Consider the following 52,343-nt stretch of genomic DNA (forward strand, 5'->3'; position numbering starts at 1 on the left):
GAGTATGCATGAGAGCGATTTGCATGCACTACCTCCTTGGTGTGCACTATGGATATCATGAAAATCTGTCTTGCTGGATGTGCCTTGAAGATTGAGTTGCAGCAGTGGACTAGATGAGTGATTTTCAACCCAGTTCTAGGACTAGGGGGCATGCGATGAAGCTACAAAGCAGTAAATGTAATACAAATTGGGAGATTTTTCTTCACTCAACGTGTAATTAAACTCTGGAATTCGTTGCCAGAGAACATGGTAAAGGCGGTTAGCTTAGCAGCGTTTAAAAAAAGGTATGGACGGCTTCCTAAAGGAAAAGTCCATAGACCATTATTAATTGACTTGGAGAAAATCCACTGCTATTTCTGGGATAAACATCAGAAAATGTATTGAGCTTTTCTGGGATCTTGCCAGGTATTTTGACCTGGATTGGCCACTGTTGGAAACAGGATGCTGGACTTGATTGACCTTTGGTCTGTCCCGGTGTGGCAATACTTACGTACTTGGGACCATCTGGCCAGTTGAGTTTGCATGATATCCACAATGAATATGCACGTGAAGGATTTGCATATCAAGAAGCAGTTCATGTGAATATCTCATTCATCTTCATCGCGAATATTGTGAAAATCTGACTGGCCAGGTAGTCCCTGAGACTGGGTTGAAAACCACTGGGCTAAATCAATGCGGTGTTCCTAAACTTTCCTGGAAGCACACCTAGCTAGTCAAGGTTTCAGGATTACCACAAAGAATATGTATGAGATAAATATGCATGGGGGGCGTGTCAAGATGGCGCCGTGAGCGGAGGTGAAGCAAGTGAGCTCCAGCTTTGTTTTGCCGAATACAAACGCAAATTCTAAAATATGCCTCATACAAAACGCAAAGCGACGATTCGGGGGGTTCCCCTACCTACCGAGACGTCCACTCCGGCGAACGAGGCTTAGAACACTTCTTCCCCGCAATTTCTCGAACAAGCGGGTTGGATTCCTTAGCGTGTGATCCCGGTGAAGCGGTTTCCACGCTGGAAGTTGAAACATCTCTTTCTCCTCCGCCGAGCTCCAAGATCCCTCCCAACCCAGCAACTGCAGCGAGTCGGGGGGTTTCCAGTGGAACCCGGAAGGGGCGAATCTGGTGAGCCCCGTAGGGAACCTGAATTTGCAGCGATAACATCAGTTGCGGATGAAACGGAGGTGAATCTGGGTAAGATCTGGCTGAAATTGCTTGAAATGGAGAAAACCTTATGGCAGTCATCTGAAGAGGTAAAAACTTTGAATTTGAACATGCAGGAAGTAAAGAGCTCTATCTATAGCTATGGTTAAACAAGATGTTTCTTTGGAAATAGAGGCCTTGCAGAGAGAGACTAAACAAACAGATGAATTTAAGGTGGCTGTAATAAAGAAAGCTCAGAAATAAGAAGGAAAATTGAACAAATGGAAAACTTTAATAGGAGATTGAACCTTCGGTGCTTAATTTTCCCAGACTATTAGGAGTTTCTCCACAGGACATGTTTACCAGATTTTTGAAAGAAAATCTTAATTTTCCTCAAGAAGTTATTCCCCCATTGAATAAAATTTATTATGTTCCAACTACCATGAAAAAACAGAGGGAGAAAAATCCATTGATTTGCAAAATGTTACAGCCATATTGGAACAATCACTTGAAGATGTGTCAGAAAGGGGGACGCTGATAGTTTCTTTGTTTTCCAACAAGACTTGAATTCAATAATGAGACTTTATTTTAGATCAGCTAACCATATGTTTGGAGGCCAAAAAATTTGGCTATACCCTGATGTGACCAAGACTACTCAAGAAAAAGGAAAAAGTTTCTTTCTATGAGGTCTAAAATTTTGGATTTAGGAGGTTCTTTCCTTCTTGCATATCCGTGTAAATGTGTCATAAGGTTAAATCAGATAAATATGTTTATTATACACCGGATCAGCTTAAGACCTTCCTAGAAGCTAGACAACATTAGAGACATAAATATGAGAAAACGACGCCATAGTTTCTTTATTATTGTTTGCATTAATAATCTTCACTTAATTCCTGCCCCCCCTTGTTCTCCTTAATAATTGAGGTCTAATGAAGCCAATGTTTAAACTATGTTATGAAAAGATAATTCTTCTGTAATAACTTTATTGTTATGCCTGGCTGTATTTCACTTGAACAGTTTATGTCTGTATTAAGTTTATAAAACTAATAAAATTATAAATGATAAATATGCATATACTGGAGACTGACTATATGCAAACTTTCTCATACATATTCATTGTAATCCTGAAAACCCGACTGGCTAGGTGTGCCTCCAGAGAGAGTTGAGAAATACTGGCCTAGTAAGGGCTCGAAAGATAATTTGAGATCTGCTATTAGAAGCCAACTTTTCAGCATGATTGGGGATGCCAAAATACATCCTTTCAGACAGACTGAAAACATTTGCTCAGTATTGGGGCTGCTCAAGCAGCCACAGAGCTGGCACATATGCATGTAACGGGCAATAAGTCTTGTTCTAGAGCTGAGGTAGGGTTGGCAGCATATATGTTGAAATTTCCTAGTAAGGCAATTCATAATTGATGTAAATGCTATAACAAGTGATGGTGTTACTTGTATGTCAAACCATACATTCCTGAACCACTCCACCATTATCCCATGAGATCAAAAGACTTAATCTTCTTTTTAATTGTTAGGGCCTAGAGCCAGGTTTCATTCTGGGTGGAACCTGTCCTGCCTGAATAAGCCCCCCCCCCCAAAAAAAAATGTTCCCAAGTTCCTTATAGTATAAAGCTTCCCTCCCGAAGCATGCATTACGAACTAAATAGTTTCCGCCGCAAAGCTCTGAAAACCTCTCTCTTTAACAAGGCCTACCACGAGAACCCATAACTAAATACAACACAACACCTAAACACCCTCTATCCAGATTCTTACTCTACAATTCCTTGACCAAATCCTCTTGCTCGCTCTAATTTCTTTGTAACACCAACTGTATTATTGACCCTGTTATGGCGATGCCATAACTGATCTTTGTAAGCCACATTGAGCTTGCAGATAGGTGGGAAAATGTGGGATACAAGTGCAATAAATAAATTACCTCTACCTAGACTTCATTGTTAATATCACTGGTATTCGTGCTTAGTTTTAAAATCATTGGTGAACATAATTGTATACATACTGTTCTGGTTGTAGGGTCATTGTTCTTTTATACACAACTTACTCAGTGAAATGTTGATCTGGCCTCAGTTATGGCTGTAGAGATCTTCCCTGTCCTGTCTTTATTTTCGCTTGAGCCTCTTGTTTTTGTTGTGTATCTTATCTACCTTGCTGCCTTGACTAGACTGTAAGCTCCCAGTAGCAGGGACATCTCCCATGTGTTTCTGTAAAAGTTCTGTGTACATCTTGTGACAATACACAAATCATAATGTATTTTTGTATTAGTGCAAGCCAAAGCAGTTCAGTGTCTAAATAATGTGGTATAGAAATGTAATATGCTGTTGTACCCTGAAATTTTTGATTTTGTTTTATTTGGCTCAGCATGAATTTTCCTCCTCTTATTTATTTACAGAGCTGGTGGACAAATGTATTGGATCACGAATTCATATTGTAATGAAGAGTGATAAAGAAATTGTTGGCACTCTGCTTGGATTTGATGATTTTGTCAGTATCCTTTTACTCTAGAAAATTTTCTGGCTCCTTCAAAGAAAAGCCTGGAAGCAGTGTGCGGTAAGTTCAGATTTAATGGGTTTGGTGCCAATTTCAGAACAGGTCCCTTGAATTAGGGGAGAGGAATGCGAGGGTCAGACCAATCGGAAACTGGGGGATCTGTTGCAAGTGGATGCCTTTTTACCTTGAGACCTCTCGCTCCACAGGGGTTGCTTGGGTGGAATTTGTACCATTGCCTTTGAGTTACTCTGAGTTACAGAGGAAACTTGCATCGGTGACCTGTATTTGGTCCTGTTGATCCTTTACTTGGCTCAGAGTTGTTGCTGTTCGTATGTTTGCTGCTTCTCAGTGACATCAGAGTTAGACAATCTGGGAGAAAACTGACATCTGAGACAGAGCAAAGCTTTAAGAAGCCAATCGGTGGCTGTTCTTTAGGTCTGAGAAATAATGAGGAAATAAGTCAAAAAGCTATTAAGAAGCAGTTGGCCATTTGAAATGATTTTTCCAGTGCATCCAGTAGCAAGGGAAAATGGGAAAGCATTATTAATTGACACAGACCGAGTAAGCCTAAAATACTGTCAAAAGTAAATACTGTGTTTTAGATTTGGCTGCTGTTTTTTGAAAAATGTCTACAGTTACAACAACCTAGTCAATAGGAAAGAAAAAAGAGGAGGGAGCATAGTGCGCTTATACCGATCTCACTTCACGATTGAAACCACTGTGGAATCTGTAACAAACCACCTCGAAAGTCTTAATCAGAATCCACCATAAAACCCTTCTCGACCACCTAAATTGCGTCCTATTCTACAGACCACCATGCAACTGCAACGAAATCCAGGTGGACTTCATGGACTTCATTTCAAATATATGTGTATCCAACTCCAACACTAGTATTAGGAGACATTAACCTTCACCTTGAAGACCCAAACTCTACCAACGCACGAGAATGCAAGGACTTACTTCATCTATGCGATCTTACATGGCCACATGCAAACAACCCACGCAAAGGGTCATACCCTCGACCTCTTTTCACACAAACTGTCCACTGATCAAACCTAACCACAACACAACCTAGATGGACAGAAACACCATGGACCAACCGTTACAAACAAACCTATCCCTAAAATGGCGAAAAAGGGGATCTCTCCACATACGAGACACACAACTCACACCACGAGAGGCCAAATAGACCTGGACACTTTCTGGCAACAGATATACAACAACGATTGGACAGCACAAACGGAATCCATATTACCTCTCAGAATGGGACAAAAGATGCAGACACATACTAGACGAAATAACACCCTTACAAACAAGAACTTCACGCAGACACAACTCGATTCCGTGGTTCAATGAAGAACTGAAAAAACTAAAAACACAATCTAGGAAACGAACGCGCATGGAAAAAATAAAAAGCATGGAAACAAATACGCAATAAGGCAGTCCAAAAGGTCATACTACAAAACCAAAATTGGACTGGACTACAAAAACACGAAGAAATTATACCATCTCGTGAACAAACTACTAGCCACAATGCCGATCACCACAACTAACACTGACATCCCATCTGCAGACAACCTTGCTAAATATTTCAATGAAAAAAATCATAAACTTACGCAAAACCCTACCTCAGAACCTCACGGACATAGATAACTTCATTAATGGGCTAGACCCAACCAATGGTGAATACCCTGCTGATCGAATGTGGTCAAATTTCACACTCCTCAGCACCAATAGTTACCCAGGCGATTAAAAAATACTCCCAACAGCCACTATCAACTGGACACCTGCCCCAGCTACCTAATACAATCTGCCCCCCCATCGCTTCATAACAGATCTCACATCCCACATAAACTTCATGCTTCAGCACGGTATCTACCCTAAAGAAAAAGGCAACATCCTGCTCACCCCAATACCAAAAGACACAAAAGTACAAACGACATTACCAACTACCGCCCAGTAGCATCTTTCCCATTAGTAGTCAAACTAATGGACTGGTGACCAAACAACTCAATGACTACATAAGCAAATTCACTATACTACATGAGTCACAATCAGGATTTCGACCCCTACACAGCACCGAAACAGTACTACTTACTCTCCTAACCAAATTCAAGCAGGAGATAGCAATAGGCAAGAGCATTCTCCTCCTTCCAGTTTGACATGTCAAGTGCGTTCAACATGGTTAACCGTAACATACTGCTAAGACTCCTAGATTATTTCGGAATCGGTGGTGGCACTCTCAAGTGTATCAAGGGTTTTCTAACCACAAGAACATATCAAGTGAAATCAAAAACAAACATATCGTCACAGTGGAAACCTGATTGCAGAGTACCACAAGGATCACCACTATCGCCGATCCTTTTCAACCTTATGATGACTCCACTAGCCAAGACCTTATCCCCCAAGACCTTAACCCATTTATCTACGCTGATGATGTTTGGCAGAAATCAGCAACCAAATCGAGCTCAGCTTAAACATCATGAGCTCCTGGGCAAATGCATTCCAATTAAAACTCAATACAGAAAAAAAAACACTGCCTCATCATCTCATCCCAATACAATACATACAAACCCACAAACATTAACACACCAGGATACACCCTCCCTATCTCTGCCTGAAAACCGTAACCTCTCACTACAGACCCAAGCGAAATCCACCATGAAGAAAGTTTTTCTCAATGTGGAAACTCAAACGTGTGAAACCATTCTTCCCGAGGGAAATATTTCGTAATCTGATACAATCAATGGTACTAAGCCACGCAGACTACTGTAATGGAATCTATGCGGGATGCAAGGATCAAATCATTAAAAAACTCCAGACTGCTCAAACACAGCAGCCAGGCTTATATTTGGAAAAACGCATTTTGACAGCGCCAAACCATTCCAAGAAAAACTGCACTGGCTACCACTCAAAGAACGTATCGCTTTCAAAATCTACACACTGTTCATAAAATAATTTACTGCGAGGCACCTGGATACATGACAGACCTTCTCGACCTGCCAACCAGAAATACCACAAGATCTGCACGATCTTACCTAAACCTCCACTACCCATCCAACAAAGGACTCGTACAAATCCACCTATGCATCCAGCTTTTCCTACTTAAGTGCACAACTATGAAACACACTGCCAAAAGCAGTAAAAACTATGCTAGACCACTTAAATTTCTGGAAAGCACTAAAGACAGTCCTGTTCAGAAGAGCATACCCCACCAACCGAACATAAATACCTGGACACCTACGACACAATATAACCAAAGACCGTAATGGACATTACCTGACTCTTCCTCCCCTCTCCAGTTTCCTACCATACAACCTTACTACTATAATAAAACTCACCCTCAACGTTCTGAAATCACTCATCACTCCCTGAAGGGTTCATGGATTCATGGTGGTGAAGCCACAACACTGACCATGTCTCTGCCCCGCCCTCGCATGACGGACCAATCAGAAAAAACACCCTCAACATTCTGAAACAAAGGACCATCACAACACCGTTCCCAGGCAACACTAGGCAACGTAAGACGGACCAATCAGAGGAAACTACGTGACAATAAGGGAGGAGCATTCCCCAGCAGAATGGCTCATTATCTGTGCAGCACGGAGAGCACAGAACCACCGCTGGAATGAGAGAAGAATATTCCTGCTGTGGGTATGTGCAAAATACCGGGGGTGAAATTTTTAAATGCCTAATGCCAGTACTGAAGAGTGCCAGAGGCCCATAGCAAGACTATATTTGGGATCGCTTGACATGGAGTCAGAGGAGCCGGAAAACAATGTGCCCGTCACCATCTGGGACGTGGCGAACAGGACAAGCTGCGGCCCAGCTGGAAGGATTACCCGCGACCCAGCCAGCAGCAAACAGCGACCAAGGAAGGGGGAGGAGTACTGCCTAGGAATCGCTGGAGACTGGCTGCCAAACTAACGAAACAACCTCACACCGACGCACCACCTCCATCATTCAAAGGCTTCCACTCTTTCTTCAACAGAAATGCAAACTAATAATACAAAACAAAGAATACCCGTTTTCTCACGCAGCTACAGGTAACTCCCCACCCCCTTCCACTTCCCCTTTTGCCAAAGCAGCCGTGCCCAACCATCCCCAGCCTCAGGCAAGCCGTCTCCCACCTTGGGGATTCCCCGAGCCCTCGGAAAAAGACGGCGCAGCTTCCCGCAGCGCATGTTCCAGCATTCCCCTGCAGCCGGCCTGAAATGGACCGAACATACTGGATCACCACCCGATGGCCCGAGACCGTGCTCCTCTCCCTTCCGCCAACTTAAAACAACCATCCCCGTCCTCAGGCAAGCCGTCTCCCACCTCCAGGATGCCCAGAACCACAGCCCAATGGAAAAAGACGGCGCTGCTTACCACAGCACATTTCTCTTCCAGTGTTCCCCTACAGCAGCCCTGAAACAGCCAAAAAATACCGACAGACCAAGAACGTGCTCCTCTACCTTCCGCCCATCTAAAACAACACTGCTGCCTCAGCACAACACAAAAAAAACCCGGAAAAACAATCCACCACTCAGCAAAGGCTGACCCCCCTACACCACATTTACATTTCACCAACAGAAAGACCCCCCTCCACAAACCTCCTTGACAGACAAAACCACACACACACACACACCCTCAAAGCCACACACCAATCCAACCCACTTTGCCAGCATAGCACAGCACATCCCCCAACCCCCAAGCAAAAAAAAAAAAAAAAAAAAGACACACATCAACAACCTGCACACACACCCCACCCTCACACACACACAAAATAACTCTGTGACACACACACACACACACACACACAAAAACCACATGCTAGCGCCCGTTTCATTGGTTTCAGAAACAGGCCTTTTTTACTAGTGTACCATAATATCACCTTGTACTCATTCATACCTTGTATTTGTTCAGACCAAACCTGGCTAACACCGTTAACGGTAATATGTAAGCCACATTGAGCCTGGGAAAATGTGGGATACAAATGTAACAAATAAATAAAAATAAATAAACATGGGTGATTGATAACTTTACTGATGCACTAAGATACATTTAGTCCAGGCTGTCTGAAAGCTAAACTTATGAGGGGAGGTTTAATAGCATTAAATGACCTGAACAGGAATCACATTTATGTTCATTATTCAAGGGCAGGGAAAAAGGATAACAGCGAAATTAATTCTGAGCAACAGACTGTAACACTATCTCGGGATTAAACTGGTGTCAAGTTAAAACTTCAGGTTTTGCTACTGGTGGAAGCCAAGTAGAAATGATTTTGATGAGGTTAAGAAAATATTATACTCAAGAATATGTTAGATCAACCATTGTTTGCCTAATCATTTTCAACCTCTAGTAATGACTCTTTATCTGCCACCCCCTCATAAGCCTGAACCCTGTGCTCTCCCTCCACTTACTGGAGGGAGACCAGAGTAAAATCTCATATCCCTGCTCAGCAAGTTCCTCTCTTTGTGACTTAAAATAATGTATGTGCACATTCTACTATAAAGTTTGTGGACCCCTCAACATAGAGCTGAATTTTTAATGGATAATAATAATGGAAAAAAAACTTATTTAGAACCTGAATTGCTTGCATTTTCTTATTTTTATATGAACTGAAGGTGCATGAAATTCATCAGGTTTGAGCATGCAAGGAAAAGAGGGCAAATATGAAGATATTCAATGAGATGCAAACTTATCACTGCAAAGCTATTTGGGGCAGCTTTTAAGAATCCTATGAAGTTACACATCAGTGGGGGGAGGGGAACCCTGCTTTCCCTTCAATCCATACCTTACCTGTGAGACTGATCGAGGCTCAATTTTGAGGTTGGCATCAATCAGCTGCATGTATACTAATCGAAATTGTACTGCATAAGTCCTTTCTTTCTGGTCAGAGCTGCAGGCAGCTTTATTTTTATTGTAACCAAATGTTTATCCCATTCACTCCTTCCCACTGTGAAAAGAACAGATATTATTTTACAATAATCTTAAATTCAATAAGGTTTTCACAGGTATTTGATTTTTAAAAAGCAAACAAAACATAGACAAAAACAAACTTGTTCTTACTGGTTTGCGCCTCTGATGCTCCAGCTGACACAGAAGTATAATTGCAAGCTGGGCAGATGAGGTGCCTTGAGCATATGTGCATGCTGAAAGGCCTATCCATTCTGCAGGCCTTCAGCATACACAGATGCTCAGAGCCCCCCACCGGCCCAGCTTGCAGGAGCTTCAGAGGCAATGTGCAGATGTACTGGTAAGAAGTATTGCGGTCGGTACTGTGGGGGGGGGGGGGGGGCTGCAAGCTGAGATCCTAGCTGCTAGGGAGGTCCTCTGTAATAGGGTTGACACCCCAGAGGGTGTGGATCACATGCAGAGGACTTGGCAAAACTGGAAGAATGGCAACTCAGATTTAATGCTAAAAAATGCAGCGTCATGCGCTTAGGTTGCAAAAGTCCAAGTGAACGATATAGGGTGAAGTACTTCTGTGAATGAAAAAATAGCGAGACTTTGGGGTGATTTGTGTCGGATGATCTCAAGGTGGCCAAATAGGTATAAAAGGTGATGGTCAAAGCCAGAAGAATGCTCGTGTGCATAAGGAGAGGAATGGTCAGCAGAAGTAAAGAGGTGATAGTTCCCTTGTATAAGTCTCTGATGAGGTCCCATTTAGAATACTGCGTGCAGTTCTGGAGACCACACCTACAGAAAGATATAAACAGGATGGAGTCGGTCCAGAGGGTGGCTACAAAATTGGTCAGTGGTCTCTGTCGTAAAGCGTATGGGGACTAACTTAAGGGAAGGGAAATGGGCCTTTCTGAGGTTTTTGCAACTACATTCAAAGTGGTTTACATATATATTCAGGTACTTATTTTGTACCAGGGGCAATGGAGGGTTAAGTGACTTGCCCAGAGTCACAAGGAGCTGCAGTGAGATCTGAACTCAGTTCCCCAGGATCAAAGTCCCTGCACTAACCACCAGGCTACTTCTCCACTCTCAATATGTATACATTAGAAGAAAGGCAGGAGAGAGGGATACGATGGATGTTTAAATACCTCTGTGGCATTTCAGAAGGCGAGATTAAAGCATTAGAGCAACTGATCCTACCTGAATCTTTAAAATGGGGCGATACTTTTGCTCACTGTCAGCTAAAACATTATATTAGGTCCTTGGATAAAGAAGCAGTGAAATTTGGCTTGGCAAGAAGATTCAGGATCTGTTTATGGAGCTCGCAGAAGAGGCTCCCTCTATTTCCAGTATCCAGGGGCAGATATGGTCTCTGAGGCCAGGGGAAGAGCTAGTCCAGCTTAGGCAAAGACGGGAAGCAGATGTGGGGAAAAGCCTTGCTGATTGGGATATTGCTGCTCATATTAAGGGAATACCTAAATTGGTCAGTGGGCGAGTTATCGCGAATGTGCTTTTCGAGTGGTACACAGGGCCTATTTTTCGCAGGTTCAACTATTTAGAGCGGGAGGGATCCATACACCTGTTCGTTTGAAATGTAATATTTCTGAAAACACCTATTATCATGCATTGTGGGAATGCACACTTGTACGGCAGTTCTGGAGAAGAGTGGGGGATTCTTATCCCTCATGTTCGGCCAACTCCAAGGAACATCTGTTCAACTGGTCCTGGATTGTCCGGGATCATTTAGGGGCCTGAAAGCGGATGAAAAACTACTCTGCTGTAAACTCTGTTTGCTCGCATAAGTGTATCTTGCAGTCATGGACTTCTTCAGAACCCCCTGAGTTTTGGCACTGGCGGAATCAAATACACCAATTAATGATGTGGGCGGTGAAAGAAGCCAAAGGCTCCTACAAAAGGAAACACTATTCCTAAAGATTTGGGGACCCTGTATAGATAATCTCACACACTGTGGTAGGTACTTAATAAGCTATGATTGGCCAAAGTAGTAATGAGTGTTTGAGAACTGCAGCTTACACAGTGTTACCCTAAGGGAGGGAGAAGGTGGAAGGGGGATAGGATAGTAGGGGGGGGGGCAGGGGAGTGACTAAGAACCCGTGGATTTCATGCTTAGTTGGGAAGATGGGGTAAAAGTTAAAAGTTTGAAGACAATGTTATGTATACCCAGGCGCTAAGGTGTTGACTGCTAGCTACGTGCCCTGTTTGTATCATGTGCCTCTTATGCACAGACTTTGTTTATTTTGTCTTCAATAAAATCGTTGAAACATAAATACCTCTGTGGCATTAATGCACAGGAGAGCCTCTTTCAATAAGGAAAACTGCAATAAGAGGGCATAGGATGAAGTTAGGAGGTTATAGGCTCAGGTGTAATCTAATGAAGTACTTTTTTACTGAAAGGGTGGCGGACGTGTGGAATCACCTCATGATGGAGGTGTTGGAGATGAGGACTGTCTGAATTTCAGAAAGCATGGGAAAGGCATGTGGGATCCCTTGGGGAAAGGAGGAGATAGTGGTCGCTGTGGATGGGCAATTTGACTGTTACCTGCCATCATGTTTTTCCATGTTTGTAATGATTTAATAGCCAGCAGCACAACAATTATTAGCTGGGTCTTCTTCAGAATGCATATTAAAATAGCAGACAAAAATAAGGCTGTCGGGTTTCAGTCAGCACACAGATACTGTCCTGCAATCTGGGTAAACCAGAGGCATCAGGGAGCTCTTGCCCACTTAACAGAATTAAGAGAAAGGAAGAAAGCTGCTTTATTTTTACCATTTTTACTGGCTTAGTATTTTATTCAAGACTGAGGAAAGGAACCCTCACACCACCAGAGCAGTGCCCTGGAAGATCCCAGAGGACACCAGCTTATCTCCAGCCATCAGGAGACTCGCCATCTACAGTCCCATGTACAGAGAGATCATCAAAATCATATGTGTTACTGTGAATATTAGTCAAAGTGCTTGATGGAGTTGAGGAGATTGCATTGGGGAGTTCAAAGCTTCTGTGCTTGTAAATACGTTTACTGTTTGACTGAAGTATATCTGTAAACAAACAACAACAAAAAGTGGTTCAGAGCACATCTAGCGTGTAGTCTGTTATTCTAGGAGGGTGTGTGAACTTGTAACAGCCTTTTCGGCCTCCTGGATAAGTTTCCAGTCCTGGCTCGAGCCCCTAAAACAAAATATTGTGCACGTGGCCAGCTCTCGTGCTGTAGAGTGATCCTAAAAGGTCAGGGCTTAGATTAGTCTTTAAAAGCCTCGGATTTCTGGAGGCTGGAAGGACCCATAGTGTGTTCTGCTCAGCCATTTGAGACCTGTATCATCATTCAGCAGAGCCCTTTCATTTTTTTTCCCAGTTAATGTACAGCACTGGTCAGTAGCTTAGTGTAGATGTGTTATGTTGTTTTTCTTAAGAATAGGAAACATTTAGTTCTTATGCTGCATGTATCCTGTCTAGTGTCTGTGTGTGGTCCTTGACATCAGACTTCAGACATGGTTCTAGAAGACGTCACAGAGTTGTAAGTATTCATCATTTTTGACAATATTTTGGGCACGTTATATAAGTTAACAAAAAGGTTTGATTTTTGAGCTTTATAGTTTCCTAGTATTAAAGCAGTACTTGCAAAAATGATTTATTTAATGAACGAGGATTTTATAGAATTTCTAATTTTTAAAAAATGATTTTCCGAATATCTATGTAAATAATTCCCACCTGTGAAGCTCACTCCATGCCAGACTGAAGCCCCCCTGATTAAGCCTGCCCCGCCCACCCCCGACATAATTCGCAACTCCAACGTTCTGAAGCTCACTCCATGGCTTCAGTGCAGGGACCAGGGTTCGTGGATTCGTCATGGTGAAGCCTTCCATCTCTGGCCCTCTGTCTCTGCCCCCCTCACGTCACAACGTTATGACGTCAAGGGCGGGTTATCAGACCACAGGACACCTCCTCCAACGTTCGGAAGCTCACTGTGGCTTCGCTGAACTTCACAACACTCGGAGATAAAAACAAAACCTTTCAAAAAAGAACTTCGTTTTAAAGGTAACTTTTGCTACTACACAATGCTGGCTCTCAGCGCCCGAGGGAGGGAGGGAGGGACGCCCTACAACTGGCAGGGAGAGGAGAAGGGGCAGGGTGGCCGGAACTGGGAGGGAGGGAGGGAGGAACTTCCTGGAACTCGGAGGGAGGGGGGAGGGTCACCCTGGAACTGGGAGGTAGGGAGGCAGTGGCCCGACTGTAGAACTGGGAGGCAGGGAGGGAAGAAGGGGGGGCCACCCTGCAAATGAGAGGCACGGAGGGAGGGAGGGGGGCCACCCTGCAACTCGGAGGGAGGGGGGACGGAGGGGGGCCCCCTGGAACTGGAAGGGAGGGCCACCCTGGAACTGGGGGACATGGAGGGGGGATGGCCACCCTAGAACTGGAGGGGCGACGGCCACCCTATAACTAGGAGGGGGGGACGGACAACCTGGAACTGAGAGGGACGGGGGGGGGGGGGGGTAGAAATACCCTGGGACTGGGAGGGAGGGGGGCCCCTGGAACTGGAAGGGAGGGGGGCCCCTGGAACTGGAAGGGAGGGGGCCCCTGGCACACACTCTCATTCTTACACACACACACACACACTCTCTCTCACACAGACACAATCGCACCCACTGTCACTCTTGTCTGTCATACACTCACACATTCACTCTATCACACACTTACTCTCGCACACACTCTGTAAAACTTACACACTCCAACGAAAACCTTGCTAGCGCCCGTTTCATTTGTCTGAAACAGGCCTTTTTTCCTAGTGAAAATATAAACTACACAAGCTCATAGAACAGAACATAATTAAAAATGAGTAAGAAACAGCCTGTGGGCTCTTGCTGTCTATGTACAAAGTTTTTAAAGTCTAACCTGATATAGAATGCATAACATAAATAAAGGTTTCATGCTTTGTCTCCAGATCAGGCTAAGGGGTCCTTTTTACAAAGCGGCAGTAGAAAGTGGCCTTCTGCGCCGTTACATGGGTGTTTCCCGCACCCTAAGACCATTTCTACTGCAGCTGGAAAATAGCTAATTTTTTCCCCCCCATTTCTGAATTAATTGCCATGAGCTATGGTTTTGTATAGCATATGGCCATTAACGAAAATTAGCTTGTGAGGCCTTACCACCACCTATTTTGTAGGTGGTAAGGGCTCATATGCCAGTCCTATGCTAATCAGTATGTGGCAGTGCTGACACGCTAAGTGCAGAAATGCCCACTATCTGCCCCCTCAGCCAAAAAATATATATATTTAGCATGCACATTTGAAACACTGACATGCTAACCTGGAGGTAATTGGGCAGCGTGTGGCAATGTGCCCGTGCTGCCCAATTACAGCTGGGAACACCTACTCTCCAACATCTCCTGTGCTAGAAAGTCAAAATTATTTTGTTGCATGTGGCAAACTCGGAACTACTAGTACTACTATTTAGCATTTCTATAGTGCTACAAAGCGTACGCAGCGCTGCACAAACATAGAAGAAAGACAGTCCCTGCTCAGAGCTTACAATCTAGTAGACAAAAAATAAAGCAAACAAATCAATTAAGGAATACTGCTGGGCGCCTGGGCGTACCTGGCGGTAGTGCAGTTTTGGCCCCTTAATCTTTACTTTTTTGTTTATTTTCTTGCACTTCTATAGTTGCTATAATCATGACAGAAATAGAATGGAAATCATTACAGGATAATAATTGCGAGAAACAGGTGAAAATAGAAACGCATTCTGTCCAACAAGAGGTACAAGGCACAGTTCTAAGGAATAGTGCTTGATTAGCAAGGAAAAATCTTGAAAGGTAGCTAAGCAGAGTGAAAAATAGCATTATGGATTACATACATCAAGAAAGACAAAACCTGCAACCAACTGTGGTACAGATCACCAGCTACTAGTAAGCAAACTGAAGTTAAAGCTGAAGAGGAAAGTCATGAACATAGCAAACTTTGACTTTTTAAAATATATCTATGAAATTGATTCAACATATGGATACTAGTGACAGAATACTAGAAGAACTATATGAAGACATTCAAGAAAATTGTACTAGAAGAGAGTGAAAAGTCCACTGTGAAAGGTGAAAAAGTGAAAATGGTCAAAATGGATGATTCAAGAAACTCAAATTTGCTCAGAAACATAGAAAAGCTAAAGCCGCAGGAGAAAAAGGTAGTTGCAGAACATAGCCAGAATTTTGAACATGCCACAAGATGAGACAGAAGTACTACCACAGTGCATGCAAGGAAATAAAATCAGAAAGCATAAGAGGAAGAACAAAGCAGCTTTTCCTAAAGCTACAAGAGTTAGAGGAAATTCTAGCCTCGAATTGGGATGTTAGATGCTCAAGGATCCATGTTGAAGGATGCTGAAAAAAAAGAGAAAAGATGAAGAAAATATATGAGGTCGTCATACTGTAAAGATCAATTGGATCAACAATCATTTCAGCTTGTGCCTTATGATCAGTAGTCAAGTTTGTTTCCCACACTCTATGCCTTGGCTTTTGAACCTACTCCTCTGGTGCTAGATGCCCAATACAGTTTGGACAAAATTTGTGTTTTTTTCACTGGCCTGTGCTGCCCCACCCCCCAAGCACTGTTTCAAAAGGGATTATGTTCCTGCTTCAAGAGCATCCTATAGGGCAGACTATATAATAAATACCTAGTTACAGAAATAGAAAAAAATCCCTATTATGCACAGGTGTAGTCTCGTCGTATGCCTATGAACACACTGAATTTGTTCCCATCGTAGAACTATTCCACCTTAGTTGCTGTCGGAGACATAAAGGGTAATACCCTGGCCAGTTTTGATGCTACTCACTTACCTAGTACCTTGCCACAGGCCCTCCTTGCAAGTGCTACATGTTAGTTTTGCACAGGGGAAAACTCCTCCCCCCTTCATTCTCCCTCCAGGGAGCCACATCAGCACTTCCAAAGGATACTGTCTTACCAGTGCCTACTCAGTAGGCACCCATTGCTTTGTAGTGTTTTCTGCCACAGCTCTGAATTGTGCTGCTTTTGTAATATTAACCCATTACTGCCCAATGTTCCCATATGGGAATAAATCAATTTGTTCCTATATGGCTTATTATGGGAACATTGAGCACTAATGGGTTAAGCAGATTCAGGGCTCCCAACCTGCCATCCCACTTTTTTTTTCTAGACTGATCTGATGCGGGACGGTGATATATAAGCCTAAAAACACTCTTGGGGGGGGGGGGGGTCATCTTTTTACAATTAAAAGCAAACATTTTCTTAAGATCCTAATTTTTCTTTCTGGAATAAGCAAAAAGGAAGGGTCTGACTAAAAGTACAAAAATCTGGGTATTGGGCATCCTTTCAGACCAGATATATACTTTGATTTGGAGGCCATCCCTCCACTAGTTAAAGCCTTAAACAGCGGGATGTAATTTAATCTGTACATCTTTTCAGCCTATGCTGCAATACTAGTCCTAAGGTATTTATTTGACCTATTGGCCTCTCAAAATGGAAAAGAAACCAGGTTGCCGTACTAACTTTGTCTAATGTAATTTCAATAATTCTGATTTTGAAAGATTAATCTTAAACTCTGAAAACTTCATATCTCCCTCCGTAGCATTCAGAGACTGCTGTGGGTTAACCATTCAAATCCCCTTCACTCTTTATTAGCTCTTTTCCTTGCTGCCAGTGGCTCAAACACCAGAGCAAAAATCAACTTTGGTCCAAACCCAAGCTTCTTTAATGTAGCCTTCATGAATGCACACACTATGTGATTGATACCAAAATGGCTTTTGATTGTCAACAATACCAAGGGGAGGTAATGGGGCTGGGGCCGTTTGATAACAGTGATCATAATATAATCAGATTTGATATCTGCTTTGGAGTAAGTACACAGAGGAAATCCAATACGTTAGCATTTAACTTTCAAAAAGAGACTATGATAAAATGAGAAGAATGAGGAGCAGCTGTGAAGGTCAAAAATTTACATCAGGTGTGGATGCTATTCAAAAATACCATCCTGGAAGCCCAGGCCAATATATTCTGTGGTGTTTTAAAAAGAGGAGGAAGAGACTAAATGACAGCCGGCATGGTTAAAAAGTGAGGTGAAGGAAGCTATTAGAGCTATTTTAAGAAAATCTTCAGAAAATGGAAGAAGGAACCGACTCAGAATAATAAGAAACAGCATAAGGAATGGCAAGTCAAATTCAAAGTGCTGATAAGCAAGGCAAAGAGAGATTTTGTGAAAAAGATTGTGAAATTTCTTTAGGTATATTAAAAGCATGAAACTGGCAAAAGAATTGGTTGACAGATGACCGATGGGTAAAAGGGTCAGTTAGGGAAGACAAAGCCATAGCAGATTAAATTAATTCTTTGCTTCGGTCTTCACTGAGGAAGATTTAGGAGAGATACCAGTGCCAGAAATGGTATTCAAAGCTGACAATTCAGAGAAACTAAAGAAGAGATTTAATTTACATAGACACCATATGAAAAATGCTAGTATCAACCAGGATGTCACCTCTGTGGGGCAACATTTTACAAAACTAGAACACTGTACTAGTGATTTTATGGTAAGAATCCTAAAAGTTAACTTTAAAACAATACAGGAACGTAAGACCTTTGAAGTCAGAATGATTAAATATTTTGACACCCACCAGACAGGACTTAACAAATATCTGGGTTTTCTAGCCCATTATAAACCATAAAATTGTATTGCTTTGTCACCCTCTTATCTCCCTGTCTCTCACCTAACCCACCCTCATCTTGTTAGACTGTCACTGAAATGCTTTGATGTTTCACTTATATTTACTGTCATCTACCAACATGTGCTTATTTCCGATCTGACAAAGGGCGGCTACCTTCGAAAGCTAATAAAAAAATGTACTAAGTTATGTCCAATAAAAAAGGTATCATCTTATTTTCTTTTCCATGTTTTATTTCTAATGAGAAACTAAATGAAATGTCTTTTCATCTGGAGGATGTAATGGCTCAATTCGACAAATTGAAGAGTAGCAAATCTCCTGGACTGGATGGTATTCATCCCAGAGTACTGATAGAATTGAAAAATGAACTTGTGGAACTATTGTTAGTAATATGTCATTTCTCTTTAAAATCAAGCATGATACCGGAAGATTGGAGGGTGGCCAATATAACTCCAATTTTTTAAAAAGGTTCCAGAGGAGATCCGGTGCTGGACAAAATGGTAGAGACTATTGTAAACAGCAAAATTACAGAGCATATTCAAAAACATTGATTAATGAGACAAAGCAAATATGGATTTAGTGGAGGGATACCTTGCCTCACCAATCTATTACATTTCTTTGAAGGAGTGAACAAACGTGGATAAAGGTGAGTCGGTCGATATTGTGTATCTGGATTTTAAGAAAGCGTTTGTAAGTACCTCATGAAAGACTCCAGAGAGTCATGGGATAGGAGATAGAAACCAGAGAGTAGGTTAAATGGTCAGTATTCTCATTGGTCCCAAGGGTCTGTGCTAGGGCCACTGCTTTTTAACATATTTATAAATGATCTAGGATGGGAGTATATTTAAATGATCTAGAGATGGGAGTAACTAGTGAGGTAATTACATTTGCTGACGACACAAAGTTTATTCAAAGTTGTTAAATTGCAAGAGGATTGTGAAAAATTACAAGAGGACCTTACGAAATTGGGAGACTGGGCGACTAGGTATCTAATGGCTGATGATGTTTAATGTGAGCAAGTGCAAAGTGATGCATGTGGGAAAGAGGAACCTGAACTATAGATAGGTCAAGGTTCCATGTTAGGAGTCACTGACCAGGAAAGGATCGTGGTGTGATTGTTGATACGCTGAAACCCTCTGCTCAGTGTGCGGCAGCAGCTAAGAAAGCAAATAGAATGTTAAGTATTATTAGGAAAGAATGGAAAACAAAAATGAGGACGTTATAATGCCTTTGTATTGCTCCATGGTACTACCGCACCTTGACTATGTGTTCATTACTGGACTCCACATCTCAAAAAAGGTATTGTGGAATTAGAAAAGGTACAGAGAAGGACGATGAAAATGATAAAGGGGATGGAACGACTTCTCTATTAGGAAAGGCTAAAGCGGCTAGGGCTCTTCAGCTTGGAGAAAAGACGGGTAAGGGAAGATATGATAGAGGTCTATAAAATGAGTGGAGTGGAACGGGTAGACATGAATCGATTTGTTTACTCTTTCCAAAAATATTAGGACTAGGGGACATGCATTGAAGCTACAAAGTAGTAAATTTAAAATGAATCGGAGAAAAATTTTCTTCATTCAATGTAATTAAACTCTGGAATTCGTTTCTAGAGACTGTAGTAAAAGCAGTTAGCTTAGTGGGGTTATGGCTTCCTAAAGGAAAAGTCCATAGACATTATTAAAATGGACTTGGGGAAAATCCACTACTTATTTCTGGGATAAACAGCATAAAATGTATTGTACTTGTGACCTGCATTGGCCACTGTTGGAATCAGGATGCTGGGATTGATGGACCTTTGGTGTGTCCCAGTATGGCAATATTTATGTACTTATGTAAATTCACTAATCTGCGTACATTGTCTCCAGTTATGCATACAAAAATGAACCAGGACTCATCCTCCTGTATTACTGCACTAATGAAATAAGTGCACAGGTAGGAATTGGCTTGTATCTTGACATGTGGGTTTAACAAAGATATTGGACGATAAGGCTTTGCACATCATCAGGTCTTTAGTCTTTTTATGGATAACCGTGATTCCCGCTTCAGCCATTGAGTCTGCCAAGGCCTTAGTACATCTTCTTGTGACTCTGGGCAAGTCGCTTAACACTCCATTGCTCCAGGTACAAATAAGTACCTATATACTATGTAAATGGCTTTGAGTGTAGTTGCAGAAACCACAGAAAGGCGGTATATTAAGTCCCATTCCCTTTACCTTCTTACATCCTTAGCAAGACACAGCCTCCAAAACTGAACACAGTACTCCAAGATTCTCAGATACTATTACCCTCAAGGGCCCTCTTCCTGTCTGCAGATCAGCTTCTCGCCTCCTAGCACATACGGCTCTGTTGGATTTCTACTCCAAGTGCATCACTCTGCATTTAGGTAGATCCCAGCCAGATCTTCAGCCTTCAGTTTTTGGCTCGCTTCTTTCTTGGATTGGACCCTATAGGATTTCCTGTTTAATTGTGAAGCCAAGAGCAAAAGGGTGCGTCCACCTATAGTATATGTTCTCTTCACACAATTTGGCTGTCGTCTTTTTAAGGTCCTGATTCTTGCGTAAGGTGGCTAAAGAGATCCTGAAATACCTTGATTGAGTCCCACTTCATCCTTCCAGTGGTCTCTGCTTTAGCAGCAATCAGCTCTTTATCCTTAAAACTATGGAAGCACACAGTCATGTCCTTAGCAACATTTTGCATTGAGCTGCCCCATGCATAATAAGCACGATTGATCTTCCCCCTTAAGCGAGTCTTGACTTCCCTTCTGCCTGCCAGCAGTGCCCTCATTATATTCTGGACTACTTCTGCCCTGTTACTATACTCTTAATCTCTGGGACCACCCAGAAGCGGAAGTTGTATCTGCAGCTTCTGTTTTCCAAATCTTCCATTTGTGGTCTAGGCCCATATTTACATGCTGCATGTCCTTCAGCTAGTGCTTGAAACTAGCGATTGCCTGGGAGTGCTCCCCCACATACTCCTCAGCTGCTTCCATTTTTCTTGCCCAGGTTGTATTGTAGGTTGGAGCCAAGCACTAACTCAGCCTGAACCGCCACCATTTTTAAAGTCCTGGAACCATTTTCGCATTTCTGACATTGCAGCGTGAGGGAGCCCCCACCATCATGATCTTATCCTGGGTCTGTGGTTGGTCCCATGGCATCTGCCACTGTCCTCCTTCGTCAGTTCTTGGTGAGGCAGTGGGTTCCCTGCATATGAAAAGTTCTGCAGGTCTCTGTACCCAAACCTCTAGGTAGGCTTGTTTATACTGGAGGGGGCGTGGTCAGAATAGAGAGCACAACTTTTGAATTTCACACTAGACTGATTTTAAGAAATATTCTATATTTTGATCCAGATATTTAAAAAGACCAAGCATTGAAATAGGTTGAAATACAGGCATGTTGATTTTCTGAAGAATATAGCCAGTGTTTGCTCCACATTTTGCCAAAATAAACCAATGTAGCATAAACCTAGTGGCATACTAAGTCGTAAGACATTAGGATGTGAGATCAGACCATAGGTTGTAGAGCCAGGCATCAGCTGATCCCAGAAAACAGATCTATTCCTTGTTGCTCACTTCTAGGGTTAAATGGCTTCCCCTGCTTCCCCTACTTCATGCTCTAGTAATTTAGCACAGTATTGAGATGATGTACAATAGATTTTAGTATAGCTAATGTTGAATTACTGTAGAAACTTGTAGTTTGTTCCCTATTGGCTAGATAGGCAGATTCTGGTATACAGTTTCCGCAGGTGTTCTTTATGCTGGGTATCTGCTAGTCCTTAGTGCTCTCCCTCTGTTTAATCCAGAGCTTCCCAGACTGTGGGTTGCAACCTCAAATGGGGTCACAAAACCTGTGTTTAAGATAGGTATGCTCTCCTTAGGTGCATCATTATTTTGCACCTTTGGAGGGGTCACTATTTAGCCATAACCATGGGAAGCACTGGTTTAATCTAACTTTTGCTGAGGCTGTCTCTCTATCCTTGCATTATTCCCTTTTCTCAGCAAAATGGATTGACAGCACTGCTCCCATCCTCCTTCCACTAGTCTAAATTCATACCTATGTTTGCTGTTTTTTGTTGTTGGTTTTTTTTTTGGGGGGTGGGGGGGGGTCCCTTCAACAGCTCAGAGAAACAAAACTGGGTCTTTGTGCTTCTTGCTGACAGTGTGATTGCCTGGTTGTTTTTACAGTCAGTTCAAAGGCTGATTGACATATAAGACTCTTATGAGCCAGACTCCTTTTTATAGGAGTGAAACGGGTATATTGGAACAGCTTTTATCAGAGAATTCAATTATCCTATACCTTTTGTTTACTATGAGTATCAGGTTTGTGAATCACTTTTCTGCTCTTCACTCCTGATAGCTTCTAGTTCTGTTCTCTTTGTACGAGTTGACTCTAGCTTGAATCGTTATTGAAGCCACTCCAATGGTGAGCTGGGTCCCAAGCGAATGCCACTTCTTTAAAATTAAGTGTTTGATTCCGTTGATTTTTGTTCTGTGATACCTGGTAATTCATACGACTTCTATATTATAAAATCCATGTCAGGTGTTCTGTTACTTGAAAACTAAGTAAAAAGTTGCAGTTACAAAATACAGCTGCAAGATTAATTTTTAAATTGGGAAAATGTTATGACGCTACTCTGCTTTTGAACAAATTACATTGACTTAAAAGTGGAATCTCATTATATTTTAAGATAACCATAAAAAAATTTATAGACCATACAAACTAAGTCTGGAACCTGTAGGGCAGCTCTTAACATTTCCAGTTAATAATTCTCGTTTGAGAAGTGGTCGGAGGTTAACCTTGGATTTTCCATTGATGAGAAATATTAGTCAAAAATCTATCTGGGAGCAATCTTTTGTTTTTCAGTGTATAAAAATTTGGAATACTATCCCAGTTCAGATTTGTCAAATTACATCATGCCTTCTTTTTCATAAGGTGCTTAAAACTTTTGTATTCAAGTCAACGATTGTAAATTATTGCTATGTAATCTGCCTGATAAGATTGTTGTAAATGCCTTCAAATGTAATCTACTTTGCATCCTTTGGGCTAAAGGCTTAATATAAGTTATACAATACAACAAACACTTGTGACCATTTAACCTTGGGTAGAAAGCTGAAATCCAGATCCTCCAGGGTAGCATTTTCTGAAATGCTACCTGTGCCACGCGCAGGGCCCAAGAGACAGGCAGAGCTCCAGAGTCTCAATGCGTGGATGAGACGATGGTGCAGGGAGGAGGGCTTTAGATTTGTTAGGAACTGGGCAACATTCTGGGGAAGGGGGAGCCTATTCCGAAAGGATGGGCTCCATCTTAACCAGAGTGGGACCAGGCTGCTGGCATCGGCGTTTAAGAAGGAGATAGAGCAGCTTTTAAACTAGAAATGGGGGGAAGGCCGACAGTCGCTCAAAAGAGCATGGTTCGGGATAAGGTATCTGTCAAAGATATCACCATAACAGGGAAGATAGAGTATCCTGATAGTGAGGTTGCAAAAGAGATTGTAGTAGATCGGGTATCTTTAAATAACAATAAAAATCAGACAAAAGATTGCCAATTAATACTGTCAAGTACTAAGCATGATGTACTTAGGAACAACAAACATAGTTTGAAATGTCTATATGCGAATGCCAGGAGCCTAAGAAATAAGATGGGGGAGTTAGAATATATTGCACTAAATGAAAAATTAGATATAATAGGCATCTCTGAGACCTGGTGGAAGGAGGATAACCAGTGGGACACTGTCATACCGGGGTACAAATTATATCGTAGTGATAGGGTGAATCGGATTGGTGGAGGGGTAGCATTGTATATTAACGAGAGCCTTGAATCAAAGAGATTGAAAATTCTGCAGGAAACAAAACACTCCTTGGAATCACTGTGGATTGAAATTCCATGTGCAAAGGGGAAAAGGATAGTGATAGGAGTGTACTACCGTCCGCCTGGCCAGGACGAACAGACGGATGCGGAAATGTTAAAGGAAATCAGGGACGCAAACAAACTGGGCAACACAATAATAATGGGGGATTTCAATTACCCGCATATAGACTGGGTTAATGTAACATCTGTACACGCAAGGGACATAAGATTTCTTGATGAAATCAAGGACAGCTTCATGGAACAGCTAGTTCAGGAGCCGACAAGAGAAGGAAAAATACTAGACTTAGTCCTTAGTGGTGCTCATGATCTAGTGCAGGGGGTAACGATAAGAGGGCCGCTTGATAACAGTGATCATAATATGATCGGTTTTGATATTGGCATTGAAGGAAGTGAAACTAGGAAATCAAGTACGCTAGCGTTTAACTATAGAAAAGGTGATTACGACAAAATGAGAAAAATGGTGAAAAAAAGACTGAAAGGAGCAGCTCGCAGAGTAAAAAACTTGCATCAGGCGTGGATGCTGTTTAAAAACACCATCCTGGAGGTTCAGGACAAATATATCCACGTATTAGAAAAAAGGGAAAAAAGACTAAACGTCAGCCGGCGTGGCTAAACAGTAAGATAAAGGAAATCATTAGAGCCAAAAAACAATCCTTCAGAAAGTGGAGAAGAGAACCAACTGAAAGTAACAGGATAGATCATAAGGAATGCCAAGCCAAATGCAAAGCGGAGATAAGGAGGGCAAAAAAGGACTTTGAGAAGAAATTAGCGTTGGAAGCAAAAATACATAGTAAAAATTTTTTAGATACATTAAAAGCAGGAAACCGGCCAAAGAGTCGGTTGGGCCGCTGGACGAAAATGGTGTTAAAGGGGCGATCAAGGAGGACAAAGCCGTAGCGGAGAAATTAAATGAATTCTTTGCTTCGGTCTTCACCGAGGAGGATTTGGGGGGGACACCGGTGCCGGAAAGAATATTTGAAGCGGGGGAGTCGGAGAAACTAAACAAATTCTCTGTAACCTTGGAGGATGTAATGGGTCAGTTCAGCAAGCTGAAGAGTAGTAAATCACCGGGACCTGATGGTATTCATCCCAGAGTATTAATAGAACTAAAAAATGAACTTGCGGAGCTACTGTTAGAAATATGCAATCTGTCCCTAAAATCGAGTGTAGTACCGGAAGACTGGAGGGTAGCCAATGTTACTCCGATTTTTAAGAAGGGTTCCAGAGGAGATCCGGGAAATTATAGACCGGTGAGTCTGACGTCGGTGCCGGGCAAGATGGTGGAGGCTATTATTAAGAATAAAATTGCAGAGCATATACAAAAACATGGACTGATGAGACAAAGTCAGCACGGATTTAGTGAAGGGAAGTCTTGCCTCACCAATCTAATGCATTTTTTTGAGGGGGTAAGCAAACATGTGGACAATGGGGAGCCGGTTGATATTGTATATCTGGATTTTCAGAAGGCGTTTGACAAAGTGCCGCACGAAAGACTCCTGAAGAAATTGCAGAGTCATGGAATCGGAGGTAGGGTATTATTATGGATTAAGAACTGGTTGAAAGATAGGAAGCAGAGAGTAGGATTGCGTGGCCAGTATTCTCAGGGAGGAGGGTAGTTAGTGGGGTCCCGCAGGGGTCTGTGCTGGGTCCGTTGCTTTTTAATGTATTTATAAATGACCTAGAGATGGGAATAACTAGTGAGGTAATTAAATTCGCCGATGACACAAAATTATTCAGGGTCGTCAAGTCGCAGGAGGAATGTGAACGATTACAGGAGGACCTTGCGAGACTGGGAGAATGGGCGTACAAGTGGCAGATGAAGTTCAATGTTGACAAGTGCAAAGTGATGCATGTGGGTAAGAGGAACCCGAATATAGCTACGTCTGCAAGGTTCCCGTTAGGAGCTTACGGATCAAGAAAGGGATCTGGGTGTCGTCGTCGATGGATACCTGAACCCTTCTGCTCAGTGTGCTGCTGCGGCTAGGAAAGCGAATAGAATGTTGGGTGTTATTAGGAAGGGTATGGAGTCCAGGTGTGCGGATGTTATAATGCCAGTTGTATCGCTCCATGGTGCGACCCGCACCTGGAGTATTGTGTTCAGTACTGGTCTCCGTATCTCAAAAAAGATATAGTAGAATTGGAAAAAGGTACAGCGAAGGGCGACGAAAATGATAGTGGGGATGGGACGACTTTCCTATGAAGAGAGGCTGAGAAGGGCTAGGGCTTTTCAGCTTGGAGAAGAGACGGCTGAGGGGAGATATGATACGAAGTGTATAAAATAATGAGTGGCATGGATCGGGTGGATGTGAAGCGACTGTTTCACGCTATCCAAAAATACTAGGACTAGAGGGCATGAGTTGGTACCCGCTACAGTGTGGTAAATTTAAAACGAATCGGAGAAAATTTTTCTTCACCCAACGTGTAATTTAGACTCGGAATTCGTTGCCGGAGAACGTGGTACGGGCGGTTAGCTTGACGGAGTTTAAAAAGGGTTTAGATAGATTCCTAAAGGACAAGTCCATAGACCGCTATTAAATGGACTTGGAAAATTTCCGCATTTTTAGGTATAACTTGTCTGGAATTGTTTTACGTTTGGGGAGCGTGCCAGGTGCCCTGACCTGGATTGGCCACTGTCGGTGACAGGATGCTGGGCTAGATGGACCTTTGGTCTTTCCCAGTATGGCACTACTTATGTACTTATGTACTTATGAAATTTTTGTACAATTTTACTAATTTTACAGTTGATTATTATCATTAGATATCTGAAAAGCCGCTGCTGTTAACCTTTGTTTACTGTTTGATCACTTCTGCTTCTCGCTCTCTCATACTCACTCTAGTTTTGTTTATTTGATTAGTGAGATCACACCAGAAGGAAGAAGGATCACAAAACTGGATCAGATTTTGCTAAATGGCAATACATTACTATGGTAAGTCATGTTTCTGAATGACACAGTAATAATTCAGACCTTATATTTACAGATCTTTTATCTTGAAGGATACTATTGAAATGGGATATTAGGGAATCAGTAATACATGAACAATTCTACCTCTTACACAATATGTTTGAGGGCACTCTGACAGGCACACCATAAAAAAGTGGAGAAAAAAAGACTTCAGAACAATAGGTTCCACCTCGTTTTTAAAGGACACACCTTAGATATAATGAGGGAACCGTTTACAATCATATGTCTTCACAAAAAAAACTCACATAAACTTTCAAAGGAGCACTGTCATGTGCCACCACAAACCTTGTAGGAGACTCAATTCACTTATCCAAGCTTGGAAAATGTACTTAGCTCAATATGCTGATGTCCTCGCCATTCAATGACAGGGAAGCCCTGTTTCGCTATTTCCTAGCTGCTTCAGGGGAATATTTTCTTTCTTTCTCCTCCAAGCATTTTTAATTTCCGTCCGTCTCCAAGACACCCTGGAACAGAAAATGGCTGACAGCTTCATTTTTCTCTTTGCACGTATATATACTCAGCGTCTGACGCAATGTCTTCATCATCAAATGAGACGATCACAAAAAAAGCCTTCCATTCAATCGCCACATTTAAACCTCCCGGTATAACAGTCTTTAATTCAAATATCCAACGCTGCTCTCTCTGTCAAGAGGGGGAGCTATTTTAGGTCTAGTCCTTAATGGAATGCAGGGCCATAGTATGAGAGGTAATTGTGTTGGGCCTGCTGGGAAACGGTGATCATAAGTGATCAAATTTTGATATCTGCAAAGTGAAGTCACTAAGAAAATCTGCTGTAGCATCCATTTAATTTTCGAAAGGGTAACTACGATAGAATAAGGAAAATATTTAAAGAGAAGCTACAAGGAGTGGCATGGACTTTCATCTCCGATACCAATGTACCCAACACCTTTTCAGTGCTAAAACCTGATTGTGAAAGATATAAAATATCATGAGAATCAAGATAATTTGTAAGCTGCTGTGTAACTAGTGCTTTCAGAACTTTAGCAAAAAGAGGAATTGATACTACTGGCCTATAATTAATTATTAACTGAAAAAGGAGATCCTGGCCTGATTTTTAAGGATAGGCGCAAGATTAATGTGACCCAGATAACCATGGTAATGACCCTGAACCAGACATAAATTCAGCCAATTTGTAAACCAAACTAAAAATGTTAGAGGAAAATCTGAGGAGGTAAGTAGGACAAATATCCAGTCTATAGTGAGAGGCTAACAGCCTGAATGAAGTCCAGTATCTCTCATCAAGAATTCCTACCTTTTATTGGACCTGAGTCAGATATTCTGTTACTACCTCTAACTGTAGCGATGGTAATGCTGAGCGTATCTTTTCAATTTTAGATTTGAAAAATTCTGCCAGTTCCAGAGCTGAAGGCAAACAATAATTCCTTGTTGTGTTATCTTCACTATGTCAGTTGATTCACAACTTTTAAACAGCATTTTTACATCTAAATCTTTAGTTTCAATCAGTTTAGAATAGTATTGCTTTGTGGTCTTTATAAAGTTGACTTGCCTTCTCTAATTTATTTTATCATTGGCTAGATTACTTTTTTGCCACACACTTCAACTTCCTACACTTAAGAATAGTGATAAACCAAGAGGGTAGTCTTATTTCTTTTCTTGACTTTCCTCTTCAAAAGAAAAACACCATCCAAACCTGAGTACAAGACTTACACCAACCTATCCCACTGTAAGAAAGGGTCCCTAATAATGTCATCTAAACAACAATCGATATTTTTCCAAAAATTGGTCCTCCATCGATTTTTTTTTATCTTGAGTAAAGTCTGACTGCTTTTTATATGGTGTTACCCTTATATTCAAATTTCAAATATAGTGTAAACTTTAATTTATAATTATGTGACCAAATAGCAGACTTCCAACTCCAGTCCTCAAATTTCCACCTAGTAAAATATAGGTCTAACTGATGACATTTTTTTATGAGTAATACAGCTTTCCAACTTAACAAACTCTAAAGACTCTAAAAAAACAAAACAAAAAACATATGAGTAGCATGGACTATCCACCTGTTCCAGATGTAAATTAATTTCCCCCACTAATGTACACCATTTAGAATTTAGAGCCTTGTTAGTGATAAACTCAAAATGATTGTTCTGCAGAAGACTAATTACCTGGGGGGGTGATAATACATTTCAGAATATCCTGTAATGAGCAATCTTCTACTGTAAATGAGACTCCTTCACGTTCTAACGATCTAAACGTTGTTTAATGACACTCAGGAAATCCCTGTAAACTACTGCATGGCTGCCACCCCACTCCAGTTTTCCAAGGGAACATGTAACACTTTGTAACCTACTGGACAGATCTCACAAATACTTGGATCATTTTTTGACTGGGACCAAGTTTCAGAGAGAAATACTAATCCTGGATGGTTATTACTTGCCCAGTCCCCCAACAAGCTAGGTTTTATTACACGCCAATCTAACATTAAGATAGATGCAAGGGATAGGGAGATACTCCTCAGATCTGAAGTCCAGAAGTGGAACTCTTGCTAGATTTACAACCCTAGAACTCAATTGTTGGTGTGTTCTTCTACCATATGTAGAGCATTTCTGGTACTTATCTTTCAGTGGGCCATGGGAACAAATAGGAGCAATCTATCAAGCATCCTGATTTGTAATAAACCCTACCAGTACCTCTCTTTAACCAGTAGGATGGAGGAATTGTAGGTGTAGGCCATTCTACTTTAGATCCACTGTGGTTAGTCAAACTATTCCCAATTTAAAACAAATAGCAAATATATACCACAATAATTGAAACATTTCCCCCCTCCAACTGTAAGCTCCAGTAGCATGAAATACAGTTAATTACAATACAAAAACTATAAATTACATAAAATCTCAAAGCCAAAAACCATAAATACGCACCACAAATTGTGCACAAAGGGCATGCCCCTTTGGGCATGACACCTCAGGAATCGACTTTGTTTTTATGTCACCACTGTTAGGCACTGAGCACCTCCCACAATGTTGCCAATGAAAAACCATCTGATGTTATGGAAAAAGTAATAAGTTCTGCTAGCTCAAATAACCAGTAGCAGTGGATAGTGGCTGGGAAAGCTGTTCTTTGTTATAACAAGCTGGATAAATAAAGTTAAGTGGAAGAAGTGCTTGTGACTGTTGGAGATATTGTACCAGTATGAAAGATTAACTCTTTTTTTTTTTCCCCCCATCCTAAGGGCTAAGAAGAGGGACCCCAAACAGCTGTTTTGGGTTCGAGAGTCATTTCCATATCAGAAGATGTGGTGGAGGTCACTCCTGATTCTTTTGTTCCTTCTGAGTACCAAAGAGCAGTTTTTTTGTTCGGACCCTAGTTAGAATCTTCACAACTTGGCAATGCTTAAATTGACCATAAAGAGCTATGTCCTGTGGTTAAAACCTTGACAAGTAGAGTCCATCACAGAAATCAAAAGGGTTTCATTATTGTGTTTAAATCTTGGAATTGGTCCAGAAACCTTTTGTCAATAAACATTTGTAATTGATCTACTGTGAGCTTTTCTAAAACTTTTGCGAAAACTTAACAATTGGCCTAAAACACCCACCACCACTGGATCAGGGTTTTGAATTTTTTAGTAAAGGTCCAACCACTGCGTGCTTTAATGAACATGGAACAATACCTTCCTTAAGAGATTTATTTACCGTAGTAATAGAGGGAACTATATTATCACCGAGAGACTTCATAATAACAGTAGAGCAAATTGAACAGTAGACACAACTCGTAGAATTATTCAGAGAATGAATGGCATTGGAAACCTAAGCAAAATTCTTCCATTGATTAGTGTTGTTGGTCAATTGTTGGTAAAGCAATAGTATCTAATGTAGCAACAATCTCAGTGACATTCTGTTGAAATCTGTCTGCAAGCCGTTGAAGTAGGCCATTTTTCAAGAGTGGATTGATGAGATGTCATTTTTGAAACTAGTAAACAATTATTTAGATCTAAAGGAAACGGATTCAGTTTTTGTATCAAAAAATCCCTTTATTTTGCTAAACATGGCTTTTTGGCACTCTCTTTCAGTGTTAAAGATCTTTGCACGATTTCTTAAGATTTGTTGTACTAAGATATTTGAATATGTAATTGTGAGGTAGACCAGGGAACTTAATAATTACAGGGTGTCATGGGGAAAAAAATAGGACCCCATACATCGGAGCTTTAAAAATTCCAGGCGCGTATATAAATTTGTTCCTGACACCTTTTTTTGCCAGTTTAAAAGCATTTTTGGCTCATACTGCCACTGCCAAAGTAGGAAATTCCTCTTCTCTCTGCATCTGCCTGAGCCGTGCAAGGGAGAAACTCTCACACTGGTTTCAAATCTCACAAGACCAGCATGAGAGCATGCTGTAGGTGACTCAGGCTTGCACAGGAGAGGAAGTCTTGTTACCAGTAGCAGCCATGGACAGCAGGGTAACGGGTAGCTCTGAGGGCTTGTGGGAAAGGAGGAGATGGGCACTAATGGGGTGGCAGCTGACTGCCTTTTTGGGGTACAGGCAGGGGGGAGGGGAGAGCGGCTCCCTAGCTTGGTGTGGTACAAACTGAGGGGGTGGGTGGCTGCCTGCCTGGTTTGCTAGTGTTCAGATGAGGGGAGGCAGCTGATTGTCTTCTTGGTTGTTGACGACTAGATAGGGTGAGGAATATGGCTAGAGGTGGTTGATAAAAGGGAGGAGGAAGACAAGTGAGGGTGGAATGAGCCAAAAAAGAGACTAGATGACCACAGGCATGGAGAGTGATGATAGGACCAGGATAGAGAAAGAGAAAGTCTGGGTGACAATTGTTGGGGGGGAGGGGGGGGAGTGATGTGAAGAGAAGAGATAGTGAGTTGGACTGAGTGATGACTGGGTGGAGAGGGAGGTTGCTTACGTTTTCCCTTGTATAAGGAAGATGACAAACAGCCTTAGTAAATCAGACCCTGAAGGCGCTCCTTATTTCAGTGGAAAAAAATGGCGAGTCTTAGCCGCTGGCTCCTAAATCCCAATAAAATTTGTCAAGGCCTGCCTAACATTGTTTCAATATACTTTGCAATTAGTATTTAGTATGACCTTTGAAACTACATTAGTATGTTTGGTTTTTTTTCTTAGTTAAGTATTTGACACCACTGAGCTGTTGGCTTCATTGAATTCTGGGGTAGTGCTCAGATTGTCCCGAATTTCAGAGAGAAGTTTCTGCTGCAATAGGATGTTTTGGAGTTAATTGGAAATGTTGAGTCCCATTTTTTCTTGACACCTTGTATAACAGTAAAGGGACCAACCTGATCAAGAGTAGAAGACGAAGTAGAATCCCATATGAATGACGGTGTCAGGGAGTGTGTTTAAATTATGTTAAGAATATTCTTTTACATCATTTTTCACAAAACATTTTTTGTATTTTCCGTGTCCACAAACATGTCTAGCATGTCACAATAGAAGAATGGTTGCTAAGAACCACTGTTCTAGAACATACTTTCACATATAGTAGGTTTGCTTCTGGATTATTGTGTTGAGTATCTTCATTATATCTCTATTTGCCTATCCTCTGTGGTATATAAAATTTGATTTGGTAGGGCTTTAATGACTACACTTTTCTGAACTGCTTGCATTCTGTCTATTCTGGAGGTGAGGCCTCTAGAATTTGACACAGTACTCCAGGTAATGTGGACGTGTACACCACCTTTTGCATTCTCTAATGTTTTTCAAACTCTGGCCACCACCACCATCTTATTACATACTCTCTTTACCATAAAATGATCAGATATTGTCACCCAGACCTTTTTCGTGGACATGAGTATCTCACCTCTTGTCTTCACCCATATACTCTTTTGGATTTCTGCACCCACTGTTTGACCAGGCATGGTCACCTCAGCTCAGTCCTGATTTTGCATTCAACTTAAAATGTCCATCTTCTCAAATCGGCACCAATTTATTCAGTTTGAAAAACTGCAGATAAATCTGTGATTGCGTTCAAAAAAATCTATAGCATATGTATACACAAGCCAAAGAGCTGGGTTTTTTTTTTTCTGATGCATTGTTTATTATCCTGTGTGGGATGTCTGAACAATTGTTTTCATGGTTTTTATTTTCCCATATGCACGGGGGCATTCTGTAGCTTAAATTATAGCTTGTGTGCTATAATTTGTAAAGTGTATTAACTTGTGTTCTTGACTGCTGATCTACAATCTGTGATTCTTTTGACTGCCTACTGCTCTGTGTCCTCTTACACTTCATTTGTGACTTGTTATGGGATGGTGGCCTGTAATAGTAACACATTTCAATGACATCTTCAACGTGATGACATTAAGGTACCACACACACTTCTTTCTAGATGACGTGAAATAAATTCTCCACAAACATATGATTTCTTCTACCAAAAAAAGAAATCATTGGGGGGGAGGGGGATAAAGTGGTGGTTAGCTGAGATCTAGCATTGCCTACACAGTGAGCTGTGAGTCATTTTGAGAATGCTTTTGTTTTTTCCAAATTTTGAAGAGCATGAAAGGGTTATGTAAAGGGTAATAAGACTTGATATGCTGCCTTTATGTGGTTCAACCAAAGCAATTTACATATATATTATACGCAGGTTTTGTTTCTGCTCTAGGTAACAACTCGAGACCTTTTATTAGAGGTTTTTTTTTTCGGGATTTCCAAAAAGGAGTTTGGCTGTTTTTTTGCAAGCCCGTGAGAATTTGTGCATCATGAATGTCAGTATTGCTGTGTTAACAAAGCCACTTGGCATACAAATATCTGCATTAAGGGTTTTATTATTTTGGCAGTAGTGGCATACTTAGGCAAGATGGTTTTGTATAGTTTTAGCAAATGTCTGATGAAATGTTCCCACCACTTGTGCTGTCGTGAGATTTTTCCATTCCATTTCCTATTATATTTGAAGGTATTGTCATAGATAGTGATGCATCTCGGCAGTGGAGAAAGTGAGTTATCCCTCACTTGAAGTTGGAAGACCAATATCAGGAAAACTGCCCTGTGCTTGTTTTCTAGCTCTTGAGGGCTACACCAGGGCTAATGTAATAATTTAATAAGGACATTTATATTCTGCTTACCTAAAAAATGGTTCAAGGTGGATTACAATTCAATTTTAAATTATAGCAATAATTCCAGTATTCAAATTTTCAAAGTCCAATAAATCAATTCCTTTTAAAATTTACCTACATGGATGTATGTGTATATCTAGCTATATAGATGATCTAGTTCTATATCAAAATTAAAGCATATAAAAATTTCAAACGAAGGTAAAAATCTATTAACACATTTACTCAAATGCTCTAGAGCAAGCCAATACAGAAAATATTCAATTGCACAACTTTGAAGTCCCTGTGGAGCTCATTTTTGGAAGAGAAACATCCAAAAAGTGTCAAAAAGCAGCATTTGGACATATTGCTTCTCAAAATGTCCAAATTGGTATTTTCAAAACTATTTTGCATACATTGATCTATGCAATTCGTCTGCAGTGTGTCCAGATCACAAGGGAGTGTTTCAGGGGCAGGCTTAGGGCATTCCTAACACTTGGACATTTCATAGCCATAATGGAACAAAATGAAAACGTCTAGGGCTAAAACTGCCAATGTTTTGATCTAAACTTCTTTTTAAAAAGGTGCCCTAAAAACAGATGACCACTGAAGGGAATAAGGGATGAACCCCCCCTTTACTTCTTCCACTGGTCACAGATCCCCTCCTACCCCCCAAAGATGTGAATAAAAAATACCATCCTCTGACAGCTTCAGATGTGTTATAGCCAGTTCTATTAGAGCAGCAAGCAGGTCTCTGGAGTAGTGTAGTGGTCGGTGCAGTGCAATGTAGAAAAAGGGACCCAGGCCCATTTCTCACTCTACCTGTCATTTGTGGTGGAACGTGTGACCCCCCCCTCCAAAACTAACCAAATACCTACTGTACCCACATATAGGTGACCCCTTCACCATAAGGGCTATTGTAGTGGTGTACAGTTGGGGGTAGTGGGCTTTGGAGGGCTCGGCTGACAAGGGGGTAATGGTGAGATGTGTACTTGGGAGTTTTTATATGACGTTCATAGCAATGTCCCCTAATTGCTCTCCTGGGATGTCTACTAAGATTGCTGGCTCCTCCTACATTTCAATGGCTTGATTTTGTGTGTGTTGCACTTGGACTTTTTTTTTTTTTTTTTTTTGGAAAATGGGCCAAAAAGATAAACGCACAGAGCACAAAAACATCTAGCATGTGGTCATTATAATTTTTTTTTTAATGTTTTGCTGTTTGAAAATGGCTGTTTCTTATTTGGATTTATGATGTTTAGCGCAAAACAGCCAAAGTCTGACTTGGACATAATATCAAAAATGCCCTTCTATACACTTTATATGTAAATGTATGCAAAAGACTTTCATATGAAATTACTTTCAGTGCAGGAAAGACCGCTAAAACTAGTTTTTACTTTTGGGATTTTTTTTTAAAACTTCTATTTTAGCACTGACACTTAAGGATTGGAGTAAAATGTTAAGTGTGAGTTGTTTTTGTCTTCATTTTCATTTATTTCCCATAGAAATTTCAGCTTCGGCACTAACAGACCTGGAATCCAAAAGGTGGTGACACCTTCACCCCCCCCCCCCCCCCCCCACCTGATGCCGAAGACCAGAACCCAGCCCCTACTAATACCCCCTTCCCTTTATATTCCCTTCATTATGTCTCCTGCATCCTATGCTCATCCACTCAGTAATCCTTTTTTACTGTGCCTCCTCGTTTTCTAAGCCCACCACCTCACCCACAATGCAGTCACCGTATAGGACCTCTGTGAGAGACCCTTGTATACTAACCTGCCTGCAGTGTAGCTGCTTCTCTTAGTCACTGAACTGAGGTGATCTGGTTCCATTTTTAAAAATGATCGGGGGAACAGGATCCAGTTTGTAAGACATGTTACTATATGGGGTCTTTAAGAACAGTGGTTTTCAAACCTGTCCTAGGGATCACCAGCCAGTTGGGTTTTCGGGATGATATTAATGAACATGCATGAGATGAATTTGCCAGTTTGTCATGTATATTCATTAGGGTTATCCAGAAAACCCAACTAGCTGGTGGTCCCCCAGGACAGGTTTGAGAACCACTTAGCTCGGGAAGAGAATATTAGATGGTGAATGTAAGAGAGTGGGGATCCCATTTCACAAGATACTGGATTAGAGTCTCTCTTTTTGTATTCGGTGGTTAGAGGTATGTGTTAAACTAGACTTTTACTTCTAACTATTGATGTAAACATTACTTCCATTTTAGCACACTTTTTTTTTTAATTTATAGAAGTCTTTATTAAATGTCATTTAGACAAAGCAAAACCAAGAACAGTGCATAACATTTCACACCATAACAAATCTGCAGTAAATGTAACAAAATACCAGATAGTAACAAGAAAAACAGCACTATTCCATCATCCAATTATACTTCAGAATTTAACAGTTTTTTGAAAAGTTATTTAACCCCTTTCTTGTACCTTATGGAATCCTTAATCCCCCCCTCTCCCCTCCCTCCCACTCCCTCCCTCCCCCCCCCTCCCCCCCTCCCCCCCTTGCATTTCAATAAGTAATTATCCAGAACAAGCATTCAAGAAAGATCTCCATACTTTTTCCCACTTGGGCAGGGTTTCTTTTTAACTGCTGTCAATCGCTCCATCTCACATATATAATGCACCTTTGTAATCCAACCCACCAATGAGGGTACTAGTGGAGATTTCCAACTTCTGGCCAGGTTTATACGAGCTGCCTGTAAGGCCCCTCTCACCATATACCATTGGCTACTCGTTAAACCTGTGGGTCTCTGGCCCAGTAAGAAGATTAAAGGATGCCACTGCACAGATCTGCCCACCCAGACCTGAAGGCGAAACCGAACTCCCCTCCAGTATGCTACAGCTTTAGGACAAGACCACCAAATGTGACCCATTGTCCCCTCTCCTCCACAATTTCTCCAACAACTCGCTGTTACATTAGGGAACATTTGGTGCAATCGTTGCGGAGTAAGATACCACTATAAAATACCTTAAGCGAATTTTCCTTAACAGCCACTGCTATAGTGGATTTCAAGATACCCTTCTCCAATTGCAACCATTCCGTGTCAGGTAAAGTGAAGTTCAGCTCCTGCTCCCATCTTCTACGATGCAAATGGGCAGGTTTTAATTGTTTCCCCAAATAGCCATAAAGATAAGTTATCAATCCACGTGTACTGCGAGAGTTCCACACACACTTCTTCTAAGGGATGGACCTCTCTCCTTCGGCACTCCACATATGCGGGTTTCTTTTCAGAAAGTGTATTAATTGCCCATAGGCATAATGTTCACAAGTGTGAAGCCTATAGTCCGCCACCAATGTCTCAAAGGGCACCACCTTTTCACCTACATATAGTTGACCGAACATTTCCACACCCGAGGTAGCCCATTTACGAAAAACCGTATTCCCCATTCCCGGGCCAAACATAGATTGTCAACAATCGGGGCCAACCCCGACACAAGCGGTCGGCGCTCTTGGAACATTCGGTCCCAATAATAGAATGTAGCCTGTATCATCGGCGGAAATCGTTCAACCTGTCCCCTATATTTAGCCGGTAGCCACATCAGGTGCCCCAGTCTACGAGAACCAATCAAGTCTTGTTCAAGATGGACCCATAATTTATGATCTGCCCTTCGGGAACCATTCCACAGCCGATCTAGCCTGCGCTGCACAATAATACCAGTACAGGTTAGGCACTCCAAGACCTCCCTCTCGCTTACTTTTATACAAGAATGCTCTTGGCAAGCGTGGTCGTTTCTGGTGCCAAACAAAACGAATCAGGCCATCCTGAAGCTTAGATATAAATGCCATGGGGACCCCGCAGCGGCAGCACCTGGAACAAGTATAGCAGACGAGGTAGTATATTCATTTTAAGTGCAGCTATGCGTCCCAACCAGGACAATTCCAACGAGTCCCATCTGTCTAATCCCTCAGGACCTCTTCTGAAGAGCTGGATAGTTAACCGCAAACAGGTCCGCTAGGTTCCCAGGGATCTGTACCCCCAAGTATCTAATGTCTCGGTCAGTCCACTTAAATGCAAAGGAGGCCCTCAACGCCTCCATACGCTCCTGCGTTATCCCCACTGCTAATCCCACAGACTTCCCCGCATTGAGTTTATAGCCAGATATCCTAGAGTAGGTTCCTATCTCTTTCATTAAGTTTGGAAGGGAAACCACTGGATTAGTTAAGGACAGGAGCACATCATCCGCAAATAGAGCGATCTTATATCCTTATCCCTCACTCGCACTCCAGTTATATCCACATTCTCCCGAATGGCAGCCGCCAGGGGCTCCATCGCCAAAGCGAACAGCAGAGGCGACAGAGGACATCACCTGACGAGTGCCACGGCCCCAGTTCAAACATTTGCGAGTTACCACCATTCACTCTTACATAGGCCCGAGGCGAGGTGTATAGTGCCTGAATCCATGTTCTAAAACAAGGACCAATTCCTACTCTATTCAAAACCTTATCCAGATATCCCCAGTGGACTCGATCGAAGGCCTTCTCCGCATCCAATCCCAGTAACACCACTGGCAAGGCCCTCGACCCGAGCCACAAAGAGCAAATCCAGTGTTCTACGGATGTTGTCCAGAGCCTGTCTGTTTGCTACAAAACCAACTTGGTCGGGGTGCACCAGGCTAGGCAGCATATCACCCAATCGATTTGCCAGGGTCTTGGCCAATATTTTTACGTCGGTATTGAGAATCGAGATGGGGCGGTAAGAGGCGCATTCCGTATTATCTTTCTCTGGCTTTGGTATCACCGCCACCCATGCTTCCATCATCGATGGCGGGAAAGGCGCACCCTCACGTACCGAGTTAACAACCAACGTCAAATAGGGTGCCAATTCTCCCCCAAAAAGCTTAAAAAACTCATTAGTAAATCCATCTAATCCCGGTACTTTCCCCGTTGGGAGTGCTTTAATAACTCGAATTACTTCCTTCACTGTCACCGGGGCTTCCCAACACTTTTTTCTGAGAGTCAGTTAGCGCCGACATACCCAGGTCTGCCAAATATTGGTCAATGGCTTCAGTCTGTACAGCAGCATCCTCCTTATAAAGGTTCTCATAGAAGTGGCAAACCGCTCTCTAATCTTATCTGATGTATGCAGCATGGAGCCCCTAGCATCTTTCATTCTCAGGATGTGTCTATCTGCCCTCATTTTCCTTAATTTAGTGGCCAGCAACCTGCCTGATTATTGGTAAATTCATAATGAGCTTGTCGCAGGCGTGCATTTACAAACTGCAAACTCTCATCATGTAAGCTGCGAGCTCCAATCTTATTGCTTGCAGTTTGCGGAAGTCAGCCACTGAGCCATAGGCCCTATACCTGTCTTCCAGGGCGCCTAATCGCTCCATGCACTGAGCTAATCGTACTTTATGAGTTCTAGATCTTTGGCTTGCACATTTTATGAAATAACCTCTAGATACAGCCTTAAATGCATCCCACACTATACCCAGTGTTGGCCCTGAATCCAGGTTGATATCAAAGTACTCCTTCAACACAGAACGAAAATTAGTTACAATTTCTGGGTCCTGTAGTAAACAGTTGTTAAAAGTCCACCTTCTATCACGCATCTCTTCCTTCAAGGAGGAGATTATTGTCCACACAGGGGCGTGGGTCTGAAATTGTCGTATGTCCTATGTATGATCCCCCCCCCTCTTCTGAGAACCCCTTATCCAAAAAAATATAATCCAGTCGGGAGTGAGAGAAGTGAACATGTGAATGAAATGTATAGTCTCTTCCCCCCGAGTGGTCAAGTCTCCATACATCATAAAGTCCCATAGTCGTACAAAATTCCCCAGGGCTTTGGATATTCTATAGTCATTAGGGAGGGTGCAGTGGTCTTATCCAACCTAGGCTGCATAGTAGCATTGAAGTCCCCCGCCATTATCACCTTACCCCGAGCAAAGTTCTGCAACTCCTTCTGAAGGTGTAGGAAAAATCTCTCCTGTCGGTTCATTGGGAGCATAGACACTCGCCAGCGTATATTCCTTAGTATCCAGCTTAACATGCAAGAATAAAAAACGACCCTCTGCATCCCTCTTGGAGTGCAGAAGTTGCATCTGTACATTTTTGTGGAACATAATAGCCACTCCCCTTTCTTGACACCTTTTCACATCAGAAGCATAAAGATTTTTGGATACTGCATAGAGGTCAGCAAATGTTCATGCTTTTTATGTAAATGAGTTTCTTGTAAGAATACCACTTGAGGACCCATTAACTGCAATTCCTTAAATAAGGAATGTCTTTTAAATGGGGTATTTAAACCTTTGATATTATATGTGAGGATTTTTAAAGTCAACCATCTACCTCATTCTTTGTGGAACACTCTCTGGACAAATAAAATTTTTGCTGCTCCCCTATTTCCCTTGACTCCCTCCTATCCCCTCGAACTATCTGTCCTTTACTTACCCACTCCCTCCCTCCCAAAATTCCCCTCCTCCCTGACAACCCCCCACCAAACAGCGCATTAAGCCACTGAATGGGATAGCAGAGGAACAATGACCCCGGAAACCAAATGCATATCCCCCCAAACCCTCCACCCCCCCTCCCCCCCCCCCACCTTTAATTTTAATCTTTACATTATCCTTCTGCTTTCACACCTCACAAAACATTTAATTTGAGCAAGGCAAGCACCCTTTGCATATTAACAGCAATCCAACTTTTATCCAACCATATCAAACTACCAGTCTCAAGTTCGACTGCTCGCTGCATTCTCCACTCTCTGCCACTTTTGGAATTTTTTCTTGGTAGAGGGTGCCATCGCAACCGGCAAGGTTTCTTTAAGAGCTAGGCCAGCCTCGTGCAGATATTTCCACGCAGCTTCCACCGAACGGCAGCGGAGTTGTTCCCCTTTAAGGGTAAAACAGATTGCAAAGGGAAAAGTCCATCAGTATGCAATTTTCTCTTTCACCAAAATCTCAATTACTGGCTTCATTGCTCGCCTCTGAGTTAAAGTAAACAAAGAGAGGTCTTGGAAGATATAAATTCGGGAGTCCTTATATTGTAAAACCGGGTTTTGACGAGCTCTCTGCCATAGCTGATCTTTAACCGCATAGGTGGAAAACGTACTACAATATCTCTTGGTTTAATATCTCTGGGTTTACCCAAAGCTCTATGTGCACGTTCTATCCCAGTATTTCAGCATCAAAGGTCTCGCCCATGAGTTGCTCACACAAGGTCCGCACTATAGCTGGAACGTTCTCTTTGTCGCCATTTTCCGGCACTCCTCGAAATCGAAGATTCTGGCGACGTCCGTGATTTTCAATATCGTCGAGTTTGTATTTCAAATCTTCAGCTTGTGCAGCTAAGTTAGCCACATTCACTTCCATGACCTCGTGCTTTTCCGCTTGTTCGTCGACTCGCTCTTCAAGCGTTTCAACTCTGCCTCCGAGTTCTCTCAGATCAACGCTGAGCGCGTCCACGTGCTCCAGGATCTCGTCCTTAGAGGCGCGAATCTCCGCTCTTATTGCCTCCCAAACACTTTGTTAAGTCCTGCGTGCTCTTAGGTTTAGCTGCACGCTCACCTCGTCCTATTTGTGAGGAGCCCGAATCTGACCCCGAAGACTCCCGTGCGGCAGGGGAAGCATGGCGCGAAGAGCCCCGCGCTGACTTTCGGACTGCCGTCCGTTCGCTGTCTCGCGGGACCGCTGATGTTTTCTTGCTCATTTTGCACCTCAAGGTGTAGATAAATCTCCGGGAGTCTACAGATGTAGTTTTGAAGGAAAATATAACGCTTTTGCTGTAGAAAGGCGGGAAGGTTCGGGAGCCAGTAGCTCTAAGCGGCCATTCAGCTCCGTGATGTCACTTCCTCTCCTCCATTTTAGCACACTTTTGAACTTGAACTTGTTTAGTACACAGTTTAACTTTGGCGGTAAAGTAAAAATCTACTGTTGTAAGAAAATAAAATCTGCATTATAAATCTAGTACTTTCTGTGTCTACTAGTCTCATTACATTGATCCCAGTGTTTTCTTAGTATCTGGAAAAGTCATTGCTGGAAATATTTTGCATATGACTGGTTATCCCAAACCCATGAGCTCTGCTGCCGCCCAACCATATAGACCAGTATATTTCATAAAATTGTGTGAAACTGCTGATTCCTCAACTATTTTTTTTTAATTTTGTTTTTCAGTTGGTTCCTGGTGGAGAAGGACCTGAAGTGTAAATCGATTCCTTTCATCTAGCAAGATTTTTTTTTTTTTTTAACCATTGAAGAGTGGTTTTATTTTTGCAAAAACTGTCCATAAAGTTTCCTACAGAAGGGAAAAATATGCTGAAAATGCAGACTTGAAAATTAAAATCATGATTGTTTGAAAAGAAAGACTTTGTATTTTCCACAGAAAAAAAAATACATACTTTTTTTTTTGTTATACATAAATCTTGTCTTCAACATGTGTATTATAGGGGGTCATTTTACTAAGCTACGATAAAAAGTGGCCTTAGCATGCCCTTGCGTGATTTTTCCCATACACTATTTATACACAGCCAGGAAAATGGCTGATTATGTATCAGTGGCCATGTGCTAATGTTGCCATTAGCATTCAGCCATTAAAAAAAAAAAAAATTAGCATGTGAACACTTAAGGACACTACTTATTTTGTAGGTGGTAAGGGCTGATGTACTAATCCTGCATTAACCAGTTAGTGTCCGGTTATGTAGCTAGTGAAGGAATGCCCACTCTTCACCCCCAGATATGCCCCCTCCAACAAGGATTATTTTTTAGCTTGCACCAATTTGGAACTTACCACAGGAAGCCTGAGTGTGTCTCATAGCCATTTTAAATTGTGGTATGTGCCTGATAGCACTTACTGCAGTCTAGTAAAGGGCCCCTTAGTTGGGTTCTGGTGTATGTTTCTCCAGTGTTCTCTATACTATGGAAGCCAGAACAGTAATATAGATAATAGATATATAATACACAGAAACACAAAGATTCTGTATTGGAAATCCAAGCAGAGGTGGGATATATGCATATTCAAAAGCGTGGATTAATGAGACAAAGTCAACATGGATTTAGTGAAGAGGAATCTTGCCTCACCAATCTACTACATTTCTTTGAAGGGGTGAACAAACGTGGATGAAGGGGAGCCGGTTGATATTGTGTATCTGGATTTTCAGAAGGCGTTTGACAAAGTACCTCATGAAGACTCCAGAGGAAATTGGAGAGTCATGGGATAGGAGGTATTTTCTATTGTAGATTAAAAACTGGTTAAAAGATAGAAAACAGAGAGTAGGGTTAAATGGTCAGTATTCTCAATGGAGAAGGGTAGTTAGTGGGGTTCCCCAGGGGTCTGTGCTGCGACCGCTGCTTTTTAACATATTTATAAATGACCTAGAGATGGGAGTATTTAGTGAGGTAATTAAATTTGCTGATGACACAAAGTTATTGAGAGTAGTTAAATCGCGGGAGGATTGTGAAAAATTACAGGAGGACCTTACGAGATGGGGAGACTGGGCGTCTAAATGACAGATGACGTTTAATGTGAGCAAGTAGAAAGTGATGCATGTGGGAAAGAGGAACCCAAACTATAGTTACGTCATGCAAGGTTCCACATTAGGAGTCACAGACCAAGAAAGGGATCTAGGTGTCGTCGTTGATACGTTGAAACCTTCTGCTTAGTGTGCTGCTGCGGCTAAGAAAGCAAATAGAATGTTAGGTATTATTAGGAACGGGATGGAAAACACTAAGGATGTTATAATGCCTTTGTATCGCTCCTTGGTGCGACCGCACCTCGAATATGTGTTCAATTCTGGTCGTCACATCTCAAAAAAGATATAGTGGAATTAGAAATGGTGCAGAGAAGGGTGACGAAAATGATAAAGGGGATGGGACGACTTTCCTATGAGGAAAGGCTAAAGCGATTAAGGCTCTTCAGCTTGGAAAAAAAGGAGGCTGAGGGGAGATATAATAGAGGTCTATAAAATAATGAGTGGAGTTGACGGGTAAAAGTGAAGCGTCTGTTTACACTTTCCAAAAATACTAGGACAAGGGGGCATACGATGAAGCTACAATGTAGTAAAGTTAAAAAGAATCGGAGAAGGAAAATGTTTCTTCACTCCACGTGTAATTAAACTCTGGAATTCGTTGCCAGAGAATGTGGTAAAGGCGGTTAGCTTAGCGGAGTTTAAAAAAGGTTGGACGGCTTCCTAAAGGAAAAGTCCATAGACAATTATTAAATGGACTTGGGGAAAATCCACTATTTCTGGGATAAGCAGTATATAATGTTTTGTACTTTTTTGGGATTTTGCCAGGTATTTGTGACCTGATTGGCCACTGTTGGAAACAGGATGCTGGGCTTGATGGACCTTTGGTCTATCCCAGTATGGCCATACTTGAGTAGGTGACACATGTAGCCCTATAAACCTAGCAAACGTTAAAAAGCCAACTTGGAGCTAGAGCATGGCACACCAGTAGGATTTGAGCATCAAGGTGGAAGCACATTTTAGATCATGCATCCAGTATTAAATGAACTTCTTTCTAGAGGTAAAGAGCCCTCCTGGCGAGGAAGTGACGTCACGTCAGCGAATGGCTGAGTAAAACGGAGCTCCCGAAGAGCCAGCCGATCAAAAGCAATAATTAGCGGTAAATAACTTAAAAATTCGATACCCGAAACGGGGATCCGAAGGCATGCGGTGACCTACCGGATAATGGCAGCGAATCGGACAAAAGAAGCCAAATCTGTCGGCGTTTTTCCTTATCAGCAGCGTCAGAGAACGACAGAGATGCAGGGGGAAGAAAATGGCGCCCGAACGATAGTAGCGCACCAAAATCTCAACGACCCACTCAGAGGGAATTAATGGAAGGTGAGCGCGCGGCCACTCCAGAGATTTGGGATAAACTGTGCGGCTGGATAGAAGAAATTAAAACTGGCATTAAAGAAATGCGCCAGGACTTTGCACAGCTAGGATCAGAACTCAGGTGCGGAAATAGCCGAACTAGGAGCACGTGTAGCAGAAACGGGAGGTGGGAATGGAGGAATGTGCTGAATCTGTTTCTATATTGGAGCAGCAAATGAAAGATCAAAAAGCAGAGTCAAGATACTTAATGGATAAAGTGGAAGATCTTGAGAACAGGAGTCGGCGTGCAAATATTAGAATCAGAGGGAGTGCCAGAGTTACCTGAGTATATTGATTGCGGGGTGACCACGCAGGCGATAGCGGCTCAAATACTCTCTACCCCAGATGAATCCTGTTTACCAGTATCCATACGCTTGGAAAGAGCGCACAGGTCGCTGGGGATGAGAAAAACAAATCAGCCAAGGGACATAGTTGCCTGCTTCTCAGAATTTCGGCAAAAAGAGGCGGTAATGAAGAAAGCCAGAGAGGTCGCCCCGATAATATGGGAGACATTCCCCATTGAAATTTATCAGGACATATCCCCAGCAACGTTGAAGAGAAGAAGTGAGCTGAGACCACTAACAGCTAAGCTGAGAGAGGAAGGGTGTCCTACAAGTGGCAGTACCCCTTCGCCCTTACATTTGTACAAGAAGGCAAAACAGCGTCGAGTGACCTCGATAGCAGAAGCGCAAGAATATTTGAATCAACAGGGTGAAGGGGAGATGCCTCACCAGAAGGAGAATACAACCAGATCGCTGCCCAACAAGACGAAATGGCAGAGAGTGTCGCAGGGGAGGCCGCTTGAGAAGGCAGCAATCGGGGAAACCAACTGGAGGAGAGAAATGGAAAATGAGGAAAGCGGCCACACCCCCGCATTGGATTTACAAATAAAAAGAGAACAGAACATTGAATATAATGGGACACTTGATAAAGTAAGAAATGAAACAGAAAGCAAAGGCTGAGGGAGAGGATGGAGACGACACTTCCTCTGCTAGAGACATGCTCATGGTGGTAATGGGGCTTGTCGGTATAGGAGCAGGGATAAGGGGGGAGGGGGGAGGGGGGATAAGGTTGCAGGGGAGAGGGAAACAAGCATGGTGTGGGCTGGCCAAATTGAAGCGAAATAATGAGAGGTTGTATAAATGTTTAAATGTGTTACGTTAAATGTTAAGGGATTAAATACCCCTGTAAAGCGTAAGAAAATGTTTAAAGAGATGATAAGGTTGAAAGCAGACATAATTATGATCCAGGAGACTCATTTGAGAAAAAAACATGAAAAATTAGTTAATCACAGGAGATACCCTATACAATTTCATGCGGCTAGCATTAACTCACAGAAAAAGAGGGGGGTTTTAATGGCTTTTTCTGATATGACTCCGTGGAAAATAATGAAAAGTATAGCTGACAAGAATGGTCGTTACCTACTGGTTGTGGCATCCCTATATAATAAGCAATACACCTTTATCAATATATGCTCCAAATGAGGGACAGGAGAACTTTATAATTGAACTAGAAGGAGTGTTACAGAAACATGTACAAGGGATAGTGGTCATTGGGGGGGATTTCAACCTCACAGTGAATCCTGCACTAGATAACTCAGCGGGAGGAGCGGGATATGCAAAGAATGATAGGCAAGCATTAGTAAAATTCATGGCTAGATGGGGGCTGGTGGACCTATGGCGAGAAACACATGCCAGAGAAAAAGATTATACCTATTACTCGCCTCCACATAAATCATACTCTAGGATAGATATGTTCCTGGGGGATGGGATAGTAGCAGGGGCGATGCGCAACATTAATATAGAACCCCGTACATGGTCAGACCATGCTCCAGTGGTAATGGAAATAGGGATTGATAGACATCCCTCTGGGTTTAAATACTGGCGTATGGACGAAACCATCCTATTAGAGCCACAAAACGCGCAAGAAGTAGAAAGATACATTAAGGATTATATAGAATTCAACGATGTAGAGGAAGTACACCCGGTAAACTTATGGGAGGGACTAAAAGTGGTACTACGTGGCCAATTGATAGCATTGAGGGCGCATTTGAGAAAGAAACAGAGGGAGCAGGAGGAAACAATAAGAGAGCGCATACAACAATTGGAAAAGTCCCATAAAGCCAATCCCTCTGATTCAGAGGTGGGGGAACAACTTCACAAATGTAAATTAAGTCTTAATGAATTACAATTGGCTGAAATAGCAAGTCAGTTAGAGCAAACGAAGCAGGAACATTACGAGTTTGGAGATAAAGCAAGTAGACTTCTAGCGAATAAACTTAAACAGCAGAGAAGTCGAACCTATATAGGAAGCCTTAAAAATCAGGAAGGGCAAAATATTAGTCAGAATGACCAAATTCAGGAGCAATTCTATAACTACTATTCTAAACTCTATGATTCAGAACAGAAAGCAACAGAGCTGGAAATAGAGGATCATATTAAGAGAACAGATCTACCCCATTTGACACAGTCTGAGCAGGAGATGCTATCAGAACCTATTACAATAGAAGAGGTTGAGCTTGCAATTAAGGAACTCCCCCACGGGAAAGCACCGGGCCCGGATGGGTTTCCAGCTCGACTTTATAAGCAATATAGAGCATATTTGGCTCCACTGTTATGGAGATTTTTTAAAACACTAGAGCAAGAGCAGAAACTCCCCCATTCGTGGAGGCTAGCAGCAGTAACCCTGATTCTGAAACCGGGAAAAGATCCGCAGGAATGTGGGTCTTACAGACCGATATCACTACTCAATGTTGATTATAAAATATTTACTAAAATACTAGCTACTCGCCTGCAAAGAGTATTGCCTAAGCTCATCCATAGCGATCAAACGGGATTTATTGCAGGGCGACAAGCATTTGATAATATAAGAACATTGCTACATCTAGTTCAACAGGTGAGGGAGGACGATCAACCGGCCCTACTTCTATCGATAGACGCAGAGAAAGCGTTTGATCGCGTGGAGTGGGATTTTCTATTTGCAGTGCTGCGAGAAGTGGGGATAGGGGGAAACTATATGAGATGGGTTAGATTACTCTATCAAACGCCATTAGCCACACTAAAAATTAATGGGACATATACTAAGCCTATTGAATTGCATAGAGGAACAAGACAGGGATGTGCGGTATCGCCTTTGCTGTTTGCCCTGTTTATGGAGCCCCTGGCATGCGTAGTGAGGGGAGATTCCAATATTCGGGGGGTGTCGAAAGGGTTGAGAGAACATAAGCTAATGCTATTTGCTGATGATGTGCTTCTCACCCTGACGAGGCCCGCAATCTCAATAAGGAGGGTAATTGAGGTTATGGAAGGCTTTGGGAAACTGTCAGGTTTTAAAATTAATACTACTAAATCCGAAATATTGAATCTGACGGTTTCGCCACAGGAATCAGCAAGGATGAAGGTGGATTTCCCCTTCATATGGGCATTGAAATCCATTAGATACTTAGGGGTGCAGGTGACACCAAGGGTGGAAGATCTGTACCAGGTAAATTTTCCTAAGAAGGTGGCTGAACTGCTAGCGGAGCTAGAAAGATGGGAAGGATTAAATGTCTCCTGGATGGGAAGAATACAAGCAATAAAAATGATGTTGCTCCCCAAAATGTTATATTTATTTATGGCTTTGCCCATCCCAATACCACGTAGTTTTTTTGAACGACTCCATCGCAAACTGTTTCAATATATTTGGAAGAAACGTCCTCCGAGGGTGCGAAGGGCAACCATGTTCCAGCCGCAGAGCAGGGGGGGCATGGGAGTCCCAAATTTTTTGCTATATTATAAGGCAGCACAATTAAGGATTTTAGCAGATTGGAATCCGTATGCGAGCAGGAAATGGTTGCACTGGGAAAGGGCATGGATGGGGACACAAGCACTAGGAGATATGCTGTGGCTTCCTGGTAGAGAGCTCTTGACAGCGATACGAAGCCAACCAATAGGGATCAGGCATATATTGACCACGTGGTACCAAATTAGGAAACAATGGTTCCCAGAGAGAAAATATTACCTCCAGACTGCTATATCTAAGGCGCCGGGGTTTGAATTGGGAGGCACTGAAAAAGTATATTGGGAATGGTCAAGGGCGGGGCTACATACTCTGGGCCAACTATGGGAGAAGGGAGAAATGGTTAGCTTTGACAGGCTCCAGGAGGAGTATGGGCTTCCCCCTAGAGATCAAGTCTATTACTGTAGCGTCAGACATTATATAATGACGTGTGCTAGGGAAGAGCTTGAATTAGAAGAAACAAAGCTTGAAGGTGCAATAAGAAAAGGAGGGGGTAGAGGTAGTGTGACACGGATTTATCAGGCACTAATTCAGAGGGGGAATCCACAGAGAATCTATACTAGCAGGTGGGAGGAGTCATTGCAAATTACATACACACAACAGCAATGGGAGAAATGTTATAGACTATTATTTAAACCATCATTAGCGCAATCCACGAGGGAGAATGGATTTAAGATATATTACTGGTGGTATTACACACCGGATAGGCTGCAACGTATCTATAGGGAAGTGTCAGCCGCCTGCTGGAGGGAATGTGGGGCAAAGGGAACATTCATACATATATTTTGGGAATGTCCTAAGGTACAGAAATTTTGGAGAAGTGTGATGGCGCAGGTCAACACGATACTACAAGGGATATTTCCATGTAAGATAGAGCATTGCCTGCTGCATTTTCCTCCCACAGGAATTAAAACAATTCATCATAAGTTGGCGATACAATATATGGTGGCGGCAAAGATAGCAATAGCGAGAGCATGGAAACAATCGACTTTACCAGCTACAGAAATGGTATTTCGCAAAGTGGGACACTTGTATCAAATGTCAAAACTTACGGCAATGAGAAGGGGTAAAATGGACTATTTTCTGAAAATGTGGCAACCATATGAACAATATATAAATGGAGGTCAGCCTAGCCAAGAAGGAGAAGGGGTGGGAGGGGGGAGGGAGCGATAGTGATATAATGTACTAGAATAGATAATTTAGGTAGTTGAGAGTTCAGCAGCAATCAAGAATATGTAATGCTACATGAAACAAAGAAACACAGTTAGCAATTCTTGTATGTAACCTGAGATTGTTTATTCATATAATAAAAATGTTTATAAAAAAAAAAAAAAAAAAAAAAAAAAGCCACTCCTGTATACATGCAAAATGTAAATGCCTGAAAGTGAGCACCCTGACAATTTTATTTATACATCTCCCTTGATGTCACAAAATAACGTAGAACAGGGCTTTTTTTTTTTTTTTAAGGATGATGAATTTTTAAGTATCACTAGAATAATGGCCTGTGCTTCCTAGTTGATTATGGGTCTGATAGAGTGAAATGTTGAATATTCAGTTTGTAGTGTAGATAGAGGCATTAACTGTACAGCTACAATTTTTATAATAGATGGGGTAACTTCCCCCCCCCCTCCATTCCCAACTCCTCTCCCTAGTGCATTCACTTTGAGCAGGGTTCAGTCTTGGCATTTGTGACTAGCCAGCTCATATGAATGATTTTTGATACATCTTTACAAATAAGGCTAAATTCTATAAATGGTGTTCAAAATTAGGCAGCGGGAAAAATTGGTGGCAAGAGCTAAGAATAGCGCTTAAGCATGGATTTTGTTCCAAACTTACACCTGCTGTAAATGTTGGTGCCCATTAGGTGCACCAACTCAGTATTCTATAACTATGAGTATGAATTTTCAGAACGCCTGATGTTCCCATGGTCACACCCTCTTTTCAGAGTCATGCTATGGGAGTTTAGTGTATTGCCTTATAGCATAGCATGCAGCCAGATGTGTGCAAATATTGAGTGCCAATTAACATCAATAATTATTGGTTAGCACCCAATTATTGATATTACTGAGCTTGTTAAGCAATTAATTTGTGCATCTCAAGCATGGGCACAAATTTGGGCATCATAGAGAATCTAGGAGCTAGTGAGCTGTTTGGGGGATGGGGAGAGCCAGTCTTATCACGGGGTCAGCAGAGGCTTGGGATACTACAGAAGCAGAGTACACTATCCAAGTTGGTGGGGGGGGGGGGGGGGGGGGAGGAGGGGTGATGAGTGGTGGTCATTGCTTATGGATGACACCTAATGGCAGATTCAGGAAGGAGCCCTGGACTGTTGCTGCAATAATGATCTAGGTATATTAAAGAAGAGAGGAAACAAAATAAGGAAAACAAAATCTACAGGTTGCTGCATAGGAGGGCTCATTGTGCCATGATCCCAGCACTGGTTCCAGTTTGAGCAGGGAGCTTAAAGAAACAGGATGAAACTGCTGGGTCAATAAAATATATATGTAGATAGGTATGGGATTAACCTCTTCAATTACAGGTAGCATGGTTTGTGTTAGGATGCTAATGTGTGTTAGTGCCTCTTCTTGTTTGACTGCTGCATTTTCAATTTATTTTATGGAGTTCTTTCCTTTTTAGTTTTAGATAGTAAACTTCCTTGACATATGTGGCATATTAGGCGGTATAACAAGTTGAGCATTTTTTTTGTTGTTGTTGCATTTATATACTTGTATTAGATAAAAATAATACTTGGAATACCACAAAGTAAACCAATAAAATAGCAAAAGCAAACCACATAATCTGATAATAAGCCCACTTTAAAGGAACAGCAAACGTAGGCAAATTCAAAATAAAGAAAATGAGAAATTTGCCATCTAGCAGCAAATATATAGTCTGTACCCAATTTCTATATTCTCAACCTGGAAGAAAAACAAATAATACATTATCTGACTGTTCTGGTACTACCTTAGCCTTCAAAAAGTCCTCCAATTGACAGGAATCATAAAACACATAATGGTGATTCTGATATGTAACTAAACGTTTACACAGAAGCTTGAGAAAGAAAGTAGCTCCAATAGCCAAGACCTTAGTTTTCAAGCTTTCCTTTTCAACTGTGTAGCCCTCGTATAAATAACCTGGCAACAAAAAGGCAACTGCTTTTTTGGAAAATAAACTCAGTATTTTCATTTTATCCATAGTTGATTGTAATACAACTGTCAAAGTAGCTCTTTTAGCAATATTATCCTGAGAAGATTGAGAAAGGTCTAGACTATAGAGAATTAAGTGGCTCCAGGGCTTCTCCTTCCTTTTCAACCCTAGAAGCTTTTGGAAGATAATACAAATTAATAATCACAACTCTCTCCCAATTAGGAAACTGTAATACCCCCTTTAAATATTTAAAAAAAAAAAGTTCTCTGGGAGAAACATAATGAGTAATAGGAAAATTCAACAATTGCAAGTTAGGAGCCCTGGCTATGTTCTCTAATTTCTCTAGCTGTACATGAATAACATAATTGTTCTTAAAAGCAGCAGATGCTGATTGCATTAAGGAAACTTGATTCTCAAATTTTCTTAAACGTCCTGCTCCACTTGTCAATTTATTATTCTGGTTGGTCATTTTAGCAGATACTTCCTCAGTGTATTTGGCCAATTTAGAAAATTGAGTAA

General features: G+C 41.9%; 1 protein-coding gene across 1 annotated transcript; it reads left to right on the forward strand.

Moving 5' to 3' along the window:
• Positions 1–3,525: 3,525 nt before the first annotated feature.
• Positions 3,526–42,422, forward strand: LOC115459646 (U6 snRNA-associated Sm-like protein LSm5). The gene is made up of 4 exons (XM_030189450.1): positions 3,526–3,636; positions 13,033–13,060; positions 26,943–27,014; positions 42,199–42,422. The coding sequence occupies exons 1-4, from the start codon at positions 3,582–3,584 to the stop codon at positions 42,248–42,250; spliced, it is 207 nt and encodes a 68-aa protein (XP_030045310.1). The 5' UTR covers positions 3,526–3,581; the 3' UTR covers positions 42,251–42,422.
• The last annotated feature ends 9,921 nt before the right edge of the window (positions 42,423–52,343 follow it).

The sequence above is a fragment of the Microcaecilia unicolor genome, unplaced genomic scaffold, assembly GCF_901765095.1.
Source record: "Microcaecilia unicolor unplaced genomic scaffold, aMicUni1.1, whole genome shotgun sequence".
Taxonomy (NCBI): domain Eukaryota; kingdom Metazoa; phylum Chordata; class Amphibia; order Gymnophiona; family Siphonopidae; genus Microcaecilia; species Microcaecilia unicolor.

Bases quoted from the DNA above. Each gene is read 5' to 3' on its own strand.
- LOC115459646 (XM_030189450.1), top strand. From the start codon at position 3,582: ATGAAGAGTGATAAAGAAATTGTTGGCACTCTGCTTGGATTTGATGAT. The intron at 3,637-13,032 runs GTATCCTTTTAC...ATCAGACTTCAG, and splicing joins TGGATTTGATGATTTTGTCA to ACATGGTTCTAGAAGACGTC. The intron at 27,015-42,198 runs GTAAGTCATGTT...TTTGTTTTTCAG, and splicing joins AATGGCAATACATTACTATG to TTGGTTCCTGGTGGAGAAGG.